This window comes from Martes martes (genome assembly GCF_963455335.1).
Source record: "Martes martes genome assembly, chromosome: 6".
Lineage (NCBI taxonomy): Eukaryota > Metazoa > Chordata > Mammalia > Carnivora > Mustelidae > Martes > Martes martes.
In genome coordinates, this window is record NC_137893.1 from 68333576 (window position 1) to 68405664 (window position 72089).

Genomic DNA, 72089 nt, shown 5'->3' on the forward strand with positions numbered 1-72089 from the left:
GCACTTGTATGGTTTTAGAAAACAAGCACATGGCAGAGGGAGATGGAGATGCTTCAGAATAAGGCACAATAAAACAAACTCTTATTTATTAGATATTCATTTAAGCTGCCTTTTAAACTAGCATATATTTCTTAGAATAGCTGTGGTTTTTCCATTGTATTGTAAATCAAAAGTATACTCTTATAAGTCAACTTGTACCTCTCATTTATCAATAAATTCCTTGTCTTGCTATATTTTTCCTCTTGTGTCTCTTCTCTGGCTCTCCCACACGGTCACACGGTGGTCTTTTAAAAATTAATTTTAGGTCATGGACCATTGAATAAATAGGTAATGATCCCATTCCATGCACTGGAATTGCTCTTCCAAACACTGGAGTTAGAGCAGTGGGAGAGTTCCCCATCCTACATGGCAGAGGTGGTATTTATATTAATAAGGGTACAACAAATATGTTGATACAATTCCCACTTAAGGACTTCTAATTGCCCTTGAAAAATCTTTCCAAGAAGACCCAAATCCCCAAAATTACTAGTTCTAGAAATATCCAAATTACAAGGCTTCATATGTAAGTACCTTCTGCAAGTATAAAGGACTTGTTTGAGAAATGAAATGATTACTGATTAAATGGGCAGAATTTTGAGTCCTACAGGGTTCAAGGCCCCCTGACTGAATTTCCGTAAATTGCAGGTAGAGGCTCAAATGGGTTGCTACAAATGTCAGGAATGCTTTTGGAATTCATTTGCCCTCTGTGACTCTAAAGTTTGCAGGGTTATTGTACAGTCTAGTGTTCAAAGGACCTGAAAGGAATCCACTCATGACATATTTTAAAACATGGAAAAAAAAATAGAAAGAGCCCAGGAGGAGTATTCAGAGAGCTGAACCTTGGTCCTGATTCAGTCAGTAATGAGCAGGAGAACCCGAAGAGGTCACTGAGCCTCGGATTCTCTATTACATTGTATTTTCCCTCCCATAGCCCTGGGTTCAGGAAACAGGAAAGGATGTTTGAAAAATGCAATAGGACTTATGCAGATATGAGTTCTTTTCATGATCGTTCCTTGAATGATTAAAATTCCCTTTTGTGTTCACCAACCACTTCCTAATTCTCATGTCCAGGGCACAACTTTTGGTTCTTAATTTACTTGAACTTTCTGTGACATGTGATGTCATAGAGCATTTCCTCTTTTTGATATGTTTTCCTTCATTCTCTCCTACACCTTTTCCTGATGTACTGTCCAGCTCTCTGAATACTCCTTTTCAGGATTTTTTTTTTTTTTTCCCTCAGCCCTCCCTGAAACACAGGAGTCCACAACATTCCATCCTGAGAGTTAATGACCTCATTTCTTCTCGCTCCAGCCAGAGCTCTACCTTGAATTCCAGCTCACATTTTCAAAGTACCTGGAGGACATCACAAACTAAGTATCACTTCCCCAGAATTTTAACTACAACACATCCAAAGCTTAACTTAATGTAGCTTTGCTTCCCCATTCCAGCGCCATCATCTTTAAACTGCAATTACTCTATTAGCGACCCTAGATCCCGGACAGCTACATCACATTCAGCTCACATCCCGAAAATAGTAGTCATCTCTTCCATTCTTCATATCCAATTAATTTCCAACTCTTCCTAATATTTCTCAAAGCAGGCCTTCCCTTTTCTTTCCCAGTGCATTTGTCTTAAGACCATCTTTCAGCATCTCTGATACTGGGGAGATTCTAAATTGGGGATGCGCTACTATTACAATAGCTTTTTTTAAAATTTTGTTAATTATTTTTTTATTTTTTATAAACATATAATGTGTTATTAACCCCAGGGGTACAGGTCTGTGAATCGCCAGGTTTACACACTTCACAGTACTCACCACAGCACATACCCTACCCGATGTCCATAACCCCACCACCCTCTCCCTACCCCCTACAAAAGCTTTTTAAATGGTTGCAATCTTTCTCTCTCTCCAGTATCAGTGTTACTTCCTTTGAATGACCCCCATTTCTCCAGTTTTCTTCATAGCATAGAATTATAAGCACATCACACTTTTGTTCAAAATCCTTTAATAGTTCAACTCCTCTTAGATACTCATTTAACATGATATAGAAAAGGTTTTTCATTATATAAACTCCACTTGCCTTTCCAGTCTTTTGGCCCTCGAATCCACTCACTGTGCTTCATCTAAATAAAATTATGTAGAGATCCCTAAGAGTTTGCACTTGCCTGTGCATTTTTATGTGCTCTTCCTTTTGACTGGAATGTCCTTTCTCATCTTGTCTTCCCAGGGAACTATTACGCATCTTTTAAGATTCTGTTAACACTTCCCCCTTGAAATGGTCCCTGACCACACACTAAGTCATCCTTATCCCTGGGCTCCCGCCATGCTGTGTACAAATCTTTATCACAGTACTTCTTACAGAGTCCTGGGAAGGATCTCACTTCTTGAGTTCCTTGTAGGAAAATACTATACACCCCGCAAATCTTGATACCTGCAGCTCCTGAAATAGTGCAGGCCACATGGCAGCTTCTCAATGAATATTTGCTGAATGCGTGATATGGCAGGAAGAACTAAAGATTCTGAATTAAGTCATCCGGACCTATGTTGCTCATAATTATTTGTGTACTTTTTTTAAAAAAGATTTTTATTTATTTATTTGACAGACAGAGATCACAAGTAGGCAGAGAGGCAGGCAGAGAGAGGTGGGGGGGGGGAGCAGGCCCCCTGCTGAGCAGAAAGCCCAATGCAGGGCTCCATCCCAGGACCCTGGGATCATGACCTGCGTGGAAGGCAGAGGCTTTAACCCACTGAGACACCCAGGTGCACCTATTTGTGTACTTTTGATGAAGTTTCTTTGGTTTTCAGTTTCCTTAACTTACTTGCTAAATGAGGGATTAGAGCTAGATTTTCTGTAAGGTCCCCTCCAGCTTTTTGTTTGTTTTTTAATATTCTATAGTTGAAACTATTGCCTACTACAGAAGTTGGAATACCTACTTTATTTGATCACAGAATGTTATACAAAAGTCTAAAAATATTGAAAAAAAAAAGGATTTCACTTAAAAATCTGAATTTCCTCAAAGTGCAGTCGGTGCTAACTGAATCATGCCGCTTTTAGATAGGATGAATTCCTTTTGCTTGGCCTGCATGCCCACTCTATTGCTCCCTTTTTAGAGGCAGAATGTAAGTTGCTGTTTATTAAAACACTTACTGTGGTTTTCTTCAAGAAAGATGTGAAATAGGAAATATTTCTTGTTCCCATTTTTCTCTTAAAAGCAGACGATTAAAAGTAAACTGAGGGGCGCCTGGGTGGGTTAAGCCTCTGCCTTGGGCTGGGGTCATGATCTCCTGGTCCTGGGATCCAGCCCTGCATTGGGCTCTCTGCTCAGCAGGGAGCCTGCTTCCCCCCCACCTCTCTCTGCCTGCTTCTTTGCCTACTTGTGATCTCTGTCTGTCAAATAAATAAATAAAAATCTTTAAAAAAAATAGAAACAAAAAAGTAAACTGAGAGACCATTGTGTTTCTTTTTCCTGTCTGACCTCACTCACTCAGGTACATATGTGTGTATAATAATAAACAACCTAGAATTTACTCAGGTGATACCAATTCAAAACATCTGATTTTGGTTTTTTTTTCACCTAAGTATTTCTGGACTTTTCATGTCCTGATGATCCTTTCAGAATAATAGTGTTGCCTTAATACAGGCAAAGGCCAAGCCACTCTATCTTCTAATTAATTTTCTCAGTATTTCTTTCACCCAAAGCAATCGATGCTTTTATCTAACAATTGCATTGTTCGAATAGTTACCATCAGAACATTCTCTGCTCTTTTCAAACCCTGTTAAAACTACTTCCTGCCCTTCAAGGGTGCTTAGAACGACCTGTATGTGCTATGAAAATCTGTCTACTAAATGGGCACACGAGGGTGACTCTTCACTTATTTTGTCATTGTTCCCCTAGGAGTGCATATTTGCTTTAGCATTTTGTAATGGAGCCCTGAATACGTTCTACTGCAGAGTAAGGAGAAGATGGGCAGGACCTGATGGGGCGGGCTGAAGATACGAGTCTAGAGAGGCCGCCATCACCCGATAAAGAAGGATGCTCTCCGTTTCCTCCTCTCGTTTTTTGGACGCAGGCTAAGACGTTTGCCTTCCGTTAGTCGAGGCCTCAAAAACATCTCCTTTGCGATTTTCTTGGTACCTTATTCCTTAGCTGAGACTCGGAGGGGGCGGGGCAGAATGGCTGTCACTCAATCTCGCCGACCAACGAGAGGGGAGCCAGCCCCGCCTCCTTCCCAGAGCTGTATTGTGCGCATGCGGGCTGGGAGCCTCAGTGCCACCGCCCATCAGCTGAGAACCGTAGCTGCGGGCTCTGGGGCCCGTGGGTGCCCGCGGCCAGAGGAGGAGAAGGAGGAAGCCGAGGAGGTTGGGGTAAGCGCAGCCTGGGGGGGAGGGGGCCCCCAGGCCCGGCGCCCCAGAGGCGCGAAGTCCCCGCGGCTGCCGCGCCTCCTTGTTTGTGCGCGTCGTCAGGTGGCCGCCGCCTTGCGCTTTGCCGCTGTGGTCGGGAGGCGGAGGGCAGGCGCTGCCCCAGCCCGGGAGCACCGCCGCTGCCCACGCCCCCGGTCAGGCAGGCCCTGCCGGCCACGCCGGCCTCGCCGGCCCCGCGCCGCCACGCCGCGCAGCAGCCCGACTGGGGCGCTGGCTCCGGTGCACCGGCGGGCTGCGCGTACCCGGGCGGGGCCGGCGCCGGGGCCCGCTGGGGCGGAGCTCGGGAATCCTGCTTCTGCCAGGAGCGGGACACCAAGTGACCTCTTCCTCTTTGCGACTCGTGGAGTTAGAAAACGCACTTTAAAGTTCTCTTCGCGAAAACAGAGGAACTGAAAATAGATGGCTGTAGTGAAGGAGCCCTATCCATTTATTCGGAGGCTCATTGTAGTTGGTTTTCTGTCTGGCTTGAAGGCAAGCTAACTTTCTTTGATTTCAGTACACGTCATTAATTGGTTTACATAAAGACCTTTAAAAATACATAAAATATTTCAAGACACCCCCCCCCCAACCACCACCCACCCGGCTCCTTGTTTTTAGGTTCCTGCTTTTTAAAAATTTAGACACAAAGAAGAAAATAACATTACCTTTTGGTCAAATGCTGTATTTTTTTTCCCTCTCAAATTTCTTGTATTTGCTTGGCTCTTGTATACATACATTACTTTTTATTTAATTCACATCAGTGTATTTTGACTGTAATTTAAAACATATGCAGAATCTGGAAGAAAATGATTATGAAGTGCTGTGTGTTGAGTAATGTTGCAGGTGGACGTTTCTTCTGGAGCAGCCTTAGCCTCACCCGTGCAGAGACTTCTAGCAGTGTTTAGCAGTGTCTTGTGATGTGGCTGGCCTCTGTTTTGAAGGCCGCTTTGAGGAGTTTGTCTCAGACTGTGACTAATTAAGAATTATGCTCTTGTTTCAAACTTTTTGTAGAAGTTAATATATCATAGTACCTCATTAATGTCTGCATCATTTTTCTTCAGTTATTTTGCTTCTGCTGCTCCCAATAACATAGCCCCGTTTTGGTTAGGATATCAAACTTCAGCCAAGTGCTGGTGGTGGAAAAGTAAATTATATAAAACACTGGCAGTAAGTCTGAGTAAAGTTTGTCATGATTCCATTGGACAGTTTGGTGTAGGGAAGGGTGAAAAAGAATCCTTGGTATTGTGAGTAAAACCAAATAGTATAATAGTTTAACAGATGGAGATGCTGAGCTAAAGAATTCAGTTAATTTGGTTTGGGTAGAGAATGCTCACATCCCTAGAATGATCGCCTTCACATTCATGCAACATCTACCGTGCACCTGATACTGTGGATTCTGCAAGGCTGATGAGGTTGTCTTGTGTTTATATCGACGAGGTATGGATAGATAATAAGCAGTATACCACCTAGATCATCTTAAATAGTGATTAGCACTACGATAAAGGAAGTTAGATCAACAGAGAGTGGCAGGAGTGGTGATTTCTCATTTTAGATGCAAGTAGTCACCAAAGACTTATCCAACATGCAGTGAGACTTTGCTGGTGTAAAGGAGTCAGTCATGTGGGGATCATGGGAGAAACCTTCTAGGGATAGGAAATGACACTCAGCAAAGGCCCTAAGGCAGTAATCAGCCCAGTACATTTAGGATCTGAAAGAAGACACTGGAATGTAGTGACTTAGGATTGATAACTATTTATCCTCAGACTAGGTGTGTGTTCTTAGGAAATAGGTACATTTATCCATTCAATCTACAAATATTTATTAAGTACCTATTATACAAGCAGGTACTGAGATTAGAATAGTGCACAAAACAGACAAAACCTTGCCCTCCGGGGAGCTTACATTCTGGCGCATGGTGTGGAGGGAAGTCCAGTGTTTTATGTTAGTACTCCCAAATTAGAAAGTGAAACTATTTCTGTGGTTCTGTCCATGCTTGATTTATAGAGCATTAGATTTATGCTTATTGGAAGTCTTGGAATTCTGTAGTGTGTCCAGGAGTAGTACCTGGGGATAGTGTTTGACACTTAAGATTTCACAGTTCCCTTTGTTCTTTTATTTGTGTTCTATAGAAAGTCTTGAGAATATCCTTGTGATGAGTGTTGCACTTTGATCCTCTCTTTCCTTTTTTCCCTTTACAATCTATATATTTTCATAGAAAGGTAATTGTTGAGATGTCTACATAAGCACTATTTAGTAGAACTTTTTGCTGTGATGGAAATGTTCTACACAAGAGCTCTATAAGCCCCTGGCCTCACATGTGATATTTGAATATTTGATAGAGCAGGTATAGATAAAGGGTTATTGTTATTCTGAGCAATAAAACTCAGAATTCTGAATGAGCTTTCAAAAAGAGTCATCAAGAGGGGCTCCTGGGTGGCTCAGTCGTTAAGAGTCTGTCTTCAGCTCAGGTCATGATCTCAGGGTGCGGGGATCGAGCCCCACATCGGGTTCCTTGCTCAGCAGGAAGCCTGCTTTCGCTCTCCCAGTGCCCCTTCTTGTGTTCCCTCTCTCGCTGTATCTCTCTCTATCAAATAAACAAATAAAATCTTAAAAAAAAAACTAGTCATCAAGAGTCCTTTAGTGCTTGTTAGCTCGGGCTAAGTGCTGGAGACTGATGTGGACAGCAGCTATCCGCATAACTTAGTTGATTCTAGTCCATATGCACAGATCACAAACTTAAGTCATCTTATAGTTAGCTGTAACTGTGGTTTATCTATTTGTGCATATGTTTTTGCAGTAAAGTTAGTCATTTGGCTCCTTTATTTCTCATATTTCATCATCTGAAGGGCCAGTCATTGTTGTCTTCTAGATACCACTATTAGCAGAATAAGAGAAAAGGACTAAGCTATTCAGCTATGTTACCTTGATCTACTCATGTAGCTGCCTGTTCCTCATCCTTTGAGTGTAGTCTGCAGGAAGGTGGTAAATTTGTTTTGTTTTGTTTTAATTGAGTGGGTTCACCTGTCCTGAATTTTTGTTACATGATGAAGCAGTATGATTTAGTGTTTTAAAAATATGTGCTGTAAGATGTAGTTTCAAATTTTAGCTGTTAAAATTAAGCAAGTTACTTACTCTTGTTATGCCTTAGTGTTTTCATGTGAAAAATCAGAAGAATAAGTGTACCTACCTCAGAGGTCTGCCGTAAGAATCGACTGAGAAAAGAAATCTAGAAGTCCTAAGCACAGTGCTTTGGAAATAAGAGTTACCCATTGTCAATCCAATGGAGTTTTAATGGCTCTTTCTCTTCCATCATTTGCAAATTTCTTTTCATTCTTCATTCAACACAGGGCTGAGGTGATAACCGCTGTTCCCCTCCTCTGAGGAGAATCCAGCCAGTCCAACAGCAGCCCTTCTTTGGGTGAAGGAAGCCCAGTTATCTCAACAGCAGGAACTTTGAGAATTTAGTTGCTTGAGTAAAGGGATGCGGAAAACTGGTGGTGTTTTAAGCCAATTGATTGATTCTCTGAAGAGGGAAAAAGGGGGTCTTGAAAAAAAAAAAAAACAGGGAGAAGGCTTAGGTTAGGCTCTCATGAATTTTGAGGGTTAAGGGGAATGTTTTAATACTATGTATGTGGAGGGAGGAGCCTCTTGAAGACAGTAAATGAGAAATGTTTTCTCATTCATATGTTTGTGCTGGCAGTGAGCCAGTTTTTCTAGAGCTCTAGTTAATGGGGAAAGGAAAAGGAAAGGTGTCAGTGAGCCAGGAGAGAATTGCCTATTTTCATCAGTGGAATATTAATTGTTAATGAAAAGGAATGACCTATTGATCCATGCTACGGTATGGATGGACCTTGGCAACATGCTAAGAGAAAGAGGCTGGTCACAAAAGAACACATTGTGTGATTTTATTCAGAGGAAATGTACAGAACAGACAAAGTCATGAAGACATAAAGTAGATTAGTAGTTGCCTACAGTGGGAGAGTTTGCAGAGACATGAAAAATGACCATAGGATTGTACACTTTTTAATGTTCTTTAAAATTCTAATTCTAAGATAGTTAACAAACAGTGTTATATTAGTATACAGGATTGTACACTTTAAATGGGTGAATCGCATGGTTGTGAATTACATCTCAAGGTTTTATTGAAAAAAAAGATGCAGAATTTCAAGATCTAATTGGTGGTTTGTGGGATGCATGCGCTAGTGTTGGTTTCGGTCCAGTCTTGTTCTGACTGGGCCCCAGCTCTTCGGGTGGCCGCAGGCCCAAGGCCAAGGCCATCTGCTGTCCTCCTGAGGCAGTTCTGCTGTCTGAGTTGAGATTTAGGTCTATCCATAGGACTAGGTGAGATCTGAAGAGCCCAGAATAGGTAAATTGGACCTGTGGATCAATGAGGGATGAATGGAGAGCATCTAAAAGTTCCCTGGAATTCCATGGTGGCCAGGGACATTCCACGTTGCACCAGAGTTTCAGCTATGGAGCCAGTACTGTTCTGCCTGTCTCAGCAGTTCTACAGGTGTCCTTCCTGCCAGAACTGCCCTCTTCTCCCCTACCAGCAATCTCCATGGCTTCTTATTGCAATGTATTAAAACTAAACCCAGCATTCAGGGTGCTCCCTCTTCCATGACCTTAGTTTTGTGTGTAGCAGGCATGGGTGGCTTGGGAGCCCAAATCCTGGGATTGAATCCCACCTCCACATGGTCGGTGGTTGGATTACATTTATAGTTACTTCATCTTTATAAGCCGCAGTTTGCTTGTTGTTAAAACAAGATTTATTTGCTACTATCCCCTTTTAAGGGGGAGGCTTTAAAAATTAGAATAGACAGTCTGTGTGAAATGCATTTCATTTCTCAGATGGGCAATAAATGTTGGGTCATTTCTCTCCATGTTGTCTTCTACTTGTCCCAGCCACGACTCTCCTGATCCTAGGTAGACTAGCAACCATACCTGCCTTCCCGAAATTCCACACTGCCAAGTGCTCTGTATGTGCATTCTGGGTCTACCCGTCCCAGGCTTCACATCTTTGCCTTTGTCATTTTCCGTACCAGTCATACCCAGGTACTCACATCTTCTGTTTCTGTGTCATAAATTCTTTCGAGATAAGGGCAATGGTGAAAATTTCTTTTTCCTAGCCTCTCACCTTTGCCTAGCACATGACCTTTTGCTGATTTGTGTTGCTCTTGTTGTTTTACTCTACTAAGTTTCTTCCCTCTCCTAAATAACAAACATGAATTAAGCAGATTCTTATTGTCCTGTTTGCTTGTGACTCCCTAGTGCTTCATTTGATGCTGGCCACGTAGCAGACTCTCAGTAGAGAGTTGGTTCTCACATGGACTGCCTACAGCTTTGCTGCAGTCAGTGCACTCAGTGAAAAGATGGGTGTGGAGTTGTTGAGAGTCTGTGCTGTGCCCAATCCTGTTTGCAGGCATACCCTTTCCTTCTTTCTTTCCAAACCGCGACACATGTGGTATGGCATGCGTTGAGACTGAAAAGAGCTCCCTCTCGCCTCCTTCCTGTGGCAGTGCCCCAGCTTTGCTTCCTGTCCTCATGCGGGCTTCTGGAAAAGGAGTGTGTTCTCCTTGCTCTGTTGGCAAGGTGTGGTGAGCGTTTTACGGAGCATGCCCTTTTCCCCTTACTTGTTAGCTCTGCCTCTCAAAGTTGACCTAAGCTGTTACAATTAGAGACCCATCAGTCCTATGTTCCGAAGCTGTTCCTCTGTGTGTTAAATTAGATAAAGTGACATTTCTAGGGACACCCTGAAGTTTGTATACCATTTAATAAATATGTAAATACTCATTTTGTGTCAGGAATTTTTTTTTATTATTATTGTTTTTAAAGATTTTATTTATTTATTTGACAGAGATCACAAGTAGGCAGAGAGGCAGGCAGAAAGAGTGAGGGGGAAGCAGGCTCCCTGCCTAGCAGAGAGCTCAATGCAGGGCTTAATCCCAGCACCCTGGGATCATGACCTGAGCGGAAGGCAGAGGCTTTAACCCACTGAGGCGCCCAGGCTCCCCTTGTCAGGAATTTTTAAATGTTGGAGAAAGAAAGATACATCGCATGTAGACCCTGCTTTATAGTTGCTGGCACTTTAGTTAAGGAGAAAATATGTAAACAATTAAAATTATACACAGAAAAGGGACTTGGCAACTCATCCTTAGATCAAAGTTTTCAAAGGGAATGTACAATTTGAGTCTTATTTTAATTGCTTAACATGACTGTGACCTTTAAAAGGCCAGTGTTTTGGATAGCCATGAGAGTTTTACTGTTCGATGTGTCCCTTTGCCATATTTCAACCCTGTTAGGTGATAATTTGGAAAATGTAGGTCAATAACTTTAAAAGTACAATTATGTGACTTCTGTTTTGTAGGTGACTGCTTAGAAAACTGTCCAGCCTGCCAACATCTGATGAAATTAGTGAATAAGCAAATCAGCTATGTCTTACACTCCGGGAGTTGGTGGTGACCCCGCTCTACTGGCCCAGCGTATCTCTTCTAACATCCAGAAGATCACACAATGTTGTAAGTTGACTTCACTGTTTTCTATTCTTAACTGAACTTAGAGGTTCATAATAGGACAACTCCAGAGACTGAGAAAGGGAGAAGCAATCCTCTAAAAACAGATTTTAGAAGGCTAGAACTCTTAAAATTAAAAATAAAAAAATTTTTTAAAAAAGGAGGCTAGAATTCTTTAGAGTGAATGTGAAAGATAATTGCATTAGAAGAGATAATACTTTTGCATTTTTCTGTAGAGTGCCATGCACATAATACACTATTTTATTAATGAAATAAAGATTTAAAAGGATAGATACTTATATTTGCTTTAAAATCATCTTGTTCTGGATGAGATTAAAGAGACTTGTTGATTAAATGCCATAGGATTGGAACTGGGGAGTACCAAGAAGAGTTTACATTTATTAAAAATAAAGTTTTGTAGAGGGAAAAATACACGGTCCATCTTTAAGGAGCAGGGAGTAACTAATGAGGCAACATTTTAATCCATTGAGACAGATCTAGAAGATAATTCTCAGAATTCCCACAAACTATCTGTGCTACACCTGTCAAAAACTATCCTAGTAGACCAATCCCATGTAGCATTTTATTAGAAATTATTACTCCTTGGGATGGATAGATAGATAGATAGTTTAAAAGATCACTGTAGCAGATTTGAACCGAAAGTTCTTTTGTTTTACATTTTGTTTCCAAATCATAGCTAATCACATATGTGGATTATTTTTAGTTACCTTGTGATCAGCATTTTGCCCCTTTGGATATTACCTGAACACTTTTTTTAGAGTGTGTTAAAACAGCATTATTCTTCAGCTTACTTTGTTAAGTCTCCTGTTCTCTTTACCAGAATGGGTTAACACACTGTGAAAATAAAGAATGTTTTCAGATGACCAAACCGTGTTTTCTTATCTAATCATTAACTTCCCAGAAGTTACTACTCTACCCGAATAATTTCAGTGAGGTGTCAGCATGTTTTGGAGGCAAAAGGAGTAAAAGTAGATTACAGATGGTTCTAAAAAAGTGCTGCTGTGCACAGTGGTATAATAATAAAAGCCAAAGAAAACAAGATTCTTTTTCTTTTTAGAAGTAGTGCTGGTTGGCCTTGGGCTCATGTGTGAAAATTAAGAGAGGTTATAATTTTAGTTTACATGTGTGGGAAAATCAGGACCTTTGTGTAAGAAAGGAGACCAGGAAGCCTTCCTCTGGAGCACAGGCAGATCTTTTGGGCTGGGAAAAGGGAACGTGTTAGGAATTCTGGGAAGAGGAGGAGGAATGAGGGTAGGCACTGAGATCATAGAGGCAGTAAGCATCCAGTGGTGTGACAGATACACAGACTGGAGATCATATGTGGGCTTGAACTGGAAGGAAGTAAGAGTTAACTTAAGTCATGTCCACTGAGAAAGAGATCGGTTGATCCAACCAGATGAGGAGTGATATGTTGGGCCAGAGTTGCATATTCATGGAATAACTCATAACTAAGTATGTGCCTTTGTTGTGTGCTTCGGGGCAGCTTTGGACTGTGGGGGAGTGTGGTGGGAAGAACCACAACTCTGCCTTGTGAAAAGGGGTTAAGACTAGGCCTGGAGCACTGGGTTTCTCAGCTGGTTAAGCATTTGACTCTTGATTTTGGCTCAGGTCATGATCTCGGGTTTATGAGAACCGAGCCCCGCATCAGACTCTGTGCTAGGTGTGGAGTCTGCTTGAGATTCTCTCTCTCCCTCTGCCCTTTCCCTTGCTCACACATGCGCTCTCTCTCTCTCTCTCTTTCTTAAAAAAGAAAAAAAAAGTACTAGGATTCTTCAGCCATGAGAAGCTATAGTCACCACCTTTAAATATTGGAAACACTGTCTTATATAAAATACAGGAAAGGTATTCTGCATGATCATGAAGGTCTCCACAAATGAATAGAAGCAACAGTAGCCAGGCTTCAGCTCTAGAAGGATAGGGCTTTTGAATACTCCTGGTTATTCAGGGATAGAATTGCCAAGCTCAGGAGGAGTGTAGTCGCTGTTACTAAGTGACGAGTATATGGTGGTCAGATACTGTTTCTCAGGTCTGTTAGTTAGAGGTTTAAACACTAGAGTAATGGTGCAGACTACCTGTCTTATAATTAAGATATTCTCTATTCGTTCAGCAAATAATTTATTGAGCACCTACTGCTTGCTAGTCATGGTACCAGACTCTGGAAATCCAACAATAAGCAAGATCCCTCAGGCCCTGTTCTCGTGTACTTCATAGTGTAAGAAGAAATTTAATGGGGTGGGGTAACCAGGTGATGGGCATTAAGGAGGGCTAAGCACTGGGTGTTATATACAACTGATGAATCACTGACCTCTACCTCTGAAATTAACAATATAGTATATGTTAATTAATTGAATTTAAATGAAATTTTTTAAAAAGTAAAAAAAAAAAAAAAAAGAATGAACTACATGGTGGCTATGATGAAAATGAGAGTACTATGAGAGCAGGTACCTGAGGGGAAAGCTGCCTTAGCCGAGATGGTCCCCTGAGTGAGGACGAGAAGGGGCTGGGAGTGAGAAGATGTATGACAAGAACATTTAGAAGCAGCCAATAGCTGGTATTAAAATCCTGAAGCAGTTCAAAGCTTGGGGTGTTCAGAAAATGAACTAGAAAGGGAAGTCTGGTGTCGCTGAAACACAGCATGTGAGGCAGGAGTGACTGGAGAAGAAATCAGAGAGGAGGCTAAACAGGCCACCCTGAGCCAGGGAGGCTGTCAGGGAGTTTAGATTTTATTCTAAGAAGGAAGACACACCCTCAGATCTGTGCTTTGAAAAGATTGCTTTGGCTGCTACTGCTTAGAAAGTAGACTTTGGGGAATTTGAGGTGGGGACTTGTTGGCCATCACAGGGGTCTGGTGAGTGATGTTGGCTCATACCAGCGTGGTGGCAGTGGGGACAGAGGGAACTGATGGATGTTCTTCGGAGGCAGAGCCAACAAGACCTGCTGATGAATGTGGGTGGATTGAGAGAGAGAGAAGGAAGTCCAGGGTGACTCCGTGTTTGCGTTGAGCAGCCAAGTATATACTGAGGTGGGAAGGACTGTAGTTCAGAAACAGAATTTTTTTGGCTAAGTAAAGTTTGAGATGTCTTTTTTTTTTTTTTAAATTAACATATAATGTGTTATTAGCCCCAGAGGTACAGGTCTGTGAATCGTCAGGCTTACACACTTCACAGCACTCACCATAGTACATACTCTCCCCAATGTTGAGATGTCTTTTAAACACCTAAGTAGAGATGTCAGACATCTAGTTTAGATATATGAATTTGAAGATCAGAGTGTCATCAGAGGATAAATAGTATTTGAATCCGTGGGTCTAAAATAATCACAAAGGAGTAGGAGCAGAGAGCAGGAGCATTAAAAATGTAGAAGTCAGGAAGGCAGGGAGAAAGCATGAAGAATCAAGTGACAGGGGAGGTAAGAAGAAAATCAGGATCTGGTGGATTTCCAGAAATCAGAAAAAGTGTTTCAGGACTGAGTGAGGCATCATCTGTGTCTCATGCTGCCAAGAGACTAAAAAGCAGAGAATTGGATAGGGCAGACTGTCTGAGTGGGCTGGTTTTAAATGAATTAGGAGCCAAGGGCATTAGGCAGAGAAGGGGCTGGAAGGCTAGGGGATGTTTATGGAAAGGAGAAAGTGATTAGTTATAGTTTTGACAATGGAGAGGATTGACATACCTTGGAATGAGGGTTGTTTCACATGTTGAGTACTCACTTGAGATTTGGGTTCATGAATGTAGTGAAACCAATCATCACTATGTATTTTTTCTAATTCTGAGAGTCAGTGTCTGAATGAAGGGAAGTTTAGATGAGGTAGAGTTTGTTAGTGTTAAAGATCTAACCTACCCCGTGTGCATCACTGAATCGGATATGAAGAAATCACGTGGAAGTGAAAGGCAGAAGTGTGAAATTTCAGTTCATTTTTTTCCCATCTGGTAGTGCTAATAATACTGAATGTGATTGAATAAGATGGTACTTTGCACCACATTTAGGTGTTTCTCTTCACACTACATTTGCATCTCTTAAATTTGTGTCAGGACAAATTATCTAGTTGCACAAAAGAAATCTTAAAAGAAGATGCTGTAAGTAGGGTAATACCCTTGTTAGAATATGTGCACCTGTTCAACTAAAGCTAACGTCTCCCTAAATACTGCAGTGGGAGAAGTTTATTTTGATACTACTTTTGATTAAGATCAGGGAAAACTTGTAAAATATTAATTTTTATGGCTCAGTTTATACCAAAAAAGAAAATAGCAATCAAAAAGATTTTTGATTCTGGGAGGGACCCAAGAATAACATTTATTAAGATTAGAATTTTTTCTTTAACTAGTATTATATCCTGGCAGTTCTGTCTTGCAAAGAGTAGAACAGATGAGACAAGATATTTTTAATTTTTTTTTGTCTTAAGTTACTTTTTGTTAAAAATCTGTAGTCTTATCAATTTTCTTTACTAGTGAATTATTTAAATCATATTACAATAATATAGTTTATATTAAAATATTTAAACATTATAAATTCATAAATATATAATAGATAGAAATTATATTAATGTAACTTTTTAAGAATGACTAATAAGTATAACAGATTAGAACTTTATTAGGGATTTCTCTAGAGCATTTAAAATAATTAAGAAAATACGTATTTTTGTCTTAGTGTAACTATTTACTTGAAAATTTTCCTGAATATGGAATTCTATTGACAGATTGTAGGAGGGGGTGGGGGTGGAGGTGGAAGCAGTGAGGAAAGTTATTTAGATCTCAAAGTGATCCCGATGAAGAAAATATTTTTACCCTGTGAGAGAAAGTGTCTTGTTGTTGACTCTGTCACAGAGTCAGCAGGGTATTTGTGCCCCAGCTGCTCTATCCTTTGCCTGTGGCACAGACACTGTTCCGTTGATGGCCCCACCGTGGCATCCAGTCTTTCTCAATCCAGTGCTCCAGGCAACCATTCCCAATAGACAGGAGTTGGCATGTCAATAAAACTATTTGTTATCCCAGGTCTAGAAGATGATCATGCATCAAAGAAATGCTTGGACTTAATGCTCAAGCTTTGGCTTGAGATATTTACAAGTAACATTTTTATTAGTAGTATTTGGAGATGAGATGTACACCCAGTTACCCATTATCACCTGTCTGTATTTTCTTTGACACAAATTCCTACCAGTGATGGGTAGTGTAAGGGTGAACAAGCCTTTATGGGTGGAAATGGCTGAGCCTATTACATAAGGTAAAGCAGAGTAGGATATTTTCACTGGGACCATTCATTCTTGTGCAAGCAAACAACCAAACCCAGAAAAATATATTCATTTTTGAATAAATGATATCATTTATCTTCTGTAGATTATTTCAACATAGACTTATTTAGAGTTGCAAAAACACACAGAAGTAACTCATGTTTTTGAAAGAAGCAGAATAAATTATTGAAATCCATCACATAACTGAACATTTTTTTTAATCTTGAAAAAATAGAGCAATAATGTATAGAGAGTAGTATACCAGTTATTAGCGTATAACTCAATAAATTGTCTGTTACAATACCACATATACCACATATACCAAGAAGGAGAACATTACCAGTACCCTGAAGCCTTTCTCATGTTTTATCCACCCCATACTTTCTAAAGGTAAACCTCTAACATGACTGACTGATAGTCCCAATTTCTTAACTTTAGTAGAGTCACGTATTATGTTTCATGCTGGACTTCTTTCTCCCATTATATTTGTACGGTTCATCCATGTTCTGGTGTGTAGCTGTAGGTCATATGTTTTCATTATTACATAGTATTCCATATTCAACCAAACCACAGGCTGTTTATTCTTTCTGCTGTTTATGTACATTTAGAATGTCTCTGGCTTTTTGTTTCTCTTTTTTGCTGTTATGAGCAATGCTGAACATTTTTACATGTTCTTTTGTCTCACTTACGTGCCTGAGAGTACGGTTACAGGGTGCATGTATGTTTAGCTGTAATTAGTGGTTACCTAAAGTCATCATACCAGGTTATACTCCACCGGCCAGTGTATCAGAGTTCACTTTGCTCCAAATCCTTGCCAGCATTTGGCCTTACAGCCTTAAATTTCACCCCTTTAGACATAGCTCTATCTCATGGTGATTTGTATTGCAATTCCCTGATTAGAATCAGACTTTTTAGAACGTTGCTGAGGTAGGAAAATCGGCGAGACGATAGGAAAGATTTCTAATTAAGCAAGCTCTCTGTGAGTGCGTACACACTTCCTGAAATCAGATCCTGGTAGCAGTGTGACCTTGAGTAAGCTCTTTCATTCCCAGGACGTGAGTTTCTTACATATATTTTCTCTGGGCTGGATTATGGTCTCTTTCAACTTTAACAAGCTGTAATTGTGACCAAAGTTTTAAAGAATCTTGAAAGCTCTTCCAGCAGATGCAGGATTGTTCTCTTTGTTATTAAGAGACTAATTGCCATATCTGGATCCATAACACATACTTTTAAAATTCTGTAATTGAAATAGTCTTCACAAGACCAGCTAGAGTTCCGCTAAGACTTGTGTATTATTTCTAAGTATTAGAAGATGGGAGAGTTGCAGTCACAAAGGATTCTGGTGTGAATTGTGTCTGCATTAATTAAGGTATGAATTGACGGAAACATAAGTAGAAATATCAGCAGTCGACCATGAAACATAGTCATCAGTGGGGTGTCTGGGTGGCTCAGCTTGTTAAGTGTCTGCCTTTGGCTCAGGTCATGATCCAGGGGTCCTGAGATGGAGTCCCGAGTTCCGTATCAGACTCCCTCTTCCTGCTGCTCCCCTTACCTGTGCGCTCGTTCTCTCTCTCTCTGACAAATAAATAAATACAATCTTTAAAAAAAAAAAAAGAAAGAAAGAAAAAAACCTAGTCATTGAAATAAAATTTTCCCATGGGTACACATAGTAAGTCTTACCACCAATGTTAATAAGAATTCTGGCATTTGAGTATTTTTTAAAAAGAATAATCTGAAAGAGAAAGATAATGGCTACAAGTTAGCCTACGCGAAATGAACAAATTAGATCTATCGGTAACAAAAAATACTACTCAGCTACATTTATGAGTGTAGAAGTTTTCTGCTAAAATATGCATAACATGTCCTATGTGCATGTGTGTTCATTCCAGAGGGTTCAGGAAAGCAGAACCTTCGGGGGGTGGGGGGCATAAAATGTGTCAACTTAAACCCATGTTGTAAAGGTGAAGAGAAGGTGAATGGAAAATGTTTATGTTGAATCTTCACTGTTTCATTTTTTTTTATCATTTATCTCCTGTAGATTATTTCAACACAGACTTGTTTAGAGTTGCAAAAATATTACTGGTTTCTTTGTGTTGTGATTAGCTCTCATTCTGTATGCGTCCTTTCCTTATTTATTAAAAAGGATCCATGCTTGCCTTTTGTCCTCATAAGGTTCCTAGGACTTTGAGATGAAATATAAAATCTATATAAATGTGTGAGTCCTTTTGTAGCTTTTGAGAATGAATACAGTTCTTTTCATTGGAGTCTGGTGAAGGGGTCCCTTGTTTTTGCCTCTCAACACATGACTAAACAAAAGGGAAGCAGTATCATCAACTTCTCTTTTTTGGTAAGGTATGATGCTGATTATATGATAAAATCCTCATGTATGTTTCCCCACCCATGTTATGTAAAAACATTTTAATTACTATTGTATTTTTTTACTATAAATATATTCAGTATGCTTAGTACTTAAATATCACAGAGTAGCTTCTCTTTTATTAAAATGAAGTTTTAATAAAACTTCATTTTGGTTTGGTTGGTTGTGTAATGACCTCTCAATGGCCCCAGGGTGCTGCCTATCTGTACATTTTAGTTGGTTCAGTGTTGATGTGAGAGTCAGGCAGCAGATGTTAGACTAGGTTATTTAGTTTGGGTTTCCTGTAATAGTTATGACAATTCTTGTCCTCCTCTCTTTGACTCTTTTATGTTGTTTTTCATCAGTTACTGAGCAATATTTTCCATTAAAGAGTAATTGCCTTTTATACTCATTCCAAACTGGATTTTTTTTTAAAGCAGGTATTAATTGATTTGCCTGTTAATTTATTTGGATGAACCTAAAAGTCTTACAAAATAGTGTTCTGTAGGTTTTGGTGCATTTATTTTGCCCAGTCTTTTCTTATTGCAGTGTCATTATCTTGGTCATTATTTGAAGAAACCTTTGTTGGGGTAGCACGTCACTGATACTGAGTATGGCCAGCTATTTCTCTGGGATAGCTTAGCCGTTACCCCATTTAAAGGGCATGCCCACAGTCATGAACAAGATTTCTTCCTAGCATGAGGACTGTTATTTTCTTAGTGAGCACTGTGAAACTGTTGGCTAAAAATCCAGCTGAAGCCTGCTTATTTGTGAATACCCAGAGCACTATCTTGCTGTTGGGGCTTGGGAGGAGAACTGGGCAGGGTGGCGGAAATACATCCAGTGATTTGAGTTATACAGTATTGCCAGTATACTCTTCCTGATTCAGAAGTCTCTAGAAGATGTGTAAAGTTAGTATCTTTGAACTAAAGTTATTATCTTTTAACTGCGGGCATACCTTGGAGATATTGTCGGTTTGGTTGCAGACCAATAAAGTAAGTTAAATTTTCAGTTTCCCAGTGCATATAGTTATATTTATATTATACTGTAGCCTGCTACATGTATAGTAGCTTTGTGTTTAAAGAAACAATGGACATGCTTTGACTAAAAAATGCTTTATTGCTAAACCATGAGGACCATCATGTGAGCTTTTAGGGAGTCATAATCTTTAGGCTCCTGGAGGGTGTTGCCTCGATGTTGATGCCTGATGACTGAGCAGTGTGGTGGTTGCTGAAGGTGCAAGAGGCTGTGGCAATTTCTTAAAATTAGACAGCAGTGAAGTTTACTGCATCAGTTGCCTCTTCCCTTTGTGAACAATTTCTCTATAGCATGGGGTGCTGTTTCATAGCATTTACCCACAGCAGAACTTCTTTAAAAATTGGAGTCAATCCTCTCAAACCCTGCCCAGCTAAGTTGATGTGATGTTGTCAGTCCTCTGTTGTCATTTCAACAGTCTTTACAACAGCTTTATCAGGAGTAGATTCCATCTCAAGAAACTAGCTTCTTCGGGAAGCAGCTCCTCAGCCACTAATGTCTGATGGAATTGCAACAATTCAGTCACATCTTCAGGCTCCACTTTTAATTCTAGTTCTCTTGGTCTGTCTGCCACATCTGCAGTTTCCTCCTCTGCTGGAGTCTTGAGCCTCTCAGAGTCATCCATAAGGGTTGGAATTGACTTCTTCCCAGCCACTGTGCATGTTGACGTTTTGCCCTCTTATGAATCATGAATGCTCTTAATGGCATCTAGAATGGTAACTCTTTTCCAGAAATTTTAAATTTACTTTTCCCAGACCCATGAGAGGAATCACTGTTGGGGACAGCTATAGCCTTATGAAGTGTGTTTCTTAAATAAGACTTGAAAGTTGAAAGTTGAAATGACTCCCATTGACTGCAGAATGGATATTGTGTTAGCAAGCATGAAAACAGAGTTAATCTTGTTGAACATCTCCATCAGAGTCCTTGGGTGACCAGATGCATTGTCAGTGAGCAATAATATTTTTTGAAGATTATATTGATTTGAGAGAGAGAGAGAGAGTGCATGGTTGGGGAGAGGGGAGGAGCAGAGGGAGATGGACATACAGACTCCAACTAACATGGGGCTTGATCTCATGACCCTGAGATCATGACTTGAGGTGAAATCAAGTGTCAGAGGCTTAGTGGACTGAGCCACCTTAGCACCCCCCAATAAGCAGTAATATTTTGAAAGGAATCTTTTTTCTGAAGAGTAGGTCTCAACAGTGGGCTTAAGAGACTCAGTAAACCATGTTGTAAACAGATGTGCTATAATGCAGGCTTCATTTTTCATCTTTGGAGCACAGGAAGAGTAGATTTAGCATAATTCTTAAAGGCCCTGGGATTTTTGGAATGGGAAATGAGCACTCGCTTCAACTAAAAGTCATTAGCTGCCTTGGCCTATAACAAGAGAGCCAGCCTGTCCCTTGGAGCTTTGGAGCCAGGCATGGACTTCTCTCAAGCTATGAAAGTCCTAGATCACATCTTCTTCCAAGATAAGACTGTTTCATCTCCATGGAAAATCCATTGTTTAGTTTGGCCACCTTCATTAATTATCTTAGCTAGATCTTCTGGGGAAAGAATGTTCTAGTGGGGAATAACAAGTACAAGGGTCCTGCGGTGGGAGCAGGACTAGGGGAATGATGAGGAGGCCAGTGTGCACAGAGAAGGGAGAGAAGGAGCTGTGGTTGGGTTGGTGAGGCCTTGTGGGCCACTGTAAGGAGTTGGACTTTTCATTCCAGGTAGAATGAAGGTTTTGAGCATTTAAATAAATGGAGTGTGGAAACAGATCTGAGAATTTTATCACGCAGTCAGCATCACACTTTATTTGATCTGTGTAGAACCCAGAGGGAAGCATTTGTGGAGTCAGCATAAGTTGTGAGTTCCCCAACTTTTAAACACATAGGTTAGATTAAATGCTGTGCAGCACATTGATCTAATAGAGGAGGCGCAGTGTTGGGCTCAAGCAGAGTTCCAGGTTTGTCAAGTGGTTAAGATAAATGGAGGGAGGGGCTGCAGGAGGACATGTGCTAGAGAGTGAATATGATGATTGACCATAGAGTTTGGGTTGGGTGAGGAGATGGTTGAAGACATAGAGGACAGGGAGGCTATGTGAGTGACAGTGGCAGAATGACACGACCAAAGGGTGGAAGGTTCTGATAGGTCAGAGGCCTGTTGTTGGAACCAAGGGCCTAGTGGGAGTGAGCATGACATACCAGAGGTGGTGGGTTATAAATAGTGTGCATGAGAGGAAGGTGATGGAAAAGTTAGTTACTGGCACTGAGCGAGCATTTCATAGGATCTTGAAGAGTGTGACTAAGGTGGATGGAGGACCAGATCTTTGGGGCGGAGCATGCAAAGAACTGAGGCCCGCCTGGTGGAAGGATCATCAACATGTATGTTGAAATCACAGAGATTTGAAGCAGGAGTCAAGAGTGACCAGGAGGCAGGAGCTAAAACCATTAGCAGTTGAGGGGGCGTGGCCGGGGAACACAAAGTGACCTCAGCTGTAATGGGTAGTGGTGACAGGGTCCTCGAGGTTTTGTGTGTGTCCATTCTTTCTTGTACTCCTCGTCACTAGTCTTCCCTTCTGAATTTGCCTTTCTCTTTCTTTCCTGAGTTCAAGTTTCTACTTCCCCAGGGCCTACTATCTAGCCATCCCGTCTATGAGTTCTTTTGTGCCCTAGCTTTAAAATTCCAATTGTCTCATTGGGTTTTAAAAACAAAAAACAAAAAACAAAACTGTGCTGCTATTTTGGGCTATAATTTTCACCCTGTCCACTTTGTGGCCACATTTTTTCCTGCTGTATTTTCTCGAAGGAGTTTTGCCATTCTTTTCCACAATTGTTATGGTCTTTTTTGTGGTTGCTGTATCTGTTCTTTTTATGTTTTTCAACGGAATGAGTTTGGTTTTCCTGGCAGGGGAGTCCTGTGAGGGGAGGAGTGCTGAGTCACTCCGCTCAGGTGCTCATTTCTCTCTGTCTTGTCCTGAGGCCCTGCTTCTTTCCCCCTTTGCCTCTCAAAACCCAGTCTTGTGTGGAAGGTCCTCCTCCTCCGGTCCTCATAGCCCTGCATCACTCTCTTGGTCTCAAGACACACAGCTACCTTTCTGTAAGGCATCTGCCTGTTCTTGGGGAAAGATGGTACTTTCAGAAGTCAGCAGCCTAGGCATCCCAAGCGTGACCCCACCTCCTTCTTCCTCCTTCCCCAGGAGGGTGTCCAGTTCCTTTTCAGCCCTGCTCTTAGTCCCACTTAGGGCATGATCATCCTCTTCCGGACGTGAACACTTGCTGCCTACATCTTGGAGCTCTGCCTCCCTTCTACCGCTCTGCAGCCCCCCTTACTCCCTACCCTACCCATACAGCTTCCCACTCAGGAGCTGCTCTTTTCTGTTGCTTTTGGCCACATGTATATGTTTTTTAGACGTTTTTGTTGTCCTCATTTCTCTGAAAACAAAACTTCTGTGAGTTTTCTCCCCCTCCCCCCACTTTGTTCTCTGTGACTTCAGGAGGGAAGATTCAGAAACAGACTTACATCATGTCCCTGTAGGCAACAGAAATCTATGTTCAATCCATTAGTTAGAGTAGCAGTGTCTTGGTAGATGGAACTGATCAGAAATTAGGAGTGAGGTGACAGTTTGGGAATTGCTGTCATAGAGACTGGAGGTGAACTTCATGACATAGCTCACAACGCTCGGGGGCTCTTGGAGCGGAAAGAGAATGAGTGGGCCATTTGGTGGGTGACAGGAGGGCAGCTTGTCAAAAAGGTGGACCAGGAGGACCAGGAAGGCTGGATTGCTGGAGGGGCAGGGCTTGGCCACTGGGGAGTCCTTGCCTGGGTTTGCTGCTCAAATAAATCACCTTCTCAAGGGGCTGCATCCGCCTCCAGGCCTTCACTGCTTCTGAGTCTAGACTCCCTCAGAGTAGTAGGTGAACTAGATCCATGTGATAAAATGTTAGCACTGAATATCTTTGCTAAGAGAGTTTGTAATACTCCAGCCATCTTATAAGTCCAGAGTACAGTTTACATACAGTTTTCAAATGGCTTGAAATTTTTACAAACCGTGCCCTCAGATTTAACTCTTTATGAATCTACAATAGTTTTAAAATATGCTACATTTCCACTTTGTTCATCTGTATGCCTTCCTGTCTTTGAAATATCTGGGAAGAAAACCAGTGAGAAACTTAAAAAGAAATGTATTCAGTGTTTGAGACCACTTTGTGGAAGAGGCTGCGCGTGCAGGTGTGCTGGTTAGTTTTGGAAGGAGAGCTTGGCGAGCCAGTGGGCTTGGCCTCTGGAGGTGCAGACTCCCTTGTGAAACCTCAGCTCAAGACTCTCCTTTAGAATATCTTTTATCTTGCTCTTACCCCTTTTCCTCTCCACAGTTTGCTACAGTTCTTCTACCCACAAAGAAGATAAACTGCCCACCCAGGTCACAAGACAGAGCATGAGATAGGGAGCATATTGGAAAAATGCCCGTAATTATTTTAGTAGCTGTCTTTCAGATTCTCGGGGGGGTTTTCCCAGCTAGTGCTTTTTTAGAATTATAATATACTTTTCTTGGTTTTTCTTGATATATGATATCGCCCAATTTCACTTGATTTTTTTTCTTAGCACCTTTTTATATTGATACTTTTTTTCAACTCACTGATTTTTTAAATGATGTATTATACTGTGCATCTTGTATACTGTAATGAACCTAACCTAATGGTTCTACCTCGAATTATGGTAAACCTACCAGTTACAGTACCTTTTATTCTTAAAGAGTTCTCCGCCATTTCAAAATGTTTTCATAGCTATCATCCCCTGTAAGACTCCAAATCGTTCTTTAAAATGAGTGGAGGGGTTGATTGATAGATGGGAAAAGAGGGGAGGCTAAAATGGAATTTGTTTCTTTTCATGTTTCATTGTTTTCTAGTTCAGTTTCAGATCTATCATTTGTAAGTAACTGCTAGATACTTGTCAGTGTTAGCAACAGCTAACTCTTGGTGTCTGATGATAGAATATAACTGTTTTGTGTCAGCTGATATTTATCTTCATCTCTGCAGTTCTTGTAACTGTATCAGAGATTACAAAGTTTCAGTGCATGGTCCACCTTAGTTAGCTAAGATATGTTAATAAGAATACTCTTTGGGGCCTCTGGTGGGGGGGGGGCGCAGTCACTTAAGTGCCTGCCTCTTGATTTTGGCTCAGGTCCTGATCTCATGGTCGTGAGATGGAGCCCCATATTGGGTTCTGCAATGACCTAGGAGCCTGCTTAAGGTTCTCTCTCTGTCTGCATCCCCTCTCTGCTTGTTCACATGTTCGCTCTCTCTTAAAAAAAAAAAAAAATTCTTATTGTTCATTTCTGACTTTCAGGAGAAAGACATAAACTGCTTCACACTATTAGCTCCCATTTATTGAACTCTTTCTTACAATTTCCAGTATAAGGTGTTTCCATTCATTGTTCTCAGTTGAAATTCATAACTGAAAAAGAGGTGATTTTCTCTCCATTTGACTGCTGAGGCAGTTAGAGCTTGGAGAGATTACATGAGTTGCCAGGGGTCAGCAGCTAGGAAGAAGTGAGGTCAGGTTTCCGTGTCGTCAGGCTGTCTGGCTGCAAGGCTGCTTTTGTTGGTCCGCACATTTATACCATATAATGTGGCTGACACTGAGTCCGAGTCTCAAATTCACCTGCCCAGGGGCTTTCCTAACTATTATTTTGTTTTCTGTGATTGGTTATTACAATTCTGAGTTATTTTGGGGGTTGAGCAGCAGAGATGCTTAGTGTTTAGAAAATAGCCATATTCTGTTCTGTTTCTTGGGGATAATTCTTGGAAGGTTCTGTGTGCCTGGTAGGGCTGGCCCAGGTGCCCCCGCCTGCTGGCCACTCTCCCTGGTCAGATCGCATCCTCCTCATACCCCCAGTGAACTATGACAGGTTGGAACATCACATAGCCCCTCCCTGTACCAACTTAAGCTACCTAAGATTTTTAAGGCAAAAAAATAGTTTGCCATGCAGCATTTTTCCCTTAAGGAATCCACTAGATGGCAGCAGACCCACGTGAACTAGAATGGGTCTTTGTTAGTGAAGGTGAGCACTGGAAAGGGGACTGCTTGGTTTTTGAGAAAGTAATAATGCACCAATTGCGGTGTGTAGGAAATAGTGTTCTCTTTATGTTATGAAAAAATGTGATGTATTCTTTAAAGTCATCTCTCTAGAAATATAATGGTGCAAATAGTTCAAAATTGCAGGTAATATAAAAACAATTTGGGGGCACCTGGGTGGCTCAGTGGGTTAAAGCCTCTGCCTTCGGCTTGGATCATGATCCCAGGGTCCTGGGATCGAGCCCCACATCGGGCTCTCTGCTCAGCAGGGAGCCTGCTTCCTCCTCTCTCTACCTGCCTCTCTACCTACTTGCGATCTCTATCTGTCAAATGAATAAATAAAATCTTAAAAAAAAAAAAACAATTTGTTCATTGTGTTTGTTCACTGAACTTAATCCTACCTCCATGTAGTAGGTGAATTTTTCTTCAGGACACTTTATGGTTATGCAAAGAATTTGTTCCTTAATTTTCATATTTCATGAGTATTTTCTTTAAAGTTAAGCATATGCCAATTAGAATTGAATATGACTATCCTATAAATTTACAATATCCCAGACTAGGTAATGAAGTGAAGCCATAAAGAACCTGACTTGGGAGAAACTAGGAATGCTTATCAGCTTTTTCACATCACCAGCCTGCTTGTCATCTGCGTAGAGACCGTATTGTGACTCCCTCTCTGTAAGCTCATCTCTCCTCAGCATTTTTTAATATGGTTAACTTGGGTATGGCAAAAGATCCTCCGGACCACTATCCTACTGTTTTTATCTTCCAGAAGAAAAAGAACTAAGAGTGAAAAATTGGAGAGTAATAAAATAATAGAGGGGTAACAATACAACAGTTACTCTACAAAAATGTTCAGCCAATAGACAAAAGGTAACTGTAATTCTGTTTCTAAATTAAGGTGAAAAGAGCAGCATTTGAAATAACCTATCAAGCCAGCACCTGTGATGTACTTACTGATTATGTATTCTTTCTGAAAATTGCGGAAATTCAACTCAGTATACATGCCTGGTTGGTGAAAAATTTGCAGCATTGTTAAATATTGTACCACATAGGCTTAGTAACATAATGAGTACTTTATACTTTGGAGTAACACTGAGTCAGAGTATGTGAATACAAAGTTTTAGTAATTTTTCCTAATTTAGGACAAGGTTTGGCCAACTTTTTCTATAAAGAGCCAGATAGTAAATATTTTAGGCTTTGTGGTCATATCTAGTCTCTTACATATTCTTTTTTGTTTTTTGCTTTATTTTGTTTCCCCCTTAATTCTTTAAAAATGTAACAACCATTTTTAGCTGGAAGGCTATACAAGATGTGCCACAATTTGCTGACCCTGTTGTAAAAGGGTAACATCAGTCACGTAAAATGATGTCTCTGCTGGGTCATAAGATCTGAAGAAAGGACAGGCATTTCTTTCCTGATCAGTTTCAGCCAGACTCAAGGATCCTTGTGATCCACTGGTGGGCCATGAAGCTTACAGCTCAGTTCTTTAGTCTAAGTTAGCATACACTTATTTGTCTCTTTTTTGCCTTGGCAAACATATACTTAGATTATGAAATAATCCTTTAAAAAGTCTGTTACTGGGGTGCCTGGGAGGTTCAGAAGGTTAAACATCTGCCTTTGGCTCAGGTTGTGATCCCAGGGTCCTGGGATCCAGCCACATTGGGCTCCCAGCTCATCATGGAGTCTGCTTCTCCCTCTGCTTGTCCTCTCTCTGTCTCTCTCTCAAATAAATAAATTAGATCTCTAAAAAAGCACATAAATAAATACTTTTAGCCCTTGTAGTACACTGAAAAATATTGATTTGAAAACTCAGAAATCTACATTTTTTATCCTAGTTTTTCTACTAAGTAACTGATTTCTTGGATAAGTCAGTTATTCGGTCTGGTTCTCAACTTTCCGTTTATAAAATAGGATCGAATGAATGCCATATGATATTTCTTCTAAACTTGATTCAGCAATTTCACATTTATATTTTTATAGGCCCCTTGTCAGATACCTTTAAATGAGCCACAAGTTTAGAGCTATAGAAATTAAAGGAACACGGTTGAATCAGTGTTGATGTACAAAACCTCTCCCACTGTGCCAGATACATAATGGGTGCTCTGTAAATGTTTGCTGAATGAATGAGTAGTTGAGCACATTTACATTTCTTAACTCTATTCTTACATATGTATTTTATGTTAGGAATACTTACCTTACATAAGGTTTGATCTTTCTAATAAATGCCCTTTTGTGGTTCAGCTTTTAAAATATCCATTGAGTGTCAACAACTCAGTGGGTTCTAGAGATACAAAAATGAGTAAGACTAGTTTTTGCCTCTAATAAGGAGTTTACTTTCAAGTCAGGGAGCTAAATAATTTAATTATTTCAATTTATATGCTAATATGGTGTTAGAGATTTGAATTGCCAAGCTCAAGTGTCCTGTTTCTTACACTTTGAAGCTATTCCAAATACCACCTTCATTTAGGCTTTCTGGGTTGCCCTCCAGTAGAAGACCAATGATGCTCCTTAAGGGAAGCATTTTTGTAGCACTCAATGGTCCTGCTTCCTCTTTGGGCTTATGTGATGTGTTTTCCTTTCCTTTTATTTTTTAGGTAAATATAGGAGGCCTTATTTTACTTACATTTTCATGAGAAAGCATTCATGAAAAGCATCTAGCATTCAGTTAAATGCATCGATTAAGCAATAACATAATGGGAACATTCCTAGTAAGTATCATTCTGTAAGGTACTGTGTTATCAAAAGGATTGTTTCAAAGTGACAAGGTCATCAGCTAAAGCATTTCTCTTGTGAGGAATTTCAGCATCTATGCGATCTAAACAGCAATGACTAAGTCTAGCTTTTGTTTATAACTAGCTTGTTAAAGAGTCTCCCTTTCTCTTTGTGATTGCTACTAGGTCTGTTACTATTCATCACCTGTATTACTCCTAGTGGAGATAAGCAAAATGTAGAGCATCTTAGAACAGTTGTGTTGCTTTAACAACCAGGTTTTTTTCCTCCTGAGACTGGATCTGTGATGATCCTTCTCAGTGGTCATGATATTGTAACCAAGATGATCTGGATATAATTAAGAATTCTAGGTATTAGGTGGTCAAAAATAAATACCCATTATACTTCATGCCTTTTGTTTCCTACAGTGAATATATATATATATATATATATATATATATATATATATATATATATATATTTGTATGTTAACTTTAAAAAAAAAAAAATCCCCTGCCTAACATTGTACTCCTATCTCAAATCACCAGAAGTCCTCCCATTTCCACAAAAGGGGAAAACCAAGGTCTATCCAGTTCCTGCATCCAGCACCAAGTCTTGAGGGTGATTTCCATTCCATTCCTCTGTTTCAACACGATTCAATCACAGTACTCCTTAGCCATTGGACCAGAGAGTATGTGTAACCACCCCACACCCTGTGTAAAACATGGGAGGATATTGGCGGGGCGGAGACAAACAGTTAACACACCTAAACAGGTGCATTGCAGAGCGAGGAAGAAAACATTGGAGGTTAGTTGCCCCTCCGCAGCCAGAAACACGGTCACGGTTCACATTAATAATTTATTCTCCTTTAGTAGCCATTCCATGTCCCTTTTGCCTTCATTCTACACCTTGTCTGTGGAGTAACCTGGACTCTCAAACCTGGGTGGTTGCTTCTGCTCTTGTGCTTAATGATTAAGGATGGCAGCATTAGCAAGTTCTCCCCAGCTAATATCCAGGGACATGTTCCCACTCCTCTCTCTCACTTGGGCATGCGTGGGCACAGGCCCACATCCCTTTAACAGATAGCTCCATGGATACTATACTGTTCTGGCCCCATATGGCTACATGGAATCTCAGTTTTCCGCTCTGGTAGAAACATGGTTTATAGCCTTCACTTGAATATTGTCTTTAAATTAACCTCCAGGCATGGAAGGAAATTTGCAAATGGATAATTGAGTGTAAATGTGAAATGTTTCTTTCCACTTTGACCACTTAGTTCCCAAATCTAGTTTTCTTCCTGGCTCGGGGTAGAATAGCACCCTGGAGTGGTTGTTCTTGGAGAGCATAAAGAGCCTCCTGTAGGACAGAGCTTTACCTTCCTGGGATATGGTACTCCAAGTGACACCACAATTGAGTCTCAAATGGGCCAGTAAACATTTTAGAAAGTCTAGCACCTCCTAGATGATGGACTGCTGGCCAACCGGGAAACTCCATTGTCTTTGGAAGATCTGTCCTTTTTTTTTTTCTCTGTAAAGTGGGTATCTTAATCAGAACTCTGATGTGTAAAGTACCATGGTTGTGACTAATGCATGGATTAGGAAGCTGGTGGAAGCATGGGGGAAGGGAGTAGAGGAAGCACAACACAATCCGTCATAATCACCGTTTCAGTGAACATAAAATTCTGCCTCATTCAAGACTGAAGAAGCATAATTATCTTGTCACTTGGTGGCTGGCTAATGCTCCCAAGAATGGCACCATATCCCATGTTAGCTTTTGGTTGCTTTTGCTACAAATTGGTATGTGGCACTGCCAGTAATCTCGATAGTCTCAGTAAGGGGAAGTTGGTGAGCCTCTATATGGCTTTTACTCCTACACCATAGGTAGTCTACTGTTACCAAACAAGTGCTGTAGGAGTTGGGGCAAGGGACAGGCTGACGTGTACAGAACAAAATACAGAGAGAGATACACCAACAGGATAATACAACACCTAATCCATCTAGTAGGCAACTTAAGGCACTTGGTTATCTAGTACACACCTAGATAATAGGTGTGTACTAGATACTGTTTCCTTTTTATACAGGCCTCAATAGCAAGACTAGAACTGTTCCTCAAAATGGTAACACTGGTTGCAGAGAGCATGATCTTGCTTCAGGATTCTAAAGGACCCCTCTGTGTTTTCCTGTTGGGACATGGAACTCGTTTTGTAGAGTATCCTGCTATAACATGGGCACTGAAGTTGCCATTAGATCAACTGAGCCATTAAAACCAAATATAGAGCTACTTGTGCCCCAACTTGAGCTAGCTAGCAGAATAGCCTTTTCTTTGGAGGAGTTAAAGCCGGAGCTGGCAACCTTTTGGGGCATTCAGTAAAATGGGAGCACCGTAAAGTCTCATAAAGCACTGTTCCCCATTTGTATTTGAGACTGCAGAGAAAGCAGTTTGTCATTTACTTTGCGGAGGTATGTCAACAGTCCATACAGATTAATGGACTAGGAGGAGACAGGACCCTATATTTTCATGGAATTTATCTTCTACCTGCTGTCATACTTAACATCCTTCCTAGGCACCTAAGAGTATATGGTCACTTCTTGCTTTTCAGGTCCTTAAAAGCAAATGGAAACAGTGCATTGGACTACTGTAGTGTTCTTTAGGAGGAGATGATCAATATCTTTGAAAACTAAATTGGAGTACAGATGCAAAGAGTGTATGTAACCCTGAGATAGACTGTGAAGTCTTACTGCTGTTCCACCCAGTTGAATGTGACCCCTTCCCATGTTCTCTGTTTTTAAGTTAGAGCAGGAAGTGTTTACCAAACTGGCAGGTATATACAAGGTGCTGGAGATTGTGATGGTCTGTTCTAGAAACAGATCACATTTTGGAGATCATTGCAGTTGGAGTTAATCTGACTAAGCTTCTGCTAAGCCTTCTCAACTATTTGCATTTCCAGGTGGACCAGTTAATGAAAATAGCTAAGCTTGTGGTAGCATTTCTGAGCATTTCCGTAGGATGCTGCCCTTGGTTTACTTAGTGAGACTGCAGAGCCCCTGGGGCTTCTGATTGCTTCTTCCCCATAAGAGCCTTCACTCAGGGAGTAAGAGTGAGAGCTGGACTTGCTGAGTGTGTCTGTTAAAAATGCTGGGGAGAGGACCATTTGATGGATTTTAGGTTCCCACTGGGCCTGTCGAAAGCAGTTCTATATAATTCCTTTTAATACCTGAACAATTTTACGTAGCATTCATACGTTAGAGTTGATTCTGCTTTTTAAGATCACTAGGCTTGTTGATCTTTTTTTTTTTGCTATTCATTTATTCAGTGAATAATATTGAAGCCCCTCTTCTTGGCCCATTTTTGTACTGGCTTGTCTGACCTTTCTGTTATTTCTAGTTCTTCATATGTTATGGATATTGCTTCTTCTTAGGTATGTCTCTACCTTTTGTTTTTAAGGCTTTTGATGGTAATTGTATCTTTACTTGCTTATTTCTCTTAAGTTGTACCATTCTGTTATGTGGAAAGTTATCAGTGAAGTTGAATTTCTCATATGTTTATTTGCTTGTTATAAATTTCATGATGACATCTTTTATCCTTTTTGCACTGGACTATTTTTCCGTTATTGATTTGTAGGAGTTTTCTTTTTCCTATATTTAGGGATATTAAGCCCTTATGCTCATCATATGCTGCAGATGTTTTCTCACACACACACACACACACACACTATTTATATATATATGTATCTGTAATACAGATACACATTTGCATGTAGCATTAAAAAATTATTTGTGTTGCCAGGTTTAATGTATTTTCTTCCATGGCTTTTAGTTTTATATCATGCTTAGATAATATTTTATCCCTCACTTCAAGATCATAAAAAGATCATAATGATAAATCTGTGTTTATTGTTTCATGTAGCAGTTTAATAGTTTCAGCTTTTAATATTTAACTAAATAATTGCTGATTTATTTTGTTGTATGAGGTACAGTAGTTTTCTGTTTTAATCCTAAGTGGTTAGTCATTTTCCTGATGTCATTTATTGAATTAAGCTGTTTTTTCTCAACTTAATACAACTTTTTTCAATGACAAGAACCCTCTAGAGATGAGATAAATGCTCACACTACAGTTTGTCTTATCAACATACTTACTTTTGAAAATAAAAGCTTTAAACTCCTACAAGGCAGTCCAGAAAAGCCTGTTGAAATTCAGAAGAAAATACGTAACTCCTAGCAAACAGCCCATAAGTTAAACACAGCAAACAACATTGCTCTGCCCTGCAAAAGAAAAATCTACTACCTCCCCACAAAAAGGCAAAAAGAAATTCTTTTGAAACTAGCCGAATGGTGTTTAACAGTTGCTATATGCTATGTGATTCCTTTCCAGTATTTTTATTTTTCAGCTTCGACCTGAAAGCAGTGTCATTACGTCATCTTCAGTGAATAAAGTTATCCTGCATTTGAGATACAGTCATTCCCTTGATCCCATAAATAAGTAATGACTATTTAAAAACATTTAAGCTGTAGAAATAAACCACTCATTTAAAATAAAAAGATTGGTGAGTCAGATCAGTTTTCTCTAGTTCTTGGAAATGTGCATATTCTTTACTTTGGAGGTGGATTTTCAGCTTCTACTTGACAGTTTATTTGTCTGCACACATGCATATAGCTACAGGACCTCCCCATATGTGAGGAATAACCTTTTTATAAAAATTGCAGTGTTTATAGAGTTTGGATTGTGAGCTTAGCCTGAATTTTAACTCTTGACTTTTAATTTTAAATATTTAGAACCTACAGAAGAGTGTAGTGCAGTGAACTTTTTGTATGACCTTCACCTGGCTCACCAGGTGTTGACATTTTCCATTTTTGTTTTGTATCTCTCTCCAAACTCAAATTTCAAAATCAAATTCAAGCATCTTCAGTAGCCCCACATTTGTTATTTAGCGTTTTTTTCCTTCTGATTTAGAATCCAATCCAAAACCCTATATTGCTTTTGGGTATTTTAGTAATTTGGATGGTTTAGTTCTTTAATTTGGAAAGCTTCCCTGCCTTGTCTTTTTTTTCCCTCTTTCATGGCATTGATGTTTTTAAAAGCCCAGACCAGTTGTTTTGTGCATTATCCTGCAACCTAGATTGGTCTGTTTTTTGTCCCCTCGTGATTAGATTAAACATTTGGTTAAAAATTTTGGTAAAAAAAAAAATATGTAGATCGTATTGTGACTTTCTCATTGCATCATCTCGGGAAGCTCATCATGCCAGTTTGTCTCCTTGGTGTCGCTCAATTTGATTATTTGTTCTGGGGCTCCTGGGTGCTGCAGGACTCTTGACTTGAGCTCAGGTCATGATCTCAGGGTTGTGAGATCAAGCCCTGAGTCAGTCTCTATGCTGGGCATGGAACCTGCTTAAAATTCTCTCTTTCCTTCTCCCCCCACGCACATTCACAAACACACTCCCTCTCTCCCTCTCTCTTTAGAGTTAGAAACAAAAACTATTTGATCATTTGTGGCTTTTTTTAAAGATTTATTTTATTTTATTTATTTATTTTAGAGAGAGTGAGCAAACACATGTGCACACATGGGGAGGGGCAGAGGAAGAGAACAGACTCTACGCTAAGCAGGGAGCCCAAGTCTGATCTCCATCTTATGACCCTGAGGTCATGACCTGGGCTGAAATCAAGAGTCTGACACTTAACCGACTGAGCCACCCCGGTGCCCTGATCATTTGTTTTAAGCAACAAATTTATCCAAGGTGAAGTTATTCTTTTATTAATATCATCCATGTGGCGATAATTCCAGATTGAGTGAATGTTCTATGGTTTCAGCATCCTCTGATGACACTTGCTTGGATCCATGATTACATGGAAAATTACAAATAATTGTTTCATCTTTATTATTCCTCCCTTGTTTATTAACAATCTTTCATTCACTTTGTAATCCACTGACTTATGTAACTGTTACAATTATTTTCCTCACAGTTTTTAGGCCAGTAGTTAAGTGAAGGTTCATGTGCCATTGTAAATGCTCTAGGAGCTAGGGAGGAAAATAACATTTTTGGATCATAAATGCAGTTTCACGTGTTTACAACCCCACACAATTTCCTCTTGAAAATTAATTCATCATTGTAACTGGGATTTAAATAAACCACTTAATCTTCATTTTTTTCTCAATTAACATTTTCTATATTCATCTCTTTGTTCTTTTTTTCTTTTTCTAATTGTCCAATTGTCTGTATTAATTTCTAACTTAATTTCTGTTGCCCTAACATTTATAACAATTACATATTTATCTTTTCATCATAATAGCTGTGGAAATACAGAGGAGTCTGAATCAACTTGGAACACCTCAAGATTCACCTGAACTGAGGCAACAGCTGTAAGTGTTTAATAATTAAAAAAAAGAAAAAAGAAAAAAAAATCACTGTTATGTTGCTTTGATGGTCTATAGTGTTATGTTTACTGGAGAAACAATGGAAAGTTAATAAGATTTTTCAGCTCCTTTATTTGTACCAACCTTTTATGTAGGTTTTTCCCTGTTCTGGGTAGGCAGATTATTTTTCTTTATTTTAAAGAGCTGGCTCACTCTAGCAAAGCAGAACTTTGTTAGTTGCCTTTTTTATACTTATTGAATAGGTTGTTTTGATGACTTTTGAAAAATGATATTCTAAGCCTCTCTATTTATGTGATTTTTTTTCCCATAGCTAACAGTTGCTTCAGTGACTAGATTTTTATTTGGTTTAGATCTAGGACATTTTCAATATGAATGGCTATCCGTAAAAAACTTATACCTAAATCCTTGAATTTCAGAAAGGATTAGCCTTTGTTTAAGAAAAAAGAAAGGTTCTAGTGAAGTTATATATGCAGTACATGTTTCAGGAAAATAATATGCTGTTAGAAGAACAGCAGACATACTTTGTGGTGTTACGGATTTTACAGTGTTTTTAAACATTTTCTCATCTGAATCTTTCTCATCTAGAGTAAAAGACATAGATCAAAACAATTATTTTCGGGGTGCTGGGCTAGCTCAGTCTTCAAGCATCTGTCTTCGGCTCAGGTTATGATCTCAGGGTCCTGGGATGGAGCCCTGTATTAGGCTCCCTGCTTAGCGGTAATCTGCTTTTCCCTCTGCTTCTCCCTGTGTGATCTCTCTTGCACTCTCTCTCAAATAAGCAACTAAAAATCATAAGAAAAAAAAATTTTTTTCATTTTGTTCAAAAGGAAAGTATTTCTCATAGGGGTGTGATGATTTACCTAACATCATTGTGAACCTGAATCTTAAATCATAATTCAGTGCCATTACAGCCATATTTCAAGTAATATATATGTAGTAAGTGATATTCCAAACAATGTTAGCTATATAAGGAAAAAATTACAAAGAGAAAGGAATTAAAAGATAGGTGATGGGAATTCATGTTTTTTATGAAGTACATTTTGAAGAATTTATAGTTATGTCTAATTTATACTTTTACTGCAGTGAGAGATATTGGGGTGGTAAAAATGCCACAAGTCTAAATAATAAATCAGCATTTGTTAAACAAAAATGGAATAGAGGGGCACCTGGGTGGCTCAGTCAGTTAAGCATCTTGCTCTTGATTTCGGTGCAGTTCATGATCTCAGGGTGGTAAGATCAAGCCCCATGTCAGGCTGCCCACTCAGTATGGAGTCAGCTTCCTTTCCCCTCTTTTGTTCCTCCCCCCACCCCCCACCTTGTGCACACTTTCTCTCTCTCAAATAAATCTTAAAAAAAAAAAAACTAACTAAAGTGGAATAGAAACACATAATTCTTAATAGATAAAATAGTTTGCTGAGGTTGATAGTGGAGATTGTGAGTAGGTAGATATCAGTAAGACTTCTTTTCAGAAATTTAGCTATCTTACATTTTCTAAAGATTTTAAAAGGCATATTAAAGGTAGGGTGGGCAGAAAATAGATGAAAGTGGGTTGTATCCAGGATCTATAAAGAACTCCTCAAACTCAACACACGCAGAACAGATAATCATATCAAAAAATGGGCAGAAGACATGAACAGACACTTCTCCAATGAAGACATACAAATGGCTACCAGACACATGAAAAAATGTTCATCATCACTAGCCATCAGGGAGATTCAAATTAAAACCACATTGAGATACCACCTTACACCAGTTAGAATGGCCAAAATTAGCAAGACAGGAAACAACGTGTGTTGGAGAGGATGTGGAGAAAGGGGAACCCTCTTACACTGTTGGTGGGAATGCAAACTGGTACAGCCACTTTGTAGAACAGTGTGGAGATTCCTCAAGAAATTAAAAATAGAGCTTCCCTATGACCCTGCAATTGCACTACTGGGTATTTACCCCAAAGATACAGATGTAGTGAAAAGAAGGGCCATCTGTACCCCAATGTTTGTAGGAACAATGGCCAAGGTCGCCAAACTATGGAAAGAACCAAGATGCCCTTCAACGGATGAATGGATAAGGAAGATGTGGTCCATATACACTATGGAGTATTATGCCTCCATCAGAAAGGATGAATACCCAACTTTTGTAGCAACATGGACGGGACTGGAAGAGATTATGCTGAGTGAAATAAGTCAAGCAGAGAGAGTCAATTATCATATGGTTTCACTTACTTGTGGAGCATAAGGAATAACACGGAGGACATGGGGAGATGGAGAGGAGAAGGGAGTTGAGGGAAATTGGAAGGGGAGGTGAACCATGAGAGACTATGGACTCTGAAAAACAACCTGAGGGTTTTGAAGGGGCGGGGCGTGGGAGGTTGGGGGAACCAGGTGGTGGGTATTATGGAGGGCACGTATTGCATGGAGCACTGGGTGTGGTGCAAAAACAATGAATACTGTTACGCTGAAAAAAAAAAAAAAGTAGGTTGTAATTCTTCCTTATCAGTCAAATACAGGTATTTATACTTTAAAATACTTTTACACAATATCTCATTATTTTAAAGGATCCCAAGTGTGACTAATAAGTGTTTAAAATAAGAGATAATATATTTGAGAAGTACTGATATTGTAATTTTTTTTTTTTTAAAGATTTTATTTATTTATTTGACAGACAGAGATCACAAGTAGGCAGAGAGGCAGGCAGAGAGACAGGAGAAAGCAGGCTCTCCATGGAGCGGAGAGCCCGATGTGGGGCTCGATCCCAGGACCCTGAGATCATGACCTGAGCCGAAGGCAGAGGCTTAACCCACTGAGCCACTCAGGCGCCCCACTGATATTGTAATTTTTAAAGCACCACATTAATATAAGCTTTTTTTTTTAGAGTAAAGTTCTTCAGTTAAAAATCTGACATTTTGGGACGCCTGGGTGGCTGAGTTGGTTAGGCATCTGCTTTTGGCTCTGGTCCTGATCCCAGGGTCCTGAGATTGAGTTCCACATCAGGCTCCTTGCTTGGCGAGGAGCCTGCTTCTCCCTCTGCCTGCCACTCTCCCTGCTTGTATGCATGCTCCCTCTCTCTCTCTCTGACAAATAAATAAATCTTTAAAAAAAATCTGACTTTTTACTTTATAAGCTAGCTAGCAAGACAGATACAGATGCTGATACAATTTACTGCTTTTATTGTGTTCTTTCTCTTTACAGAGAAATGCTATTATTTTTTCCACAGCAAACTTAAAAAGTAGTAAATGCATATTATTATTTATTACCTCTTCGCCTCTTTTTTAAAAGTGTCTATAAGGATGTAAATGTCCAGATCGAGATAAGACTGATAAGCCCTGGGAACTGGATGGTCTCAGGCGACAAATTCTCTTCGTTTATTCAACTGACCTCTCAGTTGTGGGATGCCGACAGAAGGCTCCCACCATCCCACCCCCATAATTAAAACATCAGACATCCCACAGTTTGGCTTTCACTCAAGTCATCTTCCTTTCTAAATGGCTGCTGAGATTTATTTCTCAAAGCTTGGTTGCTCCTTGTGAGTAAAGAATTTTCCATGTAATATTTGCTCAATATTTATCAAGAAATAGAATCTGGAATTTTTTTTTTTTTTTTTTTTAAGTAGGCTCCATCCCCAGTGTAGGGCTTGAACTCACAACCCTGAGATTAAGAGTCACGTGTTCTACACTGAGCCGATCAGGTGCCCTGAAATTTTTGTTTTCATAGAAAAAATTCAGAACCAGTCTATAAAATAGTGGTTTTTAGCAAACTATTCGTCAGCTGCCAGAGTTGTAACTTAAAAAAATCTTTGTTCTTTCCCTATAACGTGTGTTTTCTCACTTTAGGCAACAGAAGCAGCAGTATACTAACCAACTTGCCAAGGAAACGGATAAGTACATTAAAGAGTTTGGCTCTCTGCCCACCACCCCCAGTGAACAGGTATCAAGCCTTAAGACACATTGTTGATGTAGTGAATGTGAAAGAAATCGCATACATTGTAGGGTCTTTGAACTGTTATTCTAGAAAGGAAATTAAGGGGGGAAAACTATATTTGAGATTAGTTTGCAGAACACAAAACTATATTTAATTGCCCATGTAGTATCCTGTGGTTCAATAAAGCAAAAATTATTTCCATGCAGTTGCCCTGACCCATAATTAAGCAAGTGCTCAGAAAATACTTCCTGAGTAATTGTTTCCTGGCCTTCCAGGGCTGACTCCATGTGACATGCACACTCATTCAAGATGTGAGGTTTCCTAGGGGTGCACATTTATTTCCTTGCTTATTATTTAGCGGAAGTTACTCCTTAGGTAAGAGCACAAGGTTTTATTTTCCTAAAAAGAAAACAAAAAGAACTACTTCAAAATAATGTCAGTCATGGCCCAGTTTTTAGGATAAAAATTTGAGGCGAGAGATCCAACATTATGGACCTTTTGCCTCAAGATAGCAAATACACATAGCATTTGAACATGTTGTCAGAGTGTTAAACTGAGATTTAATCAGTAGGGCCCCATAATTGGAGAGTGAGTGAGAATTTCAGGATAAAATGAGGAGCCAACTAGTGGTGAAACAACTTTTGCAAATTCTGTAAAACTTTACGGCTTGATTCTAGTATGTTTCTCCCCCTTTCCTCTAGCGTCAAAGGAAAATACAGAAGGATCGCTTAGTGGCTGAATTCACAACATCACTGACAAACTTTCAGAAGGTCCAGAGGCAAGCCGCAGAGAAAGAGAAAGAGTTTGTTGCTCGAGTAAGAGCCAGCTCCAGAGTGTCCGTAAGTATTTAACAAGGCATTTGAAAGTGACTATGGTGTTCCCTTGAAAGACTACATTAGCATTTTCTAAGTCGGGAGGATGTGTGACTATCTTGGAAATCAGTATTTGAATATTTACTTTCAGGTTTTTCGGCTCAGTTTTAAGAAGGGTGATAGTTATGCTGTGGAACCAAAGATTGCAGATTATTATACAATAATTTGGAAGCATTTTGTCAGAGAAGAATGGGGTCAGACCCAGAGTGATATTCCCACACTGATTTGTATTAGAGGCTGTCACTTTCTGTAGGGGCTCACGTAGGGAACACTTTACTCCTGGGTTATATGAAAATGACGGAAATGAACAGAGTCAATATATTGTGTGAATACTGAAAATGAATATAACCCTGGGGAAAATAAACCAAAGGATAACTTAGAGTGGAATTTTGAGTTAATCTAATTTTAAATTCCCTTTGAAACTATTGCAGGTTGTTTCCTTGTTCCTTAATGCAGAGGCTCCAGGACTATAGTACATTTTAATCAAATAATATTTATTATTTGGCCCTTGAGAATATTTAATGAATTCCTTCCTTGTCAGCTTAGGATACAATTTTATTATTACTTGAAGCACTTGACCTGGAAAATGAGAACAAAAACATTTTTCTTTCTCTACACATACACACATACACACATGCACATGCATACATAAATCAGTTTAGATTATTACAGAGAAAATGTGAGTGTTGGTGTTTTGGGGTTTTTTTTTTGCCCCTCCTCAATCCATTCTATTACTAAATTTTCCAGGGTGGTTTTCCTGAGGACAGCTCCAAGGAAAGGAATCTTGTATCCTGGGAAAGGTAAGAAATACAAAACATACAGAGCAAAAGATAATTTTTCAAATGTATTTTATACATTGTGGTCCCTGGAATAAAATGAAAGCTTTCAGCTTATTATATCATGACTATCCTGGTTGTTTTTAAATGGAAAGCTATAAATTTTAATTTTTTTCAAAATATTTATAAAGTCTATAAATACATAAAATATTCCAATATAGCAGTAATACTTTGTAAATAATTACCCAAGTAAATATGACTGACCTAATTATTATTTGATGGAGATTATTTCCTCCTATGTTGTTTCAGTCAACCAAAAAGGAGTACCCAGTTGCCAAATACAGCTTCCCATAATTAAATAATAAGTCAAAAAAAAAAAATCAATGATACGGAACATGAATACTTTGAGGAAAAGATATTCTATTTCATGTTTCTTGAATAAGGAAAGAAGTCCCATTAGTTTAATACCATTCCTTGTTTTTCCCCCCATGTTCTGTTCTGTCTGTTAGCCAAGCTCAACCTCAGGTGCAGGTGCAGGATGAAGAAATCACAGAGGATGACCTTCGCCTTATTCAGGAGAGAGAATCTTCTATTAGGCAACTTGAAGTAAGCTTGACGTGGCAGTTGGATGGCTGCTCTGTTCTCTGCGTGTCTGTCCTCAAGATGCTTAGACAGTTGTGGGGGAGGGGCCTGAGAAAGAAAACTAAATATATCCATGTGGTGGCATTTCGTATAAATGAGAATAATTCCCTTTTTAAAAATAAATCGTGTTAGAATTTGTGCTAAGATGAGAGAACATACCTCCCTCATCTCCAGCTTTTGTTTTTTATCCTGTCAGATCATCTCAGGTCCTTAGCATGGAGAAAATCTCAGTCCAGACATGTCTGCTCAGGGAGTCTGGACGGCTTCCAGAGCACACAATACAACTCAGAGGGGCATGAATAACTTGACAGGGACTTTACGGGTCTTTTATTTCTCCGTAGTAGGTTGATTGTGTCAAAGAGAGTTGAAGGGTTAATAAGCATTAGTTCTTGTGGAACCTACCTATTCTCTAGAAGGCTGGTTAATAAGAGCTTACCGTTCCTGTAGTTTGTTGAGGGTTTTCAAGCACCATATGACAAATTCTTTGCATTATCTCATTTCATTCTCATAAAAACCATGAAGTAGTTAACTGTGTCGTCATCATTACCATTTTATAGATGGGGAGACTAAGACACAGGATGAATATGTAAGTTGTCTCCCCAATACAATATTTAAACATGGCTCTGTAATTAGGCAAAATAATACTTTTCATATATTAAAGAAAAGATAAGTTAAAAGTTGTTCATCGCTATTCCATTGCATAATCAAATTTATTAATTAATGTGACATTAAATTTATACCTAATGTTTTATACTTTTATAATGTCAAATTGATATGTAAGTTTTTACTAGAAATAAATCATAACAGTGATATTTTAATACTCTTACGAGGAAATACTATTGCTAGTGATAACAAAACTATCAGATTACATAAACAAAAACTCAGTGACCCAGGGCCATTCTCTTTTACAGATTCCTGGTTTCCATGCTGTCTCGCTTGGTATTTTTAATGTTACAAACTTCCTTTTAGGGAACTGGTTCCAGTTATTCAAGGTCATCCTACTTAAGATTGCTTCTAATCACATCGTTTCCTGATAGTTCCAAAATTTATATATTAAGCCTAGATGCATTCTTACTTGTGTCTAAGTGGTGGTTTGGGTTTTTTTTGGGGGGAGTTAATATTCCCCTTTTGTGGATTGGGGGCTGAATTTCTGATTATAGTAACATATGTATCTTTCTCTCAGGCTGATATTATGGATATTAATGAAATATTTAAAGATTTGGGAATGATGATCCATGAACAAGGAGATGTAATAGGTAAGCTCCGCTGGGGCGGGAGCAGGCTTCATGCAGTTTACCTGCTGTAATGTCTCAAGCAAGAGTGACCCCTGTCTCTCCAGGACCCCCTGGAATTAAAAGCACAGGCTCTACCAACAGACAAAGCATCACCCTTGGTATTATCTAAAACAGATCTTATCTTTGACTCCCACTGATTAAATCAACCGGCTTCATTTATTTGTGAAACCCCAGATCTCACCAGAGCCTGCTGCTGCCAGGACTGTGGAGCCGGCGTGCAGTTTCACTGCCGCCTGTTTGCTGGACCACTGGTTTCTGTCTCAGCCCCTGCCGATTCTCGTCACACCAGGCACTTCCGGGGAAACCTGTGCTCTTTATAATTGTACATGCGACCTTGTCTTTTAGATCAGAGGTGATAGGTAGCCATTTGCCTGATCATTTATTCCGGTGTCCTTTCAGTACAGTAATATAGTGGTATTACTTAGATGCAAAGCATTCTTTTACAAATTCTTTAAAAACAAAATCAGTGACTAAGACTCCCTGTAAGTTTTAAATGGAGTAGCTCTTCAGTTTAGGTGTAACTGTCAGCACTGATGAGTGTCCGGATCATTTTTATTTTAGAAATACGAAGATATCAGTGGACATGTCTAAAGATAGATTTCAGATATTTTCTGCATTTGAAAATATTCGTTGAAATACTTGGACCTATATTTTGCCATAGCTGTTACTTGTCCATTCTTACCCTTCTCTGTAGCCACAGTAGATCATGGGGTAAAATGTCAAAAACCAATTCATTTGTTCATCCAGTACATGTTTATTGAGTGCCTGCTGTACCCGGGCACAAATCTAGGCATTGGGAATTGAGCTGAAATTAAATAAGAGGTAAAAGACCCTGCCGTCATGAACCTTGTAATCTCATTGGAAGAGAGAGAGAATTTTTACAAAAGGAAAGAAAAATAAGTAAATGTCAATAAGTGCTCTCAGGAAAGTAAGGCAGGTGTGGGATGGGGGAATGTTACTGCTTTACTAGGGTGGTCAAGTAACCTTACTGACAGGTAACATTTTAGTGAAGACTTCTTGGAATTAAGGGAGGAAATGAAAGAAAATTTTCCAGGTAAAGCAAACGGCAAGTGCAAAGGCCTTCAGGTGGAAGCACGTCTGATATTTTTGGTGAGTGAAACGAGCAAGAGGGAGACAGAGATGACGTCGTAAAGTTCGGCATCATGCGGGGCTCTGAGCCCCAGTGCGGACTTGCATTCCTATTACCAGATGGGAAGCCACAAGAGGATTTGAGCAGAGGAGTGTTATCATCCAACTTGAGTTTAATAGACTCACTTTGGCTGTTAGTTTGAGAGCAGACTGTAAAGGGATAAGACCAGAAGCAGAGAGACCTCTTCCAAGGTGATGGCAGGAGTCAGCGCGGGCAGCGTGTTGCCTCAGATCAGGATGGAAGCAGCGAAGCAGTGAGAAGCAATAGAATTCTGGACAGCTGTAAAATGTAGAACCGAAAAGATTGGGTGACTGGCTGGATGTGGGTGTGAGAGAAAATTAATTCAAGGACAGCTCGTAAGGTTGGGGACAAGCCCAGGGAAATGATGATGTTGCCATTTTCTGAGATGGGGCAATCAGGAACTGGAGGGGTCTGGAAGGATGGAGAGCAACGACTTGAGGATATGTTAAGTGTGAGGTGCCATTTGAAATGAAGGAGGCTTGTGCTCGCTTCGGCAGCACATATACTGAAATGAAGGAGGCTTGCTTGGCAGTCACAAATTCAAAGTGAAAGAAATCAATGTCGGTTGGTGTTTTTGTTTTTTTTTTGTACCCTTGCTCAGCTGTAAGGAGGGTGCAGGTTGGGGTGTTGTCACGTAAGTCTGACCGAAGTAGGTGGCAAGGGAGCCGATGGTAAGTGCAAGAAAGCATGGCTCTGTGGTGTCCCAGGAGATCTAAGCTAGGTCAGGAGGAAGGTGAGGGCATGAAGTGTAGTGAGGGGCAGTGAAACAGTGGTAGGGTCTGTAAAGTCAGGGTGTTGGAAAGAGTGTGCTAGACAGCAGGTGATGCTCAGAGAGTGAGGTTTGAAACTGAGTTTATAGAGAAGTTGCAGTTTTCAGTAGTGAGGCTTGGGACGTGATCATGGAGGTGGATGGCTGGGATGGGGAAACAGGCAAAGTCATTGAAAAAATGTGGTCAAGGCACGGAGAAAGCAGGGTGTTAGCAGGTCAGCAGCTGGCTTGAGAAACTGCCAGTGTGTATAAGAGAAGCATTGAAGGGTCTATCAGTGAATCCAGAGCTAAAATAGTCAAAGAATAAAGGAAAGGCCATGTGTTCTACAAATGTTTGCTACAGGGGTTTGGAGGCATTTGCAAGTGTGAGCTTTAAGCTGAGTGTTGGTGGCGAGAAGGGAGAGGCTGTGGTCTCAGGCTTCGGGGTGCCACTGGTTCTCCCTTTCGGCCAGAGCAGTGAGGGAAGGGCAACTGTCGCCACTTAAGAAGGCTGCCTGAGCCCTCAGGGAGGGCTTGGTTTCAGCCCGCAAGTAGGTTGATGATGACCATGAGCGAATGATGGTTTTCAAGACGGCGTTTACTCTCAGGAGCAGTTGTTAGATGTCTGGTGCTGCCTTGATCATGAGCACACAGACTGCATAGTACTTTTTGGGGGTTACCAGGTAGAACTGGAATTGTGTCATAATAAGAGTGATCCAGTTTCTTTCCAGATATCTGTGTGTTGTTTGGATCGTTTGAGGAATGGCGTAGGAAAGACTCAGAGCCAGTTTAAAAAGAAATTCAGCTTTGCCCATATACTGCCAGTGTTAACATTTGAATAGTGAACATGTTTGGTCTTATGTTGCATGAAGTCTTGTGACTTAGGCAGCTCTCTTACTGGGGCATCAACACACATCTAACAGCTGTGCGTGTGTGTGCGTGTGTTTTATTTTAAAGACAGCATAGAAGCCAATGTGGAGAATGCGGACGTGCACGTTCAGCAGGCAAACCAGCAGCTGTCAAGGGCAGCAGAATATCAGGTAATATTAACCACAGTGAGTTATCTTGTAATTTAGGCTTTCCAACCTGTGTGTGTGTGTGTGTGAGAGAGAGAGAGAGAGATTGATTGATCAGGTATAAAGTGGCAGGAGATGTTAAAATTTAAAATCCCATGGAAGACAGGTCAGAAATCTGCCAGTCCATTTAAAACTGGGTTTAGCCTGTTTCCTGTTTGTTCTCAGGATCAGACCAGAATTGTCGCCCCAGGGATAGGAAGTTCAATGTCTAAACACCTGAGAGGAGCGGTGGACAGACACCTCCAGGCATTTCTGACAGTTGGCGGTCTCTGATGCTATTGTGACCTTCCAACCCAGAAACATCTTTGATAACTTTCTTCCTCTGTTTCTCTCACTGTTTCCTTCCACCTTTTCTTTCTTTTTCTTTTCTTTTTGTCCGTGGCACTCTTCAGTAAGAAGGCAAAGATCTGTACTCTAGAGTTTTCTCATCAGGTCCTATGGAACTTATATTCCCTTCAAGTGCCCTTGATCACTCGGTATCATAGGCATTCAGCAGACCCTTCACCAGGAATGAATTGATTTCTTCAGTAGATCAGGTTAATGTAGGGAGTCCATATATGTGACAGACAGAAAGCATATCACAGTACTACACAGATACTAGGACCGTGAACTATGCATACGATATGTAGACAGTAAGAATGAGGCCAGGCTCTTTGGGAACCCCTAAATACCACCACAGCATTTGCTTTACCTCTTAACACTCCACTTTTTATAGTTGTTCATAATTATTTTCTCAGACCGTGTTGCCACCTTCTAAAATACCTAAGATATTATCATGATCTTAGATATTTTCAATTTTCAATTTTTTTTCACTTTTCTCATTAACCTCAGAAGTCCCCTTTCATTTCAGTGCCATTTTTCCCTAGGCAAATCACTGTGTACTTAGTGATACATGGAAAAGAGTGAAGTTGTATAGACACTGCTGAGTTACAGCTAACTGTCCTCAGTGAAGTAATAACGCTAACTCACCTTGACTTTCTGTGTGCATGTGATTCAGGTGTGCAACTCAGGATGATGTCACAGACCATAGGGATCATTCATGAGTAATTGAATACACACACACACACACACACACAAAATAATCTATAAATCCCAGCAGTTACTCAAATGTAGTGTTTAAAGGGATTTATCAGTAACTAGGTTTACATGAGTTTGTTTTGCTTTGGATTTTGGAGAGATATAGATACATCTCCAAGTTTTACTTTTCCCCTTCCTCGGGGAAGGGCAAACCCTACAGCCACCCTGGGGGAAAGGAGCTCATCTTTCCAAGCCACACCTCCAGATCTGGAGCTGCCCAATACTGAATCCCATGGACCCTGAAGGGATGAGGGAAGAGCCATGCAACATGACTGCTGGAGAAAAAAGCAGCTTCCCTGTAGTTCTCCTTGGAAGCCTTGATAGTAAACTCATGCCTCTGCGAAATATGGTGCTTCTAAATAGTTCATGTGAGCCATGAGTGGAAGGGAAGCTGATCAGTACTCTTAACCATTGCCATACCCTGGGACCTCACCATCCCACACAAGAGAGGGTGCCCTGGGTATGTGTCTATAGATCCCCTGGAGGGGAAGGCCTGCGATTGTTCTTACAGGTGTATTATACATGTGTCTATGGGACTCAGGTGGCGTCTGGGGAAAATATGTAGGCAAGATGACACTGAAACTCTAGGAAAGTTGTACTTCACATAATAAGGAATATTCCGTTGAAAAAATTGCTGAGTATGTGGTATACTGAAAGTCATCATAGTTTTCAGGAGAATTTCAGAGTTGGAAACCTATCTTGCCATAAATTTTATGGTACTAAGTGTTGACAAAGAAAATTTACAAACTTTTCAACCTTGTAAGAAAAAGAATTCTGGGGTGCCTGGGTGTCTCAGTTGGTTAAGCATCTGCCTCCAGATCAGATCATGTGGGACGCACCCCCTCCTAGGGCTCGCTGCTTAGTGAGGAGCCTGCTTCTCCGGCTCCCTTTGCCCCTACCCCCGCTTATGCTCTCTTTTGCTTCTTTTTCTGTCAAGTAAATAAATAAAATCTTTAAAAAAGAGAGAGAGAGAGAAAGGATTCCTGCATGTTGCTGTGAGATATGCAAGCCCTTAAGGAAATATGGAAATCTGCTGGGCCAGAATGAAGAATGGAACAAAACTTTTAACCTCTATATTTTAAATGACCGCAATTTTTTTTAGCTCTTTGGTTTTCATTTGTATGTTGAGATTCTAAATGCAGTTTCCACTAACATTTAAGAATGGGAATTTTGGAAACTAATAAATTTACTTCAGGAGAAATGCCCAAACATTTATACTTGCTGATATTTTCAGAGAACTCGTTTTAAAGAGCTGCTCTTTGATAAAAGTTAGCTTTTAAGCTGTTCTTAGTTTTTATACAGAGGTCCTCCTCAGTCTGTTGCTTAAGTCGGTAATTTTCATTTCTCTGTGTTTCCTTTTGTAAGCCCGACCACACCCAGGAATATGACCAACAAAAAGGGAATAATTGGCCCCTGAATTATATCATTAATTCAGGAAGACTTTTTTTGAAAGAATAGTGCCACTTGTATTTGAAGAGATTTTTGAGAAGCAAAAAAAAAAAAACACAGCCCAAAATTTGAGGGCAGTTAATTACTATTGATTTTACTCTAGAAATGAGCAAGTGATTTTCAGTTGCTACAGACACTCCAGTATGCCTGTAAACATGGTTTTGTTTTTGCATCTGCAGCGCAAATCCAGAAAAACCCTGTGCATCATCATTTTCATCATTGTCATCGGAGTTGTAATTCTTGGTCTCATCATATGGAAAGTCAAAGGCTAAATTATAAAGGAGCACGCTATTGCACTACATTCTCTAAATTATGTAGGAAGATTCCTGTAATCATGGGGCTTTTGTATTATTATTTTAAAGTTACTCCATAAAGGAGGCTCCCAGACTTCATTATTTTCATTTGGGGGGAAATTTTCCTTTGGATTCAATCTGGTATTTTCTAACACTGAAAGTTTTTCTCAGTATGACTGCCGGCATTACTTCCACATTTTTCAATCTAATAACTGTGAGGTTTTGTCCACGTTGTAGTTGCCTTTCACTTATAATTTATTTACCCTGTTGACTTAGTTCTTGGAATCAGTAAATGTAAAGGTGTGCATGTGTTTCATGGGCGTCTGTCTCTCACAGAGTGATGTGTACCCAGATTTGGGTTCCTTCAATTAAAAATCTCAAATTTAATTTCGATTTGGGCCGGCAGAGGAAGTATTCTCAATAATTTAAAAAAAAATTATCATACCTGTTTATGGTGTTTAGTTTGTTTGTTTGTTTGTTTTCCCTGGTTCATAGCAACACAAATTACCTATTTAACTTTTCTTGTTGGTTTTCTCTTAAGACCCTTGTTTACTCTAAATGAAATCAGTGAATAATTTCCTAGAGTATCTCATACTCCCGATGTGTATATATTAAGCATTTGCTGTAGATTGCCTAGTAAAATACTACCGATAGATTGTTTTTACATAGGCCCTGTGTAAGTCTGATGTTTGCTGGGAAATGTGTAGTCACTATAAATGTTTAATTTGAAGGAAGAGTATGAAAAATCCATACCTATTGCATTAGGAATCTGAAGACCCCACCTTGTTATTCTGTTGTGTACTTCCACAGCTATTACTGTGGAAAATTAATTACCTTAAGTCCCTTAGAGTAATGGCTACATGTGTATCCTTGGATCAGAATTACTTTGGGGAAGGAAGTTTCCCAGAATTATTGTTTTTGAGCACTAACACTTAAAATTTAATGTTTACCTTGCATACCATTTTGTACCTTCCTTCATTAGAAAACAACTTGGATCTTTGCCAATTAACTCACTTGCTTTTTTAAATCAATGTTGTTTTAATGCACTAATCTGAATACTGTAAAGAGGATTATCTTAGTTTACAGTTTGTATTTTATAACATTCTTACATAGCAGTTTGATAGTGAAGTCAGTGTTTTACATGGCAAAGCTATGAGGCTTCAAATGGGAACAAATAAAATATTACATGAGTAAATTGTATCTTTGCAACCAAAATAAAGATGATTTTAAAAGTGTTTGGATATTTCTGTTTCATGAGGACCCTGCTTCTGTGGGACCAACACTTGACGCAATCACACAGCAGCCCTTCTGTCTTTCTGGAGTACTGGTTTATTCAGTGTTTTATTTTGGCAATCTTAAAAAGTTCTGCTGCTAGCAGAAGCTGCCTTGCGTGTCAGCAAAATGCCATTTTTTTTTCTTTTCCACAAGAGACTGTAGAAAATTTTCTTGGGAGTTAGTGATTGGAAACTTTGAGGCTTGGTGTTTACCAAATTAGTCTGCTTTAGTGAACAGGACGGGCCAGGCCGGAAGAGGAATTTGTACAAATGCTACCGGTGCTGAGGTCAGTGCAAGCCCATCAGGCCTGATTGAGCATGTTCTTTCTCTGTAAGAGCGTAGAGAAGCATGTGGTAAACCAGTATGTTATGGCTACAGAAAACTCCCAGTGGTGCCCACAAATCAGTTCAGGGGTTTTTTGCACAGTTGTACTTGCTAAAATGTTTATTCTCATACAGGCAAACGCACTTACTCTATCCACTTCATGATGAGTTCCCAATAATAGCAAAGCACTTAATTTTTTTTTTTTTTGCATGATTTGGGCATCTTCATTTAAAGTGTAATATTTTGTAAATTATTTTACCTGGGACAAAAATCAGTAATTAAAAACAAGAACTTTAGTGGCATGCATTCTTACAAGAAACATTGATTTTTGAGGGCAATTTTTATCCCAAAATATTTGGAACACAAAGAGTAGTCTTGATTTGAAAAAAATAAAAGTATAAAGCATAGCCACAATAGCCAAGATTTTCAGGCTCTCGAAGTTCTCCTTTAGGTCAGTTTTTGAATCACTTTGAAAGGTGAAGCTCACACTATGAAAAATAAAATTGAAGTTGTTTTTATGACAGCGTATTTGAATCAGCCCAACCGAGTCTCAAACTAAAGAAGTTTTCCCATCACGCGACACATCTTGTTTATTTCAATGTGCTCCAAAGACCTTCTCCAACAGCGCAGGCTGAGATCAGCCAGGCTCTGTGTAGAAATTGAATGACAGTGTGGCATGAAGTGTCAGACTCCTGTCCTGATCATTAAATACGGAAATGTTTGGGTTTTGCACAACTACTGATGATAAAAAATAACAGGTGCCATTTCAACAATGAAGCTTGTTTGTTAGTGGGCATGGGATCGGTTCTAGAAAAACAGACATGTGGACACAGACAGAACTTGATCTAGGCCAGCAAACTGTGAAGGCAGTAGCCGGAGTCAGGCCTCCGAGCCCTCTGCGTGTCCAGCATCATCGGCATCATCGTCTGACAACGCTGCGTCTCAGAGAGATTGCCATCGGCGCCTTCACCGTCGTCACTGCTTTAAAAAAAAAAAAAGTAACATTTTGTATACACAGAAAAACCATGTTTTGAATATCAATGTTTTTCAACAAATTTATAATGAAAAATGATTTTTGAAGACTTTTGTTCCACAAAATTAGTCTTTAGCTTTAGCAAAGAAAGAGCAGAATAGTGTTTCTAGTTGGTGTAATTTTCGTTTCTGTGTGTAGAAAAAAGAACACAATAAAAGATAAAACATGTCTAAAGAAAGACGTCCTTGTCTGCCTTAATGGGAAAGAACAATTTACAAAGGGAACATATTCAGCATTTATGTTTTTAAACTCAGAATGGACTACTGTTTACACATGGTGACCAGGTTGCTGGAATAAAAATAAATTTCGGAAGGGGATAGAGTTTGGGCAAGTCATGAGTTAAATGGCATTTTTGGTTCATGTAGATAGGATGACAGTTTCTCATTAGTGGTAAAGAACATCATCAGGCATCCTGCTTTCCTGGAGGGGAAAAAAGCTGTGTATTTTCATGATTCACTTAAGAAAATGAAGCGCTTCCCTGTGGAGCCCAGACCTCTTCCGTCCACCCTAGGATTTGAACAGCTCGATGTCTCAAGTAAGGAAACGCTTCACAAAGCTTTCACCAGCAGGAGCCTGAAAGGACTACACTGTACCACATCTCTGACAGAATGCATGACACCTCACGTTAACCCATTTTCTCATCATTGAGACACTGCGTTAAAATGTCCGTTTTAGTCCTTTGTTTCGGTAATTATTTGGTTACCGTGAAAATGATGGGATGACTTATTTTTCTTCAAATAATCCTAATTTAAACGCAGAGATGGAACTCAATAACTGACACACTAAATCGATTTTTATAGACACTGTTGCTTCTGGCAGGTTTTTAAGAGGTTGGTCACTTAATTACTCAGAGTGGGATTCCTGTAGGTTTTGTGTAGTGATGGCATTTCTGCTTAAAACGTAAGTGGTGGAAGGCAAAACCAGATTTCCTGTGCAGTCATTCTATGCATAACACCCCTGCTTGTTTGAGAGGGAGTCAGCTAGAACTGAACTGAGTCTTTAAATAAACTTGAAAGGACGCTAATGCCCACTTTGGCAAACCCAAAGTACAGATTTTTAAGTGTTTACTGTAAGTACCGCTAGACAGTAGTTGCTGACTCCAAAACCTATTAGCCTTGATGGAAAACTTAGAAATGCAGTTAGTCGGCCTCAGTGAAGATTTCCCGACACTAATTTCAGTTTGTAATGCCTTCTGAAAGGTTCATACCAACTGTTCAACGGCAGATCTGAAATACTGAAGTCAGACCAGATAAAGACAGCCAAGTTTACATCTCTAGAAACAAGAGATTTTAACCCAGGAGTACAAGGGTACAAGCTTTTAGTAACTTGCATAGCTAAAGACCTGATCATATAAAGCTTCCAGGTCAAAGCGGATTCTAATGTCAATAATGATTATAGAAAAAAAAAATCATAACTTAGTGGAGAATATTTACTTCATCCTTCCAAACCCAGGTGCTATGGTCATTTTAAATTCATTTAAAGGCATTTGCAGTATACCTGACCACATCTGACCTATTTCCAGTGCCAGACTTAATGTTTTAATCTTCCTAAAGGTTACCATAATTTTAACATTTAATTATTACTTTATGGTGGGGCATTTACCACAATTCAGTAAGGTAACCATCACATATCATTTAAATTAGTTCTGTCTTTTCCTGATCTACCCTCAAACATTTTTCTTAGTAATTTAGAAGTTGTCTGTGTTACATTAAACTTCTCAAGCCTGAAATGGAGGCAACAAACCAATACTTACCTTTGGAATGGCATGGACGTTTAAAATAAAGAGCCCGTTTATAAACTAAAACATGCTTAATGCTAAAAATTTATTTTTTTAAGATTTTATCTATTTGAGAGAGAGCACTCACGCGGGCACGAGAAGGAAGTGGGGGCAGAGGGGAGAGGGAGAAGCAGGCTCCCAGCTGAGAAGGGAGCTCCATGTGGGGCTCAGTCCCAGTATCCTGGGATCATAACCTGAGCCAAAGGCAGATGCTTAACCAACTGAGCCCCAAAAGCTAAAATTTTAAACTTTCATTTTGAGGTAACAGTAAATTCACATGCAATTGTAAAAACCAATCCAGAGATCCCTCTCATATACCCTTCATCCAGTTTATCCCAATGGTAACATGCTGCAAAACTACTACAATATCACCACCAGGATAATGCCCTGGACAGTCAATACACAGAACATTTCCATATACAACATTCAAACACGAAGACCCCTCCTGAAGCCCTTTTATGGCCATACCAACTTTGCTTCACACCCACCCCCTCCTTCCAACCATCATGTGTTCTCCATTTTTATAATTGTTATTTCAGTAACATTATATAATCGGGATCATACAGTATATAAACTCTTGGGATAAGCTCTTTGCATTCAGCGTAGTTCTCCAGAGGTTCATACCACTTGCTGCAAGTGCATCTGCTTGTTCCTGCGTTTTTCAGTGCTGAGTGGCTTTCTGCAGTATGGATGGATCACAGTTTAACCCTTTGCCTGCTGAAGGATATCGGATCACTTTGGGCTATTATGAATAAAGCTGTTTTCATTTGTGTACAGGTGTTTGTGTGAACAGAGACTTCATTTCTCTGGGATAAATGCCCAGCCCTGAAATTGCTGAGTCATAAGACAGTTGAATATTTAGGGTTTTGTTTTGTTTTAAAGATTTGTATTTAATTATTTTGACAGGCAGAGATCACAAGTAGGAATAGAGGCAGGCAGAGAGAGAGAGGGAGAAGCAGGCTCCCCGCTGAGCAGAGAGCCCGATATGGGGCTCGATCCCAGAACCCTGGGATCACGACCCAAGCCGAAGGCAGAGGCCTTAACCCACTGAGCCACCCAGGTGCCCCTGAAAATTTAGTTTTTAAGAAATTGCCAAACTTTTCTAGAGTGGCCCTTCCAGTTTACATTCCCACCAGCAATGTTTGAATGGTCCAGTTTCTTCACTTCCTTATCGGCATTTGGTGATGTCACAAAGTTTTATTTTAATTATTGTAATAGGTTTTATTCTATACTTCACCAATGGCTAATGATGTTGAATACTTTTCCATGTGCTTATTTGGCACCTACATTTCTTCTTCAGTGATGTGTTTCTTCATGTCTTTTCCTCTTCTTCTAATTGGGTTATTTTTTCATTGTTGAGTTTTGAGTATATTTTTTTAAAATATGTATTCTAGAGACTAGTCCTTTGTCCAATATCTAAAATAATTTGCAAGTATTTCCTCCCACTCTCTAGCTTGTCTTCCTCCTAACGGGGTCTTTCACAGAGCAAAAGTTTTTCATTTTGATGGATGAAGTCCATTTTACCAATTTTGCCTTTTTATGGATCATGCTTTTGCTATCACAGACTCTTTGCTTAGCCCTATATCACAAAGATTTTGACTTTTATCTTGTGTTCTTTTCTAAAAGTTCTTTGGTCTTACATTTTACTTTTAAGTCCATGATCCATTTAGAGTTAATTTTGTATGAAATGTGAGACTTACATCTAGGTTGGGTTTTTTTTGTTTTTTGTTTTTTGGTTTTTTGCCTTATGATGTTCAGTTCCAATATCGTGTTTGTTGTAAAGGCTATCTTTCCTCTATTGAATGGTTTTTGCTCCTCTGTTGAAAACAAGCTGGACAAGAATCAGTTGGACATATTTCTGTGGGTCTGTAGCTGGGTCATCTGTTATATACCATTGATCTATGTGTCTATACCTCCACCAATACCAGACAGTATTGATTTTTCCATTTTTTAAAAAATATTTTATTTATTGGGGGGGGTGCCTGGGCAAGCACAAGCAGGGGGAGGGGCAGTGGGAGAGGGAGAAGCAGACTCTCAGGCAAGCAGGGAACCTGATGTGGGGTTTGGTCCCAGGACACTGGGATCATGACCAGAGCCGAAGGCAGATGCTTAACCAACTGAACCACCCAGGTGTCTCTGATTTTTCTATTTAATAAGACTTGAAATCATATAAACTGCTTGCTTCTACCTTACTCTTTTTCAAATTCAGGCACTTTAGTCCATTGTCTTTCCATATAAATTTTAGAATAATCTTATCCATATTTACACAAATATCTTACTGAGATTTTGATAAGAATTATGTTAAACCTCTATACCAATTTGAGGAAATTTGCCATTTTACCATGTTGAGTCTTTGAATCCATGATCACAAGATATCTCTTAATTTGTTTAGATCTTCTTTGATATCTTTAGTCAGTATTGTGTAGTTTCCAGCATATTAAGTTCTATATATGCTTTTATTAGGTTTACACCTAAGCATTTCATTTGTTTTTTAAGAGATTGTACATGATACTGTGTTTTTCACTAACATATTCATGGTTTTATTACAAGTATATATAGCATTGTTTTTGTATGTTTATCTTGTATGCTGAGACTGTGCTTAACTCACTTACTAGTTCTAGGAGGTTTGTGTAGAGTCCTTGGGATATCTTACATGATGATATCATCTGCAAATAGCAATAGTTTTTCTTTCTTTCTGATCTGTATGCCTTTTATTTCTTAATTCAGTGCTGAGAACTTTCAACACTATATCTGAATAAGAGTGGGGAAGAGATATCCTTGCCCTATTCCCAATCTCAGGAAAGGATTTGGTGTTTCAGCATTAAGTATAAGGTTAGTGGTAGGTTTCTTGTAGATGCTCTTCATCAAGTTAAGGAAATTCCCTTTATTCCTATTTTTCTGAGAGTTTTTATTTTCATGAATTAGTGTTAAATTTTATCAAATGTTTTTTTCTGCATCAATTGATATGATCATATGATTTTTTTTTCCTTTAGCCTGTTAATATGGTAGGTACATTGATTGAATTTTGAATATTGAACCAGCCTTGCACCCCTGAAATAAACCCTACTTGGTCACAGTGTATAATGTTCTTTATATGTTACCAAATTATATTGACTAATGTTTTGTTAAGGATTTTTGCATTTGTATTTATGAGGGATAATGATCATAGCTTTCTTTTTTTGTAGTGTTTTGTCTGGTTTTACGGTCAGGGTAATAGCTTCAAAATGAATTGGGAAGTATCCCTTCTTCTTCTATTATCTAAGAGATTGTTTAGAATAGATGTTAATTCTCTTTACACTTGATAGAATTGTCCAACAAAAGCATCTAGGCATTGGAATTTTGGTGAGGGAGTTTTAATTATAAATTAAATTTCTGTAATAGTTTATGGGGCTGTTTTAAGTTACCTATTTCATATTGAGTTGTGATAGTTTGTGTTTTTCAAAGAATTAGTCTATTTCATCTCAGTTTGTTAAGTTTATGTATGTAGAGTTGTAGTATTCCTTTGTTATACTTTTGATGTCTGTAGTGATATCCCCTATTTTACTCCAGATATTGTTAAATTGTGTCATATCGCTTTTATTCTTTGAAAATCTTTCTAGAAGTTTGTCAGTTTTATTGATCTTTTCAAAAAAACAGCTCTTTGCTTCATTAATACTCTACGTTGTTTTAATGTTTTCCATTTTGCCATTTTCATTATTTTTTCCCTTGATTTCCTGGGGATAAGTTGAATATATTTTAGAATTCCATTTTTAATTTTTTGATGATGTTTTTAGCGTTTTTTTTTTACAAACCATTTTATTGTTTGCTTAAGTATTGCATTATAAATATAAAGCTCACAACATGTATGGTGTCATCCGTTTACCAGTTCAGGTCAAATGTAGAAATCTTACTTCCCTTCGTGTCTCTTTACTCTTCCCTATTTATAATTGTCTTTAATAATACTTCTGCATATATTTAGAACCACATCCATGTTGTAATTTTTGCTTCAGCCATCTAACATAATTTTGAAAACTCAAGAGGAGAAGGAAAGCCTACTGTACTTATCCTATGTTCATTCATCCTTCTTGGTCTTCTAAAATTCCTTTGTGTATCATTTCCTCTCTGTTTAGGGAAATTTTGTTAGGCTTTTATTGTTCTTATTGTATGTCTCTTGGCAATAAAGTCTCTTAGTTTTCCTTCACCTGAAATTCTCTTGATTTTTCCCTTCATTTTGAAGGATGTTTTTACTAAAAATAAGATTCTACTTTCCTTTTAACACCAGCAAACTGGTGAAATTTTGAAATTTTTTTTTTCCAAAAGTTTCTTCTGAACTCTGATAAATGATGAGAACCTCATTTTTTTATATTCTTTTTCCATTATAAGTAAGGTGTCATTTCTCTATTTCTTGTCCTTCCTCCCTTACTCCTCCCTCTCTCTTTCCTTCCTTAGGTTTTCAGAAGTTGGACTATGATATGTCTTGGTGCAGATTTTTGGAGTTTAACTTATTTAAGTTTTGGTCAGCTTCTTAAATCCATTTACTTATATTTTTTGCCAAATACAAGAAGTTTTCAGCCATTATTTCTTCAAGTTCTTTTCTGCCTTGCCTTTGTTCATTCCTCTGGGACTCTGAAGACACAAATGTTAGATAATTTGTTATACTCTTTTAAGTCCCTAAGGTTCTGTTTCTCTTTTTAAAAATTTTCTTTCAGTTATTCGGATGTTAATTTCTATTATTTTATCTTCAAGTTTATTGATTCTTTCCTCTGTTTATTCCATCCTATTCCTCTGTCTCTTCCATCTTATTATTGAGTCCATCAGTTAAGTGTTTTATTCTGATTACTGTATTTTTCAGTTTTAAAGTTTCTGGCCCTCTGTGGAAAAAAGTTTGTTGACCTCTGGAGTATAAAACTGATATAGTAGAGAGGGTCTACTTAAACTTAGTCAAAAGTTGGTTTCTTAAAAAAAATGTGTATACACACACACACACACACACACGCGCGCGCACACACATATATATAGCTTTGGTGAAATTGATTAAGAAAAATTAGAGACATACAATTATTAGGAATGAAGATGAGCTCAAGAAATAAACACAGGAGAGATTTAAAGAATAGTAGGATAATATAAACAACTTTATATCAATACATTACAAAACAGATTAAGTGAATAATTTATATGAAAAATGCAAATTGCCAGCACTGACCAAGAAAGAAGTAGATTATTTCTGCCTCTGGCAGTAAGGTTGACTGGATATGCTCAATGATCCTTCCACTAAAATAAGTTTTGGAAAAGTAAAACACATAATATTTGGTTCATTTATTGCTCATTAGAAGGCAAGATAATCATTACAAATGAAAGTGAGTTAAACCCAAAGTAGTTGGGAAACAGAAAAAGGCTGTGATTCTGAGACAAATTACGGATTCCAGGTAAATAAAGTCAAGAAGCTGAACTAAGACTACTGCATAAAACCAGGAATATTTAATGTATGAAAATAGTTCCGGGTCAGCAAATTCTGATGGTTAGTCTAAAAAAAAAATTAATTAGGAAAGACTTCCTAATTAATACTCCTGGATTAATTAACCAAATACATGAGGAAATAAGCCATTTTGATTGAGAAACTGATTTTTATATTCAAGGACTTCAGATACTAGAATTAGAAGGAATGGAATATTATGAAATGCTTTAAAAAGTAATTGTGAATTAAAGTGATATGTGATAAGAAATATGTAAGAAGATCAGGCAGGGGCACCTGGGTGGCTCAGTTGGTTAGGTATCTGCCTTCAGCTCAGGCCATCATTACCTATCCCTCTGCAGCTCTCCTTGCTTGTGCTCTCTCTCTCTCTCTCTCTGTCAAATAAGTAAATAAAATCTTTAAAAAAAAAAAAGATAAGCAGATAAAAACTTTAAGGAACTATAAAATATCATTATTGAAATATATAACTCAATGACTAGTTCAAGCATCTTAGTTACAGCTAAAGGAATCATTAGTTAACTGAGGAAATAACTAACACATATTGTATCTAAGACAGACAAGGAGAGAGAAAATATAAATGACAGATTATGAAACCCGAAAAACTGAGAATATCTGATATATGTCTAATTGGAGTCTCAAAGATAAAGCAAACAACAAAAAAACAAATCCTAGAGTTGGGAAGCACAGTAACTGAACAAAGGAATTTAGTAGAGAGTATCAAAAGTGGACTCAGTCATGCAGAAGAAAAAATCAGCAACCTGGGGGATAAGACATTGGAAATTACCTGGAGAAGCAAAAAGAAAAACAATGAAAAAGAGTGAAGAAAGCCTATGGGAATTAGGGAATATAGTGAATAGAAATAATATTCTCATTATGGGAATTCCAGAAGGAGAAGAAAAGAAAAGTTACAGAAAATATATTAGAAGCAATGTGCCTGAAAGCTTCCCAAACTTAGGGACAGAAAAGGACATTCAGACCCATAAGGCCCAAAAGACCCTAAAGAGCTTGAATCTGAATAGGGCCACACTACACACATTATAATTAAACTGTCAAAGTTCAAAGACTAAAAAAGAATTTTAAGGGCAACAAGAGAAAAGAGAGAAGTTACATACAAGGGAACTCCCATAAGACTATTGGTGGATTTCTCTGCAGAAATTTTTCAGGCCAGGAGAGAATAGGATAACATATTCAAAAAAGTAAAGAAATGGAAAGCAAAATAGATTGATAGTTGCAATAAATATAAATAGCCTACTCCATCAGATAAAAGAAGGCTACATTTCCCAATATAAGCAGTTTACAAAAGACAGCACAAGGATAAAGACAGAAAGTAGGATTAAGAAAAATGATATAACAAGCAAATATACCACATTAGGATATCAGCCCTTATAAATACTACAGTGAAAAGCTCCAATAGGGATAAAAACTATCTAAAAATAATGAAAGCTTTAGTTAATGGAGTGGGGCTAACAATTCTGAACAGTGCTAAAAAAAGGTAGGAAAATCCAAAATTAGCAGAACTACAGAGAAAAAAAAATGGAGAAACCTATTATACATCCTTCATTTCATTCAAGCGGCAAGAAAGTAAATATTTGGAACACAATAAACAAAATTAATTTAAAAAATACATAAAGGATCATGCACTCTGAAACTAAAGAATGCACATTTTCCTCAATCATGCATACAAGATTTAGAGGGAAAATGTTAGAAGAATGTTTTTATGACCTCTAGTGAACATTTCTTAGAAAATATGCCAAAAAAATAGCCATAATCCACATAAGGTCAACCACTTTTAATTTAAAACCTCTCTGGAAACAGCATTGTTAACTCTTTAAGAAACACTCAAAACCAATCAGCTAATCAAGGTCTAGTTAAACTCTAAAACTCCACTACACAATAGGTGGCATCCTATCTTAGTGTTTCTTTCCTAAAAACAAAAGCACAGTGCTCAATGTAATTAACAATTTTTTAGGTTTTTTGTGGGGTTTTGGGTTTTTTTGTTCTGTTTTTGTTGTTTTTTGTTTTTTGTTCTAAGTTTTAACCAATTTAAAGGAGATTTTCTTTAGATCTTAAAAGATCGGGAATTATTTCTAACACATAAGTTACACTCATCAATTTTTTCATTGAGACATATTGAAAATAGAAATTACATTGTCAATATTGCTTGGTTGTCTGCTCAGTATCCATGCTACCCCTTGTCAGTTCTTAATAACCCCAGATTTTGGAATATTCTCTAGTGAGTAGCATCCATCTGCTTTGGGAGGAATTGACTCCATCCTAACTCCAGACATGCTGGGCACTCAGTCAGCCTGATCCCATTCCTTTTGTTTCAGTGAACAGTTCAAGAATGGGCAGAAACTGAGTCTGAGCAATTAGCTCAGGACTTACTCTCCTTCAGCCTATCATCCAATTTGAACACCTGAAATATGGTACTCTGGATGTGAAGCCAGACACTAATGCAATACTTTAATACTTCCCAGGATGATACAGCTTTAATACTAAGAGCGATTTGGCTCATTCATTCATTCATCCATTCAATAACAGCTTGCTGAGTGCTTAACAAATGCTGGGCCCTGAGAAAGAGCAAAATCTTATTCAGCATATTCTCACCCTGAGGATGATGAAATAGTTGATAACTTCCACACTTCATTAGAAACAAAGATCATCTCTTAAAACTTCATCCTTGTATCTAGGAAGACTTCTGTTTTTTCAGTTGGGAATTTTAGTTCCAGAAAAAGAGCAAGACAATGAAAACATTGTATGAAAGGTTTCTTTCAAACTTTTCTCAATTGACAGTTTTTACCCCAATCATCATAATGCTGAGAGACTTCAGGAACACAAGTGACTCTGTGTTCAGACCAAAAACTTGGCCTCAGGAAGATGAATGATCAGACCTACTCACCATATGATTATAAGGGTCAGGTAGTTTAAAAAGAAATTACAATCTGAATTGAACCAAGGATGAACAGTGTTACCATTGAGCTACAGATCCCAGCTAATAAGCATAACCTTGTAAAGAGAGGTTAGTGTTTGGGAAACTGCATGTTCCTGCAGAAGGGCAAAGCTTCTGCAATATAAATAGTTGTAAGTGTACTAGCTTTCATCTTTGATGCCTTAACCCTCTGTGTTTAGAGTTTTGTATCCAGAGCTGGATAGAGAATTTTAGAGGCTCCAAATACAGAAAAGATTATGATGATAACCCCACATGTAATTGAAAATTAACTTTTTTAAAAAGTCATAAAACTCATGTAAATATTGACATTAAAATTACTTTCTTCTGGATTTTCTTACTTTGAAGTGCTTTATGAATTCATCACGGATAAGCTTTTCTTAGTCATTCCTAGTTTGTCTGCATTGCTGGTATCCTAAACATTTACGTAGCCTGTTAGGTCATAATTCAACATTGATTACAAATCTATTAATCTTTCCGTAATTTCTAAAATGTAGATGGCGAAGAAGAATTTTATATCAGAGAGGAATTTGATCACTCACAGCAAACAAAATTCTTTGATTTGGGTCCTTCAGACGTTCTTTCTGCATCGTTCTAATAAGGAACAACATTTAATCCCAAGTATATTACACAATGACAAGGTAATATGGGTTTCAGAAAGACAAAGCAGGTCTTAGTTTGGTACTACGCCTTATTTAGTTGATATTAAACATGATTGGAAGAGACACTTACATATGTACGGGTCACTGAGATTCAAGGGTCAGGTGTTTTCTGACTTGCATTTCTAAGACTGGTAGTAATGTGCCTCAGGGAACTAGGTGAGTTCTAGCCAGTCATTTTTGACTGAATAATGAGTGCTTAAAGGTTGACTCTTTCCTAGTCTCCAAAGCTATTGATGATTTGTAAAGTAGTATGACTTAACCCTCTGTTTTAATCATTGTATTAAGAACAAATTTAAAAGCCATAAGCTCCCACTTAATGGTTCCAATGGGACATTTGTGTTCTTTTTTTTTTTTTTACTCTAAAAACCTCCTTAAGCTCTGTGGAAGAGAGCAAAGAGAAATTGACTCTCTTGTTGGGGAAATCATTAACCGGAAACTATTTGTCATATCAAGATCTTAAGGCATAAGTAAATATTACCCTTACTGAAGGAAATTTAAAAAATCTCTCAATACTCACCCAATACATATTTAATACCTTACTTTTTCTTTCAATACTTTCATCAAATTTTGTTTCTCTGCTTGACTGTTTCCAAATTACATAAATTCAAGGGTATTACTGTCTTTTACAAAATGACAATTACTTAGGAGACACTATTCTTTTTTATTGAAATATACACAATTACTGAGGAGAAACAAACACAGAGAGTGACACACACAGGCCAACATACAACGGTGACATAATTTTATCTGTTAAACAGCAGTTAAGTCACTGTTTAGTATGCGGTACTTTATTTTGGGTCATCAGTTATATTGAGTTGTCTCAGACTTTTAGCGAATTTGCCCTTGTAATTCCTTTAAAATTTTTGAGGGCTGTTGGGAAAGCATTTGACAGGGAGAAGACAAATAGACTCTCTCTCTCTTTTTTTTTTTTTTTTTTTTAAGATCTTTCTTTATTTGTGAGAGAGAGATCACAGGCAGGGGGGAGAGGCAGAAGCACAGCCTTGCTGAGCACAGAGCCCAGAGTGGGATTTGATCCCAGGACCCTAGGATCATGACCTGAGCCAAAGGCAGAAGTTTAACCAACTGAACCACCCAGCTGCCTGACAAATAGATTTTCAACAGCAGTATTTTAATGGGGTATATGGTCTCCATTTAAATTATAATATGCAACTAGAGGATCTCAAAAGTAATGAGAACACTATTACTGAGCCACAATGCTTCTTAGTTTACATGAGCATTCTATCATCCAACCCCCAGGCCACTTCCCCTTAACCTGCAAAGAGATTATTTCCTGTGACTATGGGTCCTCAGTGGGTATTGACTTCAGTCTCATTCCAGAAACCATCAGAGGGAGAACCCATGCTCCTGTTTTATAATAATCATCATAATGTAAGAAAAATCACGCTGGGTGGGTTCAACAGGCAAGAAGGACTTCATTCAAGACTACTGCAATAGGAGAGATTGAACTCAGCTCTGCTGAAGCAAAAGGTGGAAGAGTTTTTAAGCGCTGAGGGGAGCCAGTGGAAAAGCAGTGCAGGGCATCAGCGGGGAGGTTGGTCAATATCATTAGACCATCTGTGTTTGCTAATTGTGCTTCCTGAAGTTAGGCTTCTATCTTCCCACAGAGACTAGGAGATGAGGGAACTTTCTTGATTATATTTCAAAGTGATGACTCATAGATACTTGAGAAAGATATTCTTGGGCTATAAAAGATGTACATCTCAAAGGAATAGAGAAAGAATTTATAATTACAAGCTTTCTTTCTTTCTTTCCTTTTTTTTTTTTTTTTTTTTTTTGCTTTCCAAGTAAGAACTTTAGTTTGATTATTTATTTTTATTTTTCTATTTAAATTAAATTAACTAACATAATGTATTACTGGTTTCAGAGGTAGAAGTCAGTGATTCATCAGTCTTATTTTAATTATTTTTTAATTTGAAGTATAATTAACATACAGTGTTATATTAGTTTCAGGTGTACAATATAATGATTCAACATATGTTACTCAGTGCTCTATAATTACAAGTTTTCTCAAGTAAATGCTCTATGACAAGGAAGGTCAGAGGCCCATAGTCAAAAAGAAACTGGTCTAAAGTTTAGTTAAGCTGAGGAGAACCATAAAACACCTTGGTTACTAATTGCTGCCATTTGTTGAGTTCTGTGTGTCATATTGGGCTCCATGTTTTACTTACACTTACTGGTAATCTTCCCAATCTTACTCCTGACCCTTTGGAGTAAATGGTATTATTGCCCCATTTTATAGACGAAGGATTTTAAAGATGAGGAATCTAAGGCTCAAAGAAGTTAAATAACTTACCCAAAGTCACACAGTAAGTAGGTGCTAGGGCCAGGATTTGAACCTAGGAACCCTGCCTACAGAGACCACATTAGTACTAGACCATACCGCTTCATCTGTATTTCCATTAAATCTTCAGGGTAGGGGCCCTAAGTTCATTGATAAATACTGCTAGAGGAGCAGCTTACAAAATATTTGCTGTTGTGGGGCACCTGGGTAGCTCAGTCAGTTCAGCATCTGACTCTTGATTTTAGTTCAGGTCATGATCTCAGGGTTGTGAGATCAAGCCCCACATCGGACTCTGCACTCAGCAGAGAGTCTGCCTGAGAGTCTCTCTCTCTCCCTCTGCCCCTATGCCCACTTGTGATTACTCTCTCTCTATCCCTAAAATAAAGAAATAAATAATATCTTTTTAAGAAATAAAAATAAATTAAATATTTGTTGTTTCCAAGTCATCCTCGGAAGAATGACTGTCATTTATCACTATAACAACCCAATATTTATCTATCTGGACCCAGGCGTATGCCTACAAATGTCATAACATATGTTTCTTAGTCTCAATTTTGGAGGAACCCCAGTTGTTTAGCCCTATACTTGCTCAGAAAGAGTAATTTTTTTTTAAGTAGGTTTTCTTTTTAAGATTTTATTTACTTATTTGATAGGGAGAGATCACAAGTAGGCAGAGAGGCAGGCAGAGAGAGGGGGGAAGCAGGCTCCCTGCTGAGCAGAGAGCCTGATGCGGGGCTCGATCCCAGGACCCCAAGATCATGACCTGAGCCGAAGGCAGAGGCTTAACCCACTGAGCCACCCAGGCGCCCCAGAAAGAGTAATCTTAATAGGCAAAGATGAGGAACGATCAGGTATAACAAGATAGACATTAAAAATGTAACCTTAGGGGCGCCTGGGTGGCTCCGTTGGTTAAGCGGCTGCCTTTGGCTCAGGTCATGGTCCCGGCGTCCTGGGATCGAGTCCCGCATCGGGCTCCTTGCTCAGCAGGGAGCCTGCTTCTCCCTCTGCCTCTGCCTGCCACTCTGTCTGCCTGTGTTCACTCTCTCTGACAAATAAATAAAATAAAATCTTAAAAAAAAAAAATGTAACCTTAGAGTGCAAGGTTGGTTTAACCAGATTAATAGAACAAAGCAAAAAATCCATGATCAGCCTTATAGATTCAGAAAATGCATTTGACAAAATCCAGTACCCATTCATGATAAAACTTCTTCAACCTGATAAAAGCATCTTTAAAAAACTCAAAGCTAACACCATCCACAGTGATGGAAGACTAAATGCTTTGTCTCTGAATGAGAACAAGACAAAGATGCCTACTGCATCACTTCTGTATCACCTTATACTAGTGTTTATGCCATTGCAATGATGCAAAAAAGAAAAAAAAGCATCTAGATAGGAACTGCAGAAGTAAAACTGTCATTACTTGCAGATAACATGACTACATATGCAGAAAATCAGACAGAATCTACAAAAGAGCTCCTAGAACTAATAAGTGAGTTTTGCAAAGTTGTAGGTTGCAAGATCAGTATACAAAAATCCATTGTATTTCTATATATTAACAATGAACATTCTATAAATGAAATTAAGGAAATAATTTTATTCACATTGACATGTGAATAGAATTAGCATTGTAAAACACTTAGGAATAAATTTAACAATTTAACAAAGAAGGGCAAGACTTATACACTGAAAACTAGAAAATATTGCTGAGAGAAAAGGAAGATATCTAATAAATGGTGATGTACTTTGTATTGATAGAAATCTTAATGTAGCAAGATGGCAATCATCTTTAAGATTGTATTTATTTATTTGACAGAGATCATAAGTATGCAAAGAGGCAGACAGAGAGAGAGGGGGAAAGCAGGCTCCCTGCTGAGCAGAGAGCCCGATGTGGGGCTTGATCCCAGGACCCTGGGATCATGACCCGAGCCGAAGGCAGGGGCTTTAACGCACTGAGCCACCCAGGCACCTCGGCAATCATCTTTAAATGGACCTGTAAATTCAATGTAATCTCTACCAAAATCCCAGTAGGAATTTTTGTAGAAATTGGCAAGCTGATCCTAAAATTTAGTGGAAATACAAAAGACACTGAATAGCCCAACAATTTTGAAAAAGGAAAATAATGTCGGTAGATTTATGCTACTTGCTTTTGAAGCTTACTGTCAAGGCACAGTATTCAAGACAATGTGGTACTGGCACAAGAATATGCCTACAGATCAATGGAAGAGACTTGAGAAACCAGATATAAATCCTTACACTGTGGTAAGCTGATCTAATTAAATTGAACTTCATCAAAATTAAAAACTTTTGTGTCTTCTGCTTCTGGCCCTGCAGGGTCAGCTTTCTCTAAGTCCCGGCCTGAATGGGAACCAGACAACAGCGAGTATTGGACAGACTGGAGCCAGGTGGGTGGGCCTTCTTTAAGAAACCCACCAAATTAACAATACAAAATTAATTATAAAAGTGAATATCTAGAACGAGAAAATGAATCACAAAAAAATGACAATTTTTTTAAAAATGCTGAAAAATAGTACAAACACAACAAAATTTAGAGAAATAATAGGTGGTGATGGTAGTCAACCTGCCCAACAAATCTATATCAATTTTTTCCCTACCTTTTTGGGGAGCACACACTTTGATGATCTCTTCATATGAAATATTCTGTAATATTTTCTCTAGAAGTGAAAAGTATAATTCATTCTTTCCTCTGCTGTGGTTGATGGAAACGAAGAGGTGAGAAAACTTGCTTGCAACCTCATCATTCGTTCCTGGGGATACCACATCCAAGTGTCTTGCTCAGGTAGCGATCAGGAAAATCATGGCAAAACCCCAGCCTGTTTCTACCACGGAGTATGGATGCTGATGATCCCTGCCCCAGAAGATGGTCCACTTTGGTGAGGTCTTTGCTGCCCCTCTTCCCACTGGGCAGTACCTGAGGTGGTGGACAGAAAAGTCATGGTGCCCCACAGAGAGGGAGACATCTCCAGGATCCTTCCTCCTAGAGTCAAACACAGGGTCTGGGGTTATACATGGAGGCACAGGACGACAAGGAAGTATGCCTGGCAGCCCACAAGGCCCACTACAGTCACAGGACCATCTCCAGATTGTAGAGGGTGACCACGAGGCTGGGCAGGACTGCCTGCCTCCTGCACATGGCGAGGGCCCTTTCTTCTTCCTTGGTTACCCAGAGAACACAGCAAGGCTTTGAGAAGGTCCAACGAAGAGACTCTAAAGATGAAGCTGTATGGTCAATCTATAAATTCACTTCTGGCCACAGCTAACATCTTTCTGTAGGGTATCTGTGTACATTGCCAAACAGATCCTCAGAGCTTCTCTGTCAGAAGACTAGAAGGCAAATAGAAGCGATTTGCTCTTGTTAGAGTACATCCCACAAGGGATGTTGAATCAGTTCAGACCTCGGGTTTAGCTGGGTGGAGATAGGCCAGGAGACAGACTGAGCAGGGCAAGAGGGATGGTGAATGGGGAAGCGAAGGAATACAGACAGCAGGGAGGGACAAGAGGGTCCTTTGGGGGAAGACCCGCGGTAGCAATAAAATTGTCAGAATCATCAGCCGTCGCCTGAGGGGTTTATTTTACAACAGGAAGCTGCACTAGAAAGGACAGAGAACAGAACAGATTGCTACAGAAGCTACTTCTCTTCTTTCTTTGAAAGAGCAGGACACAGGGGGAGAATAGGGCTTCCTAACTGGTAGAGAGGGCAGCCAGGACCGGAGATCACGAGCCATTCTGCAGACAGAGAGGGTCTCGGACAAGAGAGAGCAGAAATGAGAGCTTAAGAGGTGTCCCTGGGGTAGCCTGATGGGCACACCATGAGCATACCTTAGCTGAGGCGGCCACCGTCATTTCAAGTCCAAGGAGCTAGAGGCAGGAAGAAAGAGCTCTGGCAGCGAGCAGGGAGAAAGAGAAAGTGAACAGCTAGGAAATCACACTGAAGTCATTATGACCACATGCCTGTGGGCTTGTGTTTAAGGTGCTAGAGATCCAGGGACGGAAGGCTTTTCTGAAGGCTGAACATGAGCTGGTGCAAAGCAATCCATGGGCTGGCTCTGGTAGCACGCAACACACTCTATCTCTTTCCTGGAAGATTCTAGACAGACACAAGTAGAAAAGGACTGAGATTTTGTTACTTGAAGGAACCATACATGAGATACTATTGTTAGTAGGATTTAGAGAATCATCAGGTGATATATTTTGAATCGCCTTCACTAAGAATTCTCTGGGAATAGCCACCTCTGCTGAGAGTCATCTGGTTCCTTCCAGACCAAGGAATGACCAGCAATGTGGTCTTGATTCTGCAGTCGACAGCCTCTAGTGACTAACGGGGAGACGCTAGTGTTCTGCTTCCCACAAGAGTCTCTTGACCTGTGGTGGGGATGAAGGATGCCTTGGTTGTCCTATTGGCTAGCCAGCAGGGAGAGTGGGAATGATAAAGCTCATACCTTCTACACAACACCATCAGGTAAGTTACCACTGGGTACATAAAAATAATGCTCATGAAAATATCTTTACTGATTTTCATGTTTATAAAGATAGTCCATGCTTATTTTTAAACAGTGTAAAAATATAGAAAGTAGAAAACAGAAGGTTTCCAGTTATCTCCCTTCCCAGGAAACATTGTTTAACAGTTTGATTTATAGCCTTCCAGGATTTTTCTTATGTAGATAGATACTCCACATCTATAAGTATGTAACTCAAATCTTTGTAAGTTTTCCAGGCTACTGGTCACCTTTTACATGAATAATCAAATAAGATGCTCCAGTCCCCATCCTAAGTAGTTTTGGGATCTGGCATTTTCTCCAGGGGCTTTAGCCATTCCTGAGGAGGATGTTAATATGGTGGGTGGCTATGACCTCTGGATCCTCTTCTGAAATCAGCTGCTTAATGGTTTGTATTGGGTCCTCTCTCCAGCTTTTCTCTGGTTTTCTTTTCTTCAAAACCTGAACATGGTCTCACCTCATTTTCCAAGGCCCTCGTTAGATGGATACTATCATGTGACATCAGATTTTACTGAATGTTCAGGATTTTGGAGAAGATACAGAAATTAACCCTCTCTCATACTAGGCTTTTACATTTAAGTTCTGCTTGGTTATAGTTCATGGTCCTGCACTATTTATGGGCAATTATTAATAACTGTCATGATGATACACAGCCTCTTGAATGGCTAAATACCGAGTGTGGTCCCATGTTGTGCTACAAAACGCTGATGTTCTTAGAACCTTATTTTATCTTCACAGCAACCCTGGGAAACAGGTTTTATCACCATCATTATTTACAGATAGAAAACCGAGGTGAAGGAATGTAGCTTATTCGTGGTCACACAGCTAACTAACATATGGAGAAGTTTCAAACCCAGGCTGTCTGACTTAGAGTTCCGTGTTCTCAATCTCTGTGCTGTTCTGCTCCCACTCCTTCATAATTATCAGAAATGTTGCCCATCCTAGTAATTACTGCTGTCTGTCACAAAAATCAGTTTCACTGAGATTTCCATCCTCCCAGGGAACTCTGGCCTCTCCTGTGGTCCACATCTTCATCTTCAAAACCTTTTTTTGTTTGTTTTCTTCTTGCAATCTCCCTCCCAAACAATCCCCTTTCTCTTCAAGGGTCATTCTAGTTTTAATACTCTTGAATGAGCCTGAGTGTACCTTCGTTTTCCTATAAGACTCACCTTGGCATTAAGACACATCAATGCCTATATTAAACTTCCTCAGCTCTGTCATTTCTTTTACCTCTTCTCTCATATTTTCCAGGTGGAAAACCTTTCTGTTTCTATAAGGGCAAATCACGGAAGGACTCTAGAAATCAGTACATGTACAAAGCACGAGATGCGGCATGAGGTACGCGCAGGGATCATGACCTAAGTGGAAGGCAGCCGCTTAACCTACTGAGGCACCCAGGAGTCTCCCTCTATAAAAGCAAAAAACACCAGACAAATTAATTAATATTAAAGTTATCTTTTAAAAATTATTTAGCATTACCAAAAAATGTTAGGAAGAATCATATAACTCTCAAAAAGAAAATCTCCTGATTCTCTACTGAATCACCCAAATAACAATAGCATTTATTTACAAGAGAATGCCAACAATGTTTTACAAATTCCAAATTGGCCTTGCTTTTAATGTCTCCCTAAAACAAAAACAAAAACAAAAAAACAAACAAACAAAAACTATTGTCAATGATCTTTTCTATTAAAAAAAAAAAGAAAAACCTTCATTTTGACTTTTTCTACATTGTGTCTTCCACATTCTCGGAAAATAAAAATAAAAGAATGAAAAAACAAGATAACACTATGTACCTGGGCAAGGAAATCCATATTCATTAGCAGGCATGTGCTAATGCGTAACACTTCTAAATCCAAGCGTAGTCTTTGGTCCACTTCTCCAAAAGGTGGCCCTGACCCAAAGAAGTCAGGGACTAATAAAAGATGAGATTCTCTTATCTCTATCTATTCATACATTTAGAAAAGCACTTCACTTGATAACAAGTGGATGCATTGAGATCCCCCTCCCTGCATATATTCCTGGGGGTCCCTTGTGGTCGCAGTGCCTCAGAATATGCAACTTCTGATCTTCCCCTACCCTAGGAAGAGAGGTGATTGCCCTGAATTCTGTCCTGAGCATTCCCCCACTACTCATTTTTTTTTTAACTATACTCGGTACCCAACATGGGGCTCAAACTCCTGACCCCAAGATGGAGAGTTGCCTGCCCTACCAACTGAGCCGGCAAGGTGCCCCTCCCTGCTATACCTTTTGTGAATGTTGAAGTGTGGGCACGTGCTATTTTAGAGGTCCTCCTTGTTTGTTGGTGCTTGGTTGTGTTTGAATCTTCATGGGGTGCATGAATCCATCACCTCTCAAAAAATAATAATAATGATAATAATAGCAAAAATAACTGACAGCTTAAAAAAAAAATCAAACCCTTTGACTTGAATGAAGAACGTGACTCCAAAACCTTAAAGCAGGAATTTCTTCTGTGGAACATGAATTCAGCCAAGTTCAGCAATGAGTTCTGCAGAGAAGGATCATTCTCTTCTCAGCATCAATAGAGTTCTCCCAGGAATTAAGTAGTTTATGGGTTCAATGGAAAGCTTCCAGGAGTAGAGTAACTCTCCTTTCAATCCGAAGACCTGCCTGTTGATCTTAGTCCTGTTGGCCCACCTTCCTTGAATCCCTTCCAGGTATGCTTTTTGACTCCTGTAGAGGTATGTGACTATGTATACCTTTGGTCATGCTTACAGAGATGCATTTATAACCTTGGTACTGAAATATCAGAAAACTTGTTTTAACTAGTTTATAGTTTTGAGAATATTTGTGTGGTATTGTAGCCCTTCAGTATATCTAGGTTTAAAGAATCAAGCTTATGCAAGATGGGTGGAAGGAGCCTGACACAGAATTAATACATATTTTGGTTTCAAATAAAGAAGAGATTTCACAGAAAAAAAAATCAATTTAGCTGACTAGTCCAGGAAATAACCTACCTAAATATTGAAAAGCACATGCTAAACCAATAAATAACAGAGATATCAAATATCTAGAATAAAAGCACAAAGGATAAAATATTAGAAAATATCAAATTTGCTTTCTAAACTTTTAGTGGTTAACCTTTAAAGAGAATGAAAATAATAAGACATTTTCTGTTTGTAGCCTCAGATTTTGTTTAAGATAATCTTGCCCAGTGATGATTACTACTACACCATTTGGCTCCATTTGAAGAAAGAGCATGATTGAATGAGCAACTTCTGACATTTTAAAATCAACACTGTTTACACTTGAGAAAATTCACCATAGGTTGTTTTTAGTGAACTTAAAGCAATTTATAAACAAGAAAAATTTATTCTGCATTCACATTACCTCCCTTCAATTATATTTTTCCTAGAGTTTAATAACTATAAACACTCTAAATGAAGCCATATTTCCAGAGCAGACAATGATCACAATTCTTCTACATTATACTTGACTTCAAAACATTTCCCCACTTACAAATGACTTGGAAAGCTAACAAAAGGTAGGGCAGTTGGGAGGTTCATCATTAGAAAACAAGTTAGGGATGGAGAAAAAGATAATTGTGAATTTATATCCAGAAGATACAGAGAAAAGAAACACATAAAAATATTTTACTCAGTTAACCAACTGACTTTCTAATATACAACACGGTATTAAATCTTGTGCAGAGCAGAGCTACATTATGATACCGACGTTTTACCGGTCTGAACTTGGACCTTTAAAACTTCAAAACAGGTTGAGGTTTTCAGTGA

The 72089-nt window shown here is 39.1% G+C and overlaps 1 protein-coding gene across 2 annotated transcripts; it reads left to right on the forward strand.

Annotated features, from left to right (window-relative positions):
* Positions 1–4291: 4291 nt before the first annotated feature.
* Positions 4292–49283, forward strand: STX7 (syntaxin 7). Of its 2 annotated transcripts, XM_080807271.1 has the most exons (10): positions 4292–4406; positions 10810–10960; positions 34651–34720; positions 38562–38655; positions 39351–39488; positions 40269–40321; positions 40807–40903; positions 42123–42195; positions 45111–45193; positions 47935–49283. In XM_080807271.1, exons 2-10 carry the CDS (start codon positions 10876–10878, stop codon positions 48025–48027), a joined length of 786 nt encoding a protein of 261 aa, XP_080663397.1. In that variant the 5' UTR covers positions 4292–4406; positions 10810–10875; the 3' UTR covers positions 48028–49283. The 2 variants fall into 2 exon arrangements, with proteins under 2 accessions (XP_080663397.1, XP_080663398.1); XM_080807272.1 differs by lacking the exons at positions 4292–4406; positions 34651–34720 and having other exon boundaries at positions 10837–10960.
* Positions 49284–72089: the final 22806 nt, after the last annotated feature.

Coding starts and splice junctions, on each gene's coding strand:
- STX7 (XM_080807271.1), top strand. CDS start 10,876: ATGTCTTACACTCCGGGAGTTGGTGGTGACCCCGCTCTACTGGCCCAG. Junction 38,656..39,350: donor CCACCACCCCCAGTGAACAG/GTATCAAGCCTT, acceptor CCTTTCCTCTAG/CGTCAAAGGAAAATACAGAA. Junction 40,322..40,806: donor AATCTTGTATCCTGGGAAAG/GTAAGAAATACA, acceptor TCTGTCTGTTAG/CCAAGCTCAACCTCAGGTGC.